This window comes from Lepidothrix coronata, unplaced genomic scaffold (assembly GCF_001604755.1).
Source record: "Lepidothrix coronata isolate B3197 unplaced genomic scaffold, Lepidothrix_coronata-1.0 Scaffold14, whole genome shotgun sequence".
Classification (NCBI taxonomy): domain Eukaryota; kingdom Metazoa; phylum Chordata; class Aves; order Passeriformes; family Pipridae; genus Lepidothrix; species Lepidothrix coronata.
This window is the reverse complement of record NW_016690194.1, coordinates 3,287,499-3,348,902: the sequence shown is the minus strand read 5'-3', so window position 1 is coordinate 3,348,902 and position 61,404 is coordinate 3,287,499. Positions and strand designations below refer to the sequence as shown.

Sequence of the window (61,404 nt, the reverse complement as noted above, 5' to 3'; positions counted from 1 at the left end):
TCCTGGATCTCTTGATTGTTTTCATCAAACCAGTCCTTGTTCTTCTTGAAGGAGAACCCTAGGAATTCTTCAGAGGACTGCTGGATGCTGTTTTTAATATGGTGCCAGAGTGTTACAGGAGAGGTATCTGTAGAATCTGTGGAATGGTTTTCGAGCCTAGTTTGAATATTAGCCTGAAATTTGTTTTCACTGTGGCTGATTAGAGATTGTTAACTTGGAGTCTCCTCCTTGGGATACTGCCCCTTTTAGGTTTGAATTTAAGAATGAGGTTAAGTTTACAGCGCATCAGTCGATGGTCTGTTTGGTATTCTGCACTGGGCATCACACGGGTGTGGTGGACATCGCAGACATCTCTCCGTCACACCAAGACATAATTGATGAGGTGCCAGTGTTTGGATCTGGGATGCATCCATGTTGTCTTCAGACTAATTTTCTGCTGAAAGATAGTGTTAGTAATGGTGAGCTGTTGCTCCGCACAGAATTCTAGCAGAAGTCGACCATTATCGTTGCAGTTTCCAACACCATGCTTGTCTAATATTCCTTTCCATGCTTCAAAATTCTTTCCTGCTCTGGCATTGAAATCACCAAGGATAATGATCTTATCATCTGCAGGAATCATCTGGGTAAGTCTGCGCAGGTAGGTGTAAAATTTGTCTTTTTCAGCAGGGTCAGCTTGGAGAGTTGGGGCATATATACTAAAGAGGACAACGTGTTGCTTGTTGTGTAGTGGAAGGCGTAGGGAGATAATGCGGTCAGAATGACCTGTTGGCAGATTTTCGAGTTTAGGAATAATAGAGTTTTTGATCATGAAGCCGACTCCTGAGAGATGCTTTTCAGTTCTGGGTTTACCTGACCAAAAGAGTGTGTAACCGGCACCATGTTCTCTGAGGCTGCCTTCCTCGTGAAGGTGAACTTCACTGAGAGCAGCTATGTCGATGTTTAGACGTGCCAGTTCATGGGCAATCAGGGCAGTCCGCCGCTCAGGATGTCCACTATCTGCAGAATCGAGCATGGTTCTGATGTTCCAGCATGCTAGAGTTAATTTGGCTGTACCTTTGGAGGCAGATGTATATGCCTTTGTTTTTTGATCTTTGTGTGACTGCATTTGTAGAAGATGTCGATATAGGACTTTGCAAATGTGGGTAAGGCCTTCAAGCCTGCGCAATGGATTTTTTAGGTGAGACACAGTATGCGCTGAACTAAACCCACCCTTTAATCCTAAGGTTCGTCTGCCAGGGCCAAGCGAGCTTAGACGGTGACAGCGAGGTCCTCAGGATGTAGGGTTAATTAGAGTGACCTTCTCTTGGATGGATGGCCTTACAGGGCTGAATGAGCTCCATCTGCCCGGGTTTGGAGTTGTCCTTCTCTTTTGTGTGTTCTGGACTCCCCCTCTTGTCTCCCATGATGGCACAGTCCACATCGGTGAAGCTGCCCCTCTCTCACTCGGGGCCGGGCCGCGCCGAGCTGAGCACACACGGTCTGGGACCCAAAAAGAGGGTGTATGATCTTTGGAAAAAAGGGCAGGCAATTCAGGAATTGTATTAGGGTGTCATTAGGTAATGTAGAAAGAAAACTACAAAGCAGAAAGTTCAGTTAAAACTTAATCTGGTCACTACTGTAAAAGAGAATAGAAAGTGTTTTTACAAATACATGGATATGTAAGGAAAACCTCCATTCTTTATTGGACAAGGAGGGGAATATAGTTACAAAAGATGAGGAAAAGGCTGAGGTACTTAATGCCTTCTTCACCTCAGTCTTCAGCAGACAGACCCGTTATCCTCAGGGCAATCAGCTCCCTGCGCTTGTAGACAGTGACAGGGAGAAGAATCATAGAATCATAGAATCATAGAATAGATTGGGTTGGAAAAGACCTCCAAGATCACCAAGTCCAATCCCTGATCCAACTCCAATTACTATATCATGGCACTAAGGGCCACATCCAATCTCTTTTTAAAAACCTCCAGGGATGGTGAGTCCACCACCTCTCTGGGTAGGCCGTTCCAATGCCTGATAACCCTCTCTGTAAAGAATTTCTTCCTAACATCTAACCTAAACCTCCCCTGGTAGAGCTTGAGCCCATGTCCCCTTGTCCTATTGTTGGTTGCCTGGGAGAAGAGACCAACCCCCGCCTGGCTATAACCTCCCTTCAGGTAGTTGAAGAGAGTGATGAGGTCGCCTCTAAGCCTTCTCTTCTCCAGACTAAACAACCCCAGCTCCCTCAGCCTCTCCTCATAGGACTTGTGCTCAAGTCCCTTCACCAGCCTCGTTGCTCTTCTCTGGACCCACTCCAGCACCTCAATATCCTTCCTGAACTGAGGGGCCCAGAGCTGAACACAATACTCAAGATGTGGCCTCACCAATGCAGAGTACAGGGGAAGGATCACTTCTCTGCTCCTGCTGGCCACACTGTTCCTGATGCAGGCCAGGATGCCATTGGCCTTCTTGGCCACCTGGGCACACTGCTGGCTCATGTTCAGCCACCTGTTGATCAGGACCTCCAAGTCCCTTTCCGCCTGGCTGCTCTCCAGCCACTCTGTGCCCAGCCTGTAGCGCTGCAGGGGGTTGTTGTGGCCAAAGTGCAGGACCCGGCACTTAGCCTTGTTGAACTTCATTCCATTGGAGTCAGCCCATCTCTCCAGTCTATCCAGATCCCTCTGCAGAGCCCTCCTGCCTTCCGGCAGGTCGACACTGCCCCCCAACTTAGTGTCATCTGCAAATTTGCTGATGATGGACTCAATCCCCTCATCTAAATCATCGATAAAGATGTTAAAAAGGACTGGACCCAGCACTGACCCCTGGGGAACACCACTGGTGACCGGTCGCCAACTGGATGCAGCTCCATTCACCAGCACTCTCTGGGCCCGGCCCTCAAGCCAGTTCCTGACCCAGCACAGAGTGCCCCTGTCCAAGCCGTGGGCTACCAGCTTTTCCAGGAGTATGCTATGGGAGACAGTGTCAAAGGCTTTGCTGAAGTCCAGGTAGACACATCCACAGCCTTCCCCTCATCCACCAGGTGGGTCACCTGATTGTAAAAGGAGATCAGGTTGGTCAAACAGGATCTACCCCTCCTAAACCCATGTTGGCTGGGTCTGATCCCTTGTCCATCTTGTAGCTGCCGTGTGATTTCACACAGGATAATCTGCTCCATAACTCTGCCAGGCACCGAGGTCAGGCTGACAGGCCTGTAGTTACCCGGGTCAGCCTTGCAGCCTTTTTTATGGATTGGACAGACCCCCTGCAATCCATGAGGAAGTAAGCTACAATTCTGTGGGACTGGATGGGATCCAATGGTACTAACGGACCTAGTGGAAGAGCTCACTAAGCCATTCTCCATCCTTTATCATCAGTCCTGGCTAACCAGGGAGGTCCCAGATTACTGGATGCTGGTCAGTGAGACACCCATCTACAGGAAGTGCCGGAAGAAGAGTCCAGGGAACTACAGGCCTGTCAGCCTGACCTTAGTGTTTAGCAAGGTTATTTATGGAGCAGATCATCTTAAGTCCCATCACATGGCACATACAGGACAACCAAGAAATCAGACCCAGCCAGCACGGGTTCAGGAAAGACTTGTCCTGCATGACCAATCTGATCTCTTATGAAGAGGTTACCCCCGAAGTGGATGAGAAGAAGTCCAGGATGTGGTCTACCTGGACTTCAGCAAAGCCTTTGACACCATCTCCCATAGCATACTCCTGAAAAAGCTGCAGCCCACAGCTTGGACAGGGGCACTCTCTGCTGGGTTAAGAACTGGTTGGACGGCCGGGCCTCGAGAGTGGTGGTGAACGGTGCTGCATCCAGTTGGCAGCTGGTCACTTGTGGTGTCCTCCAGGGATCAGTGTTGGGCCCAGTTCTGTTTAATATCTTTATTGATGATCTGGATGAGGGGATCGAGTATACTCTCTGTAAATTTGCAGACGATAAGTTGGGCAGGGGTGTTGGGGGTTGGAAAGCTCTGCAGAGGGATCTGGACAGGCTGGATCAATGGACCGAGACCAAGAGTATTCATCAAGATCAAGACCTGGGTCACACACTTGGGCCACAACAATCCCATGCAGTGCTACAGGCTGGGGAAAGAGTGGCTGGAAAGTGGCACAGGGGAAGAGGACCTGGGGGTGCTGGTTACACCCAACTGAACATGAGCCAGCAGTGTGTCCAGGTGGCCTTGAAGGCCAATGGTATCCTGGCTTGTAGCAGACCTAGTGTGGGCAGCAGGACCAGGGAAGTGATTGTCTCCCTGTACTCAGCAGTTGTGAAGCTGCGTGTCAAGTATTGTGTTTGGTTCTGGGGCCCTCAATTCAGGAAGGACATTGAGATGCTAGAGTATGTTCAGAGAAAGGCAGTGAAGCTGGTGAAGAGTCTGGAGCACAAGTCCAATGAGGAGAGGCTTAGAGAGCTGGGGTTGTTTAGCCTGGAGAGGAGGAGATTCAGGGGTGACTTTATCATTCCTTATAACTGCCTGACAGGAGGTTGTAGCAAGGTCAGAGATCGACCTCTTCTCCTAGGCAACTAGTGACAGGACAAGAGGACAGTCTGAAGCCGCACCCAAGGATGTTCAGGTTGGACATTAGGAGGAATTTCTTCACAGAAAGGGTGACTGAACATTGGAACAGGCTGATCAGGGAAGTGGTGGAGTCACCATCCCTAAAGATGTTTAGGGAAAGACTGGAGGTGGCACCTAGTGCCACGATCTAATTCACATGGTGATGTTTGTTCAAAGGTTGGATTTTGTGATCTCAGAGGTCTTTTCAAACCTGATTGATTCTCTGATTTTGTGAATGTCTAAAATTAGGCAAGAACTCTTCCATATCCATGTCCTCTTTTCAGGCTTCATTAGTCTTTCACTGGTAACGATTTGCTGAGTATTAGTATGATTTTTACCATAAATTATTTTCCATCTTGGCTCATTCTCTGTGATGGGGTTTCCATTATACTCTCTGAACAGACTTCCTTAAGGATGTTCACTTGAGATTAAGGACTTCCTGGCTCTCGTCTTTCTTCCTCACTGATTCTGTCTATTAAAATGTATGAAATGGCAGGAATCAAGACAATAAACTAGAAAAGTTCATGTATTGTCTTTAATTCGGAACATGGTCAGGTTAAATAGACTTTACCCTATTCTGAAACAATAGTTTCAAAAGCTGTTTGAGATGTTCTCTTCACAAGTCACATTGGTGCAAGTAATGGGTAAACAAATTCTAACCCTCTTCCTGGCACACCTCTCCCTCAACAGTGACAAAGCGTGCCAGCTGATATAAAATAGTAAATGTTCCATTCCTTCACAATATCAATATATGACAAGTATAATTACATTGAATAGAAAAAAAATCAAACAAACTCAAGCCCAAAAACAAAATTAAGAAGTTCTAAAACACTTCATAGTATTTGAAGGAATTACTGAGGAGGCATCGAGAAAAGACATTACAGGAACTTGAGCTCTATGATAATAAACAATATGTTTTCATTATTTTAACTAATTCCTGTTCCTTGATAATCATGATAGTTTTGTTCAGTAACAACTCCTGAGGTAACAGAGTAGTCTCTGGGAATTGATTTGTTGCAGCTGAGCCACATGGAGCTAGTGTTCAGACCCATCCTCTAATTGTGGGATGCCTTCTCTGAGACCAGCTTCTGACAACAGCAGAATTCATGATTTTCTGACTTTGACTTACAGATTAAAAAAAAAAAAGTTTAAATTAAAATACCTCTCTCACAGTTCCTATTTTTCTAGAGCTAAGTAAGCATTTAAAGACAAAACATCTGTCCTTCATCTGAAGATGTTCTTTAACATAGACAAACATAATTCCTCTTTAGAATAAGTTAAACTCAGAGAAGCTGAACTCTGACATATAAAAGGTCTTTTACTTTCTAGAAAAAAATACAATGCGATCATGTAGAAGTTATCTATATCTCATGCTAATAAAAAGAACTATCAGAGCTCAAAGCCTTAAACTAGCATTCCATGTATAGCTGCTCAGCCGCAAATGCTGCCAAAAGCTTCCAGTGAAACTTTATACAAGTAATTTTCTATAAGTGTTAGCTGCCATTTTCCTTTATGAAGAAGAAGCAGTTTTTCTTCTCAACACTTATCTGTCACATCTATTTAGTTTATGGGGGCTGAGAATGGGGATTCTGTAGGTAGAATAAGACAGTGATTTTTTGGAGTCTTTTATCAATACCATGCTATATAAATATTTAGTCCATATACACTAGCTTAAACTGATTTGGTGATTTCTTTTTTCTTAGTCATCTCATGGAGTTTGCAGTTTTGCACTCAGACAGTGTTTACAGATTAGGCACGAGCACATGCATGTGTACTTTCTGTATTAAAGTTGAAGAGTCAATCAAAAGAGAAGAAATGACAGAATTAAGGTGAACACAACTGTTGACCTTGAGTGCATTTGCATTACAGCGTCAAAAAGATTTCTAGGGACCAGCAGTGTTATTTATTAATCAAACACTACCGGGTTTAAGTTCCATTTAGAAACAAAGAATAGACCTTTAGAAATTAAAGCAGACGGAGAAAGAGTAAGAGAAGAAATAGAATTCCAGCACTTGAATCATCTCAGATCTCCACTGGGATATGAAAAGCAAGATGGGAAGTGCCAAGAAAATGCACAGGTAACATCAGTTCTGCCTGTAATAAGCAGGGCATAACAGGAAAGGTATGTGAAGCAGAAGAAGGAGGTCTGTTGCCAGATGCATGACCTCCAGCCATCATCTACTCGTACAAGGCAGCCGAGTTTTCCTGTGGCGGCACCGCATTTAGTGTTGTCTAACAGTCAAGCCAGTGGCCACTCTGGCCTCTGTGGGTTTGTTGCTCTCTAGCTTAGTTTTTGACAAGAAATTCTGCTCTGGGCCATGAAAGTCCTTTTGACAAAAATATCATTCAGATGAACATGTTTCCATAAAAAGTTGCAGTTTTGAGAAACTGGTATTTTCTGATAAAACAAAGAAACAAGCGAAAAGTTTTTGTCAAAAGAAATTCCCATGTAGCTCCTTTTTTTTTCCTACACAAACCACAGCCTTAGTCAATGTACAGATAGAAGAGGGCCTGCAGAGTAAGCAGCTATTCACTATTTTGCTTTATCTTCACTCTGCAGTGTGCAGTCTGAAGCTTTGTTTGTTTTCCACTATTCAAACTTTCCTCTAAATCCAGACTCATTAATTTCCGCATGTGCTTTTTATATAGTTCAGGAAAGTGCTTGGCAAACAGGAATCTATTTTTCCAGCATTGTGCTGACAGAGAGTTGAGACAGAGAGATTAAAGTCAAAAGTGCCATTCGTGTTGAGTGCTTGATCTGATACCTCAAAAACCAGATCTCCTGGGCTGCGTATTGCTACATATGGCTTTTTGTATTTGCAGCTCCCTTGGTTGTGATTGCAGGTAGAGCAGTCAGCAGTCAGGACTACCCAGCTCAGACTCCCCTTTAGGCACCCAGATAATAAGAAGCACGTTTAAGGACCATCGATGGAAGGTACTTAGCCTGGACAAGAGATGAGGTGGCCTCAACAGGAGAGAGAGGACTGGTTATTTTGAATGGCCTGAGGGTCCTGTAACCTCCTTCCCAGTACAGTGCTGATTATTTCACAGGGCATAGCCCACATGCAGCAGTGTGTGAAACCTTGTGTGATTCCCCTGCCAGGGGACTTTTAAAGACTACATCTACTAAATTTCCATCTAATCTCTCTTGATCTTTGGTGATGTGAAATTGTTTATGGACATTGCAATTCGACCAACCTTTTTCTTTTCATTAAAAAGGTGAAAAACATTGCTGTGTCATGTAGACTGTATATTGTGCTAAATATAAAAAAAAAATTGCCTGTAAGCTCTAAAAATGCTCATTAAAGCAGCCATAAAAATCACAATTTTTGCCATACACAAAAAATATACTCTGTTACTTGGTTTTTATCCTCCTCTAAAGTAGCAAACTAATTTTTTCTCGAAATTTCTGAGAACAAAATTATTTTATTTAAGTCTATTTAATATATTGGAAAAAAAGTACCAAAATAGCCAAAGTTCAGTAAAGTTTTAAACCAGTGTAGGTAAGATGTTAAGATATGACATACCAAGGAATGATTTTTCCTGGCTATAACAGATAGAATTTGAGAGCAGAGGGACTTGGGACAGAAGGGAAAAGGACTGACACCAAACTGGCGTTGATTTGTTACTTCAAATCCTTTTGTTAACACTTATTAAGCAGCAGAACTCCCATGCTGCTGTTGTGATGTGCTTTACAGAGTGGCACCAGCTAATCATAATTACACAATGTCATTTTCCCCACTTCTCTTACCTTGTCAAGGCTCTGAATGCAGAAACGACGCCCTCTGCCATTCAAAGAAAACCTGAAAATCTTATCTTCACCTGCCTTTTGTATTTTGCTCCAAGGTCAGCTAATGGCTCCCCTCCCTGTTCCTGTAGTCGCACCCTGCCATATCAACCACACATCTTTCAGCTCCAGAAGGATGGATGCATAGGTAGAAGACACATTGGTGTCTCTCTGCCCAGTAATACTATCTCCCTCAATTGTTTCTACAGGTTTGTTTTGTCTGTGGGCCACACAATAGTTGTATGGGTTGCAATGTATCCAACTTATCTCTCTTATAGATAAGAATAACATAGATGTTAAGACCCTCTCAGCTGCATTTAAAATGTTGAACAGTTTCTCCTTAAGAGACTTGTTAACCTTTTCTGCTTCCTGTTAGCAATTTCCTGTTTCCCCTGCCCCTGACCTCCCTTATCCTTTAGATGGAAACACAAGTCTGTCATTTAATAAAACCCCAATAATGATCCTGCTTTAAAGGACAAGGGCTAATCACTTGCTGCTTAACATTCCAGACACATGACAGTGGAGGAGAATAAATCAGTTAAACAGCAAGATGCAGCACAACTAATTTTCATGTAAAAGGGGGTGATTGCCTTCTTTTTTTTTAACAATTGTGATTTTTTTTTTGAGCTGTTAAAGCCCAAACATTCTCGTCTATCAGTTTATGAATTATTAATAAAAAAAGAGAGAAAAGAGGCTTTCTTTTTCTAAATATCATCTGCTAAGCCACCACAGACTGAAGTGCCTCACACTGATTCCTGATTTACATAGTCCCAGTTGGAAGTTAATGAAGACTGCTGAGCCACCTTTCAACATGCAGATAAACCTTCATGTATTTAAAAGCAGGGAATGTGTGCTTTTTGCTGGCAAATTATTCATCTAAGATCTGAAGTTTCTGACATCGCCTGCGTCAGATAAACTGTCACCCAAATTGCAAACTAATTAGTGATTCAAACATTTTTGAGCTGATTGATGACAGAATAATTTACGCTTGTTTCTCAGTTTCCAGCTGGCATAGGCTGCTGACTGGAGCCCTAATTAACGCTAGTACATCAGTCATGTTCTGCCAAGGCAGCACATACAATTAAAAGGCAGTTTAAATGGAATATCACATTAAAAAGGCTGGTAGATGCAAATGTGAGGAAACAGCACTTTAGGATAGAATGACAACAGAACCCCAGAAACCAAAACAGAATGGAACAGGGTTGGGATTTTTTGGTCGTTGTGGTTTTTTTGTTTTGTTTTGTTTTGCTTGTTTGTTTGGTTTGGCTTCTTGTTATTGTTTTCATCTCTCTTTTAATGGTTAAGCAAATTGTTTTCCACATAGGCTATTTAGTAAAATAAAAGAAGTGTGGAGGCAAAACATGCATACTAAACTCTTTGTAACTAATACTAGCTCTTAGCATTGCATTTTGGATTTCAGCTCTGCAAAAATGACATAGAGAACCTCTGTGATAGCTGTGAAGTTGTTTACAGTGATAAGACTAAACAAATATCAATATGTGTATGTGCAAGAATCTATATAAAAGCATCTTTAAAAACTAGCTTTAAATAACAAAAGAACAAATCCAAAACTCACTAAGATTAAGGGAAAACTGGGCATGGGATGTAGAGGAGACTATTGCAAATATCTAGACATCCCTGATTCCTATTTTCAGGTGAAACTGGTAGATTTTGAAAAGTGCTGTATGGTAAACATACAATAGTTTCTAGTGGCATTCCCCTGATGAAGTCATAAAACATTTGGGGAAAAAATAGCTACTCTGTGGGCTTTAAATATTATCTTTATTGGCACAGGTACAAATACAACCTGTGACCTGATTCTGTGTCAGGCACGTATTCCAACCTGCAACACAGAAAGACAGTCCTCTGCAATGCTGCTGTCAAGCAGGTCTTTTATTTTATTATATACATATTATAACCATGACATCTGTATATCAGCTGCTTATCGGGTATTAAGCAGTCAGGTAGGAGAAAATGCATTTTGTCATTTCAGTAATGAGAAATGAGGATAGTTGTGACCTGTGTTGTCATTTACATTTGAACTGCAAGAACTTTGGGCATTTGAAACTGATGATCAAGCTAAGGACAAAACAGTCCTCCTTGATACAACTCACAAAAAGTCTTAAGCCTGCAATGCCAGACCGCTGTTGCATGGTGTGCTGCATATTTGATGACACGGTTTATCTTATTCAATGTGACCTTTGTGGGGGGAAAAGTTTTCATGAATATAAACAGCCCTGGGGTTTCTACCTTGTCTGTTAAGGTGTTTTTGCGATTATCTATGGCACATGACAGACGAGCCCTTTTCTCTTACAGTACTGGAGTACAGAACAAAGAGAAATCACTGTAGTAACCACAAACAGACCTGGAGACTGAAGATGTGTGAAAGCAGTCCATTTGTTTCTAGAAGCACAGCAGCCTGAAAGCTCACATCATTCAGTGCAGTCACACTTTGCTGTCAAATGCCATTTTGGAATGCCATATATTTTAACCTTTAAAAATTTTAGATAAAAGTAATAGTTTACATTAGCATAGTGACTAGGGGTTTATACACTGGCTTTGACAGCTGAGCTATTTTAAGTAGCTTACAAATTAGATTAGAGATGAGGAGTGAAACTCACCATAGACACAAAAAACGTCCAAGTTTTCTGGCTTTGCTAGAGTTGGGTGAGATGTTTGCTGTGAGGTATGGTGAAGTCTGTGTGCTGCTGACCCTGTTGTAGCCACGAGGTAAGATTTACCAGAAAACCTTGGCTTGGGTTTTAGATGCCACATCACATGACTTCTGCTGTTTTGACTCTGTCCAACACCGAGCTCACCAGTAAGCACTGAGTCACCCTGTAGAGTGTCTGGGAATAGCAAAATCCCAATCGGCACAGCAGATGGGATGCTGAGCAGCTGATAGAAGCTGAGAGAGGGACCATCTGAAAAGGGAGTATCGTGAGGGTTAGCCAACAGCCGAGCAGCAGTTGTCAGGATAGGATTTAGGGATGTAAATTTTCACACTCCCACTCCAATATCCTCTTTTTAAATCTGGTTTTCACAGCTTCATGTACAAAAAAAAATATTTTCTCCTTAACGTAGAATGTGGTGTAGGACAACAGGATTATGTTCTCCTTTCTAAAAAAGATGTCAGAAGTTTCAATCTATCAGTAAAGACACCGCCAAGAAAGGGAAACACCAAAGAATTTTGTCATTAGAATGTCACATTGAAGAAATAAGACAAATTAATAATATTTTGTGTTTTCATTTAAAAAGCATATCCTGTATAGTGGAGAGCAGATTTTTATTTTTATTACAAGATCTTTCTTACAGATCTCATATGAAACACTTGCAATCTACTGTCAACAACCCTGTACATAGAGCATTGGAAAGTAGAGTCGGAGCCTGTGGGTTAAAGAAGTGGAGCCAAATGTGTTTCTACTACTGGAGAAACTGCTTGTTTCCATGCTGTTGCTGATCACAGTGTTAGCTGGTTACATCTCTCCAGAGAGAAGCAGCTCCATAAGAGGAGGAATTCTGAATTCCCTCTAGAACTCAAACTTCTAATGTGCAATGTAAATTCAGCAAGTGCTAGCCAGTTTGCATTTATAACATATTAACCAGGTGCAGTATCACCTCCCCAGTGGGGAATCCAGAAAAGCCTGAGTACTCAGACTCTTATGTTTTTTGTCTAAAGCTCTCTATCTAATGCTGAACACATGCAAATCTTTCCAATATGAAATATCTTCTCTCCTTTTAAACATTTTCCCCTCAGGTTTCCTAATGTCAAGGTCTACCCTCTTTGCTGAGAACAGAGCCTACACAATTAAACATGACTATAACACGATTTCCCAAGGGACGGGAAAGCATTCAGGAAAACAAGTTGGGAGGGCTATTTAAGGGTTTTGGCTTTTTAAAGAGATTTTTTAATATTTTCTAAGTTTAAAAGGCAATTTTAACAAATGCCAGCAGAGATTAAATAAAGGAAATACTGTGGGAACGAAATAAAGACAGTGTTACAATGTCAGACTGCGCACCTTGGAGAGCCCATTTCAGTTCATTGTTTTGCCATAGACTTATGTGACCTTTGGGAAATTACTTAATCCAATGGCACCTCATTAACCAATTTGCAAAGAAGGTAAAATGACATTTTCTCTCTCTAACAATCTTAGCTGTTCACTTGAACTTGCAAAGTACTACTCGTATGAACTTCTGTTCAAGATGTGATTATATACTTTTTGGTGCTTAGATTGAAAACTCTTCAGTGTTGCCTCTGAATATATGAATACCTAGAGCCAGTCTTATCTGTACTTTTCATCTGCAGCTACAGATATGTGAAATGACTTAAAGTTTCCACTGTCAAAGCCCGGACCATTGCGCTTGTTTTGTGAACACATATTTTTTGAACCGTACTACAGTAGACTCTCTCAAGATTTCTGAATACTTCTGAATGTAGAGGGGTTTATTCACAGGAGGTATATTTCAAAAACACATTTTACTTAGGTTAATCTTCATTTTTCCACATATTACCTTCCCATAAATGACACCCTCCTCAGAAGTACTCATTCTGTGGGGACAATCAAAACACACGTGGCTCTACTTCAGTATGCATTTCCTAATGGGAACTGTCATGACCAACCAAATCTGAATTCTCTCTGGGCCTCTGCAATTATAAGGGAGCACCTTATTGTCATCCTTCATCCTCTGAATTTCCTTAAGGGCCTTATTTCTTATTCCTCTATACTTTTAGAAGTAAAATGTTTGAAAATATCTATAAAATTTGGCCTCTCCTCTGTGGGATTTCAGTTCCCAGTTATGTCAGCAGGCATCACATCCCAGTGTTTCTTAAATTTTAAACAAGGAGCATCTCAACAAGAAGGTGGTGAGCTGCTGGAAATGGTTAAGACACAAAACTAACCCCAAAGTGCACCATGAGTAAAATGAGAGAAAGATGGGAGAAGAAGGAAAAGGAGATAAAAATCTATGGGAATTTATGATGTTGAAAAAAGTCTTATAAGTGCATCAGTCATACACAAAGGACAGATTAAAGAAAGAGCTGAGCATTCCTGGAACATAACACTGTCTGGGCGATGGTGCACTGGAACAGACTGCCCGGAGAGGTTGTGGAGTCTCCCTCACTGGAGATATTCAAGAACTGTCTCAACCCAATCCTGTGCCATGTGCTCTAGGATGACCCTGCATGATCAGGGAGTTGGACCAGATGACTTCCAGTAGTCCCTTCCAACCCTTACCCATTATGTGATTCTGTAATAGTACTGAAAAAGCCAAGATACAGCATGTAGCAGTAGTAGTAGTAGTAGTATGCCAGTCAAGAGTACAAAGAAAGAGCTATTTCTTAAGAATTGGAAAAGCTTTGGGTCTAACCAGTGTTAGAATCACTCTTTGACTGACTTGGATGCCTTCTTTTTCTTTAGGTTTTGCAGTTCATTCTTCAATGATACTTTTCAGGATTACATTGTCACTTGTGAAGCTGGAAAAGTCCATTAAAGCAGTTGCTGTTTATTAATCACCTCCTTCTATGTCACTTATTGTTGTCTGGAGGTACAAAATTTAATTGCATCTCACTAGAACTTAACAAGACAGAACAAGCCTAGACCCTACAACAGAGAATACCAGTGCTAAAGAGGAACAAGCATTAGCAATCACAAGAGAATCAACAAGTAGTCTAGAAGCTTAATATAGATAATGGGAAGCTTAAATAATACAGGTATCATGCCTTTTCAGGAACAAAGTTGTTTTAACACTCTGCAAGCTAGTGATACTATTCTATCAATTCATTTTGACAGAATTATATTGGTTTTATGAAGGTGTAGCTAAGAAAACAATTAGGCTTGTTGTCCACTTGGGAATAATTAATGGTATATTTAGAATGCATAAACAAACAAACACAAACAAACAAACGAAAAATAAAACAAAACTTTCAAGTAGGGAAACAGCTATCCGGAAAAACAATAGTTTAGGTATGTACACAGAAGAGAAAGAGGGAGGTTCTGCTTTCTAAGACACTTCCTCTGATCATTTGTCTATCAACCTCTTCCACCTTTTAATCCATTGCCCCTGAAATTCTACGAATAGCTTTTTTCTTTCATAGGGTTTTGCAGTTGATACTAGCTACTTTCCTTGTAAAGTTGTTCAGATGTTTTATCCCCATCAGTATCTTCTGTCCCTTGAAACGGCAGCAGGTGAAAATTGGAATATTCTTGGGAGCAATCTTGATGAAATCAGGCTGTAGCAGTAATTCCTAAACTGTTATCCACAGATCTGAGATCAAGAGAAGTTACTTATGATCTCCAGAGAGCTGATTTAAAATGCTACATTTCCCCCCATAATGCATTAAATTAAACCACTGCTTTTAGCCAGATAGGATATGAATGTTGCCAGAAGTGCTGACAATGTGCCCTCTGTGTGTAAAGTGTCTAGGGCTCATAGTGTACTAGTCTGGCAGATTTATAAAAAGACATCAAAACATTCATTCTAAGTCTGTCCTGTCACACTGCCAGGCGTTTTACTTCCATGTACAGGTGAAAGAGTACAATATGTGCTTATAGAAAAGAATTACTCTTGTTCAAGATCCACTATACTAACTTCAAATGGACCACAAACTTGAGCTTATACTACTTGGATCAGCAAGTACACATATCTGGTATTTTAATGATAGCATCCACGGCAGGGCTGACAGTTTTCACCAGAGGAACAAGTTAGACTGCTGCTGGAGGTATTGGCTTGAGTGTGCCAATGCTATCCAATCCTTGGGATAGTTAAGAGAGAACTGTAGCATGAGAGAGAGAGATTTTCACTTAAAAAAAAAAAAAAGTTATTCACAGAAATGTCAATGGAAGAAATTTGTAATTTTCTCACTCCCACTTGCATGCAATTATTTGTATGAATAGTCCAATTGCAAAAAATAGTTACTGTTTGGGTGTTTAACCATTCACTAAGGAACAGATACAATTCAAACAATTTCGTATTATAGGTGTTTTTAAGAAAAATCAGGATTTTCTCAAAAAGAAGTAATTTTGTGTTTATTCCCCCAGTATTATTATCTGCTAGGTCACTCTAAACAAACCTACGTCCTGAGGACCTCGCTGCCACTGTCCAAACTTGCTCGGCCCCAGCAGTTGAACCTCAGGATTAAAGGGTGGGCTCAGTTCAGCGCACGCTGGGTCTCACCTAAAAAATCCACTGTGCGGGCTCGAAGGGTAATGATCTTTCCCAAAATCTTCATTCGTGAAGACTGGCCATACTACTACCATTATCTGCTATGTGTAATAGTTTTCTTACTTCAAATTTACATTTTTAATTTCATTTTGCTAAAATTTACTTTTTCTCAAATTCCTTAATTTCTTCCCTACTAAGAAACAGGTTTACCATAATCTTGTTTTTATGTCACCAAACATTCCCCATTTCTGAAAAACAAAACTAGCTGTTTGACTCTTCTAACAGACAAGTTGCAGTCAAAAAAGGCGTAGAATATGTTTCAGGAAGAGACAATCCAGTCTTAATCCTTAGTCAATCCATATCTTTCCAGAAAACTACCATTAAGATAGTCACAAGGTCAACTCTCCCCTGGTCCCTCAAGGAGAGCCACGTAGCACATTATATAGGTAAGAAAAAACAAAATCAGAGCATGTAGAAATGAGCCTGTAGAAACTCATTTCCTAGTTAAGATGCTGTAGACAAGTGTTTGAAACTGTTTGAAAAGACATGACACATATTATACTCAATTTGTTCCATTACTTACAGCCAATTCTGTTTTTAATAAAAATTTACTAATTTAGATTTAAAACATGTTGTCAAAAAATGTACTTTATTACCATGATGTTTGTCTGAGCCCATATGATAATTACTATAGCCTGTTTAAGTCCAATACTAAGGGAACAGTGCTTTAAAAATCTAGAATTCTAGGATAATCTGTCCACAGGCGATATCCACTCATTTTTTCCGCTCTTCTATATTCTTCCTATTTGTTTTATTTTTGTGGTAAACAGGTATAATTATTTCCCGTCCCTTTTTATATGGGCAGTTTTCTTTAGGCTGATCTTTCTGTTCTCTATACCTGTCCCTGAAGCTCTTCTCTTTGACAGACCATTCCTGAGGTAGGGTGACCCACAATAGTTATTGCACTCCATAAATTTGCACCTTGCCGTGATGTTTTCTATATCATTCTCTACCCCATTCTTCCTTTAGCAGAAAAGGTTAGTACCACCCACCCCAACAAGGCAGTGCGACAGAGCACTACTTTTTCAATAAAAACACCATAGAGAACTCAGAATAAGACAGAAAATTGTATCAAACCCACAGTCTACGTGTTAGATATGAACACACTAACTCTGGGCTGTGAGCAGTATACAATCTCTTAGCTGGCAGCATGTACAGGACAGAGTTGGGCAGTAAAACGTCATCTACAAATTTATCAATTGAACTGAAGTGCTGACTGTGTGGACATGCTGAACCTAAGCCAAAGCCGTGGCATGGGAGCCCATGCCTTCTCTATTTCCTGTGAGATTTTCATGATAAGATAGCTGCGTAACCCAGTCAAGGAAATAGAAATTCAATTAGATTATCTTCTAAAAAAAGAGGGGAAAGGGAAAAAGAAAAAAAAAAAAAAAAACAAAACAAGGAAAGCCTTCAACCTGCAAAGTATGAAAAGCCTAATATCACATTATACCTCAGGCTTTCCAAAGTGAGAGCTGCCAATATTATTGTCACCGACAGAGCCTGACTGAGGAGAAGAATTTTTGGCAGAGAACTAGATCCTGCCTTCTGTTTCTACTACTCAGAGCAGTGGTGTCAGTATTTCAAAATAAATATAAAAAAATACATTGGAAAATAAAAGCATTGATCCAGGAGTCTTTAAAGGTAGAAGTAAACAATACAGCTATCAATAAAAGATTCTGACCTCAAAGGAGTATTTAACCTGGAGGTAAATTATATTGGTTTTCCATTGTGCAAGGACAATATTTGAATGTTTATCTTTTCCAGGAAGGGTCTAAGCTTTGTTTCATGTTTGCATAGCACTTTGCATGACACCACCATTTCAAAGCCAGAGAAGTAACAGTGTAACTTGAGTGCAGAGCAACTCTGGCATCTTACAGTGATCTCTTTTTGTGCTACAGTCTCTCTTGAACTACCATCTTAAACCCTTTCTCAACAGACACTGATCTCTTTCTAGTGAAGCTGTCAATAACCTTTATTTGGCACTTCCAGGATGCTGGGATTTCTAAAGCTCTGTTCCCTTCAGATATCTGCTCTTCATCATGATGAACGGCATTGAAAACCCTAAATCAGGAGCCAGATCCGTAAGCAGCCAAGACTAGATCAGTCATGCCATGAACAACACAGTTGTTCAGGAGCAGCCAGCACCATTCCTACAGACGGGTCTTTCACTGTGTCAGGCTATGGAGGGAAGAGAGGAGTGACTAATGTGATAATAAAAGTATTTGCCTAACTGGGGAAGAAGCGGATGGCAGTTTTGTGTTGAACAGGATGTACAATGCAACTCAGATGTGACTGAACTTGAATAAAGGCAATGGTAGAAGCATTGTGGGGACCCTGGAGAGCTCCATTTATTATCCCACAGGGCTTTCAGGAGGAAGCAGCTTGTTCTGCTCACTGTGAGGCACTGAGACATGAGCAGCAAACATCGGACCAGTATTTCAGCCTCTTTGACGGAGCAGGGCAAAGCCTCTGAAGCTGGAGGCTTGACAGCATTTTCTGAGTCAGCACGCCCAGCTGATGACATTTACCCGGCTGCTAGTCCAGCTCTAAAGCACTGCTGAATTTATCCAAAATGTAAATCACAAAGCTTCAGATATCTTGCAGAGTCATAGGGACAGCATCAAGCTTGCCTGCAGTGCCTGGCCTCTGCAAGAGGGAGAGAGGGCAGGGACATGGAGGACAGAAAAACTTTAGTTACGAGGATTGACAGAAACAGGGACAGAAGGATGGAGAAAAACATAAAAGTGGGACAGAACAGGAAAGATACTGAGTAAATAATGAAAAGCATGAGCAAAGTAGAAACACTGGTAATAAGACAATGTCAGGGTTAGAAAAGAAAGAGATTTAAGTGAGAGATGACAGATTCTGGAGAATAATGTAAACTTGTACATGCTCATACTGTAAAATCATAGCATCTTACTCAAAGGATAACAAAATTATATGAGTGTTGCACCAAGGGTAAGAAAAACGAAGGGATTAACCCATTGAACTCTATGTTTCATGGGCTTTTCCCAGCCCCAATGAATCAAGACTGTGACCATCACTTTGACCAACAGACATCTCAATTGCATCAATCAAGTCTCATTGCTGGATCCACAGATGGTGACATCTTTCTAATCCTCTCCTTCCTTTCTCTTTCTTTCTTTTCCTTATATATTTGCTTAGCAATATTTATATGCTTTTATACTGTTATATTACTATAGATAATAATAAACAAAATTACTACATACCTTTTTTCCATTGCAACCAAACTGTTGTAAAATAATATATTCATAAACACAAATCATTCAGTGTTGTTTCACTCTAATCTGCCCCAAAGGATCTGTTAACAAGAACCTGGGTTACCCTCGCCTTCTGGGGAAGGTTGTAACAAAGGGGTAACCTGGGAATGGTCCTATTATAAAAAGAAATAAATATTAACTCAGTTCTTCACTCAAATATCTAGTTTGTCACTGGCATACATTTATTGAAAGGTTAAATTGGAGGTGGGAAGGGGGAGACAGTAATCTCAGACTGAGAAAAGCTGCCAAAACTGAATTATTGAAGCAAATGCCAGGCCAGGCAGTGGGCCAGTTCACTTATCCCTACCAGCCACCTGCAGGCTATATTATCAAAGCCCCTGAAGTTTATTATTGCAGTATATTATCCCTTCATTATGATATGGAAAAAAAGCATTGACGTAAAACAATATTGACACCAAGTTTCTCTCTGATATTTGTCACTGGAATCTGTTGATGTTTGCAGAGGATCAGGATATGGGACAAATTTTTTTTCTCTATCAGACGCTATAGACTTTATCTCTGACCAGATGCTCATGCCTATATGTAACTTCTCATTGTTACCTTTAGGAAAAAAATTGCCTTTTGCATGAGAAATAGACAATGTAAAAGAAATAGGCATCTCATCAGATAAGTATTAAACAATCACATCCTAACTGGGGAAAGCACCACCATTGACTTCAGTGCAATTGCTCCAAACAGCTCACTTGTATGCTGACTTCAGCAGATAAGGAAAGGTCTCACTGGCCAATGACATGTAGATGACACTGCCAAAACAAGTCACTCACATGAATATCCTTCAAATTTTGAAACACAACTCAAGATAACAGTTTTTACTACTGTCTTTCCCAAGACAAAATGGCATGTTTTGAATCACATCCTTTGGCACTGGGTGGGTATTTCTGATAGCTAAGAGATTTTCTGAAAAATTAGATCTTGAAGATTTTCTCAGATTACAATACTCAAGTGCAACAAAGCATGTGAATCTGTGTGTTCTGTTTCTCCTTAATTTAAATAGAGGTTTTTTTCATTTTAACCAAGGGATCAGACATCCCTTATTTTGTGGGATTATTTATTTTTTAATCAGATGGGTTGCTATCATCTCTAGCACTGATTTAGTACTGTTATAGCTGTAAAAATCTGAGAATATTATTAGCACAACAAGTGCTATAAGGAAAAATCATATCTGTTATGAAGACTAACTGATATATTTGGAAAAAAAATTCAGATCAGCTGCAGATCTGTCTTCCAAAAGGGCTCATCTGTTATTTCTTATTACATCAGCCACTCTATTGAAAGATGAAAATTCTCTTCCAAACTTTGCCTACTGTCACTTGCAATTTAAACACCAGGCATTTAAATTTCTTTCCTCTGACAAACGGAAGAAAGAGTCAGAGAGAAGGGTATAAAGGCAAAAATACCTAGATGAATAAATATTGATTTTCTTGAATTGGGGCATAAGCGTCCTCTTTTTTCTCCTACTCTTGGGGCTGTTTAGGATCCAGTTGTATTTTCTGTGCAAAATATAGCTTGCCTCATTACTAGAGTGAGGGACAAGGCACTAGAGAATACCTAGAACAGCTGGTCCACACTCTGAGCTCCTAGTGAAAAAAGAAACACAGGACCAGTGGAGGCCAGGAGCAGCTCAACATTGGTGTCTTTTTTTTTAATGTTAATCTTCATTGCTTATGGTTTAGTACATTTTATATCAGGGCTGTATACTCTGGTGGTCTAGTGGTTAGGGTGCAGGACTCTCACCGCTGCGACCCGGGTTCGATTCCCAGCCCCCCGGGCAGATGGAGCTCGTCAGCCCTGTAAGGCAATCCATCTAAGAGAAGGTCACTTTAAACAAACCTACGTCGTGGGGACCTCACTGCCACTGTCCAAGTTTGCTTGGCCCCGGCAGATGAACCTCAGGATTAAAGGGTGGGCTCAGTTCAGCGCACGCTGTGTCTCACCTAAAAAAATCCACTGCGCAGGCTCGAAGGGTCAGTGACCTTTCCCAAATCTTCGCTCGCGAAGACTGGCCATTATTATATACAGGTAAAACAAAATAATGAGTGCTAAGCACTCTTGCCCAGGAGTGTGACTAGTTCAAGAAGTCATTTGTACCATATACTCTGTCCCTTGTTAGGATTTCCTCCAGGTAGAAGAACAGTTAGCACCTGCATTCTAATAATAAGGACAGAGACGTATAAGGGTTTTCTCCAAGTAGGTAAAAGCAACAGTAACAGACGACAAAGGAGATAACCTTGCTTGACTCCAATGAGATGGAACAATGCATCCAGGATCTGCTGTGTAGAGGAAGCTATCTTCACAAGGAGGTTTTCATTGCAATGGTAGTCATTGGCTTAGCCTGAGGGTTCCTACCCTTTGGATATAGAAAGTATTTACTGAAGTTGGAAAACACTAACTAGTTTCCTTGCTCTTTGTCATGCCTTTTTTTTTTTTTGGTAGCAAAAAGCCAGACACAAGTATTAAAGCAAACCAACAAACAAACAAAGATCTTCAGGACTTCACCAGATGGTACCTATTTACAAGATCCACTGTGAATTTTTTTGAGGATAATAGAGATTTTCATGGTATAAACAACATGGTTCAAGGTAATCTCTGCTGTAAAAGGATGCAGCTCCATCAGCCTCAGCTGCCACTAGACCATGAGTGCATTCTCCATCAGATCTCATTTAGCAAAAATGGAGTTATACTTCAAGTTTTACTGGTGTGGTTCTATCAAGAGAGATCTAAATAAATGTTTTCTAATATATATGTATATATATTACCCACAAAGGCCTCTTCTTGTCAATTACCTCAGCCAGGCACTACTTAAAGCTGACTTTCACAGGGATATGTGTATTTGCAGGTCAGGTTCATCAAACATTCATTGTTCAATACTGTGACAGCTGGTAGAGGGTGTATATATTCGCCCCATGTTTAGTTTTCTGATAGAACCTGTCAAGTACTTGTTGTCTGTATCTGAATTTGTCACCCTCTCAGCAAGGTTATACCTTCTCTTACTATCAAATCAAGCAATAAAAAAACTTTACAAACCTTGATGCTAATTTTTCAACTAGCAATGCAAAAGCATGGGGTTTTAATCAAAACAACCACTAATAAATAGGAGCAATTCATTTTTGTTCATTTATTTTAACAGATTTTAAAATCATAATATCGTGCCTCTGACAGCACTTGATGATCCCTTCCCCAGTGATAAAGCAATCACTCACCACAACAGGTATTATATACCTAGGGATGGGAGCACTTCCAGGGCAAGATTAAATACATTTGGCTTGTCAAGTCTACCCTTACAGTGGAACTAGTCAGTTGGTACTGAGCATCAGCCATTCAGTATAGACAGGGGCAGGTTTTGCACAGATTTGGAGACTGCCTGCAATTTAGTCCCCAGGCCTAAGTACACTATGCACTTGCTAAGTGTGGGAAGTCTTCACTGAGTTAAATACCAGAGTATTAGTGATTCAGGAGCATCAAAATCTGGAGAAGGCTGCTACATGTTGTAAATAGCTAGAAAATTTCTCATATAGAAAGAGCAAGAGAAACATGACCTGTTTGGGACAATCTACTCTGTCTTGACAGAAACCACAGCTGTCCAATGCAACTCAAATGTGATGAGGAGGATGACACCAATACAAGCAAACTTGTTAAGTGAGATGTACATTTCCAAGTGCAATGTAGATTCACGATTTGATCCATGGTTTAATTCTACATGTAGTGTAGAGAAAGCAGTAGTTATAACAGTGGCCTAAAATACTGGGGAAAAAACCACCACCTGTTATAAAATCAAAACATCAAATTTAAAAGACTTAAGTGCCTAAAGCTTACACGAGTGTCTTAGGAAATTTAACAAAAAACTGAAATTCCATTGACATCACAAAGAAGTACATACCTAGGCTGCCAATATATTTTTGTATATTACACATGGCACTTTTTTGCTTTCTTAAGACACCTCTGTGATATTTCAGTACAGGACTTCTCTCTGTGTCTCTGTTATCATTCATCGTGCAACCACAAACTAACAAAACCAGAACCAAAGATAGAATAAGCATAATTCGAGTCAAACAAGTTCAAATTGTATTTCTCTTGAGGACAACAGTGAAAAATATTATTTAATGCACCTCTAAATCCATGCTTAGGGAAAAAGGCAGACAGTTACATATTTTAATCACTATGGAAAGAAGAAATAGAAATTATTTAGAAGTACTAGGAGATCAACTATCCATTTTAGATACAAAAGGTGTGAGAAAAACATTTATTTCCTAGTCATGTCCTTTGAAAAAGATAAGAACCATACAGTCTTGTTATTAAATAAATAAAGTCGATAGATATATGGATAGATACATAGATACATAGATTGATACACAGATACATAGATGTGTATGTGTATATAGATATATATATACAATTGGTGTGAAGTCTGGTTGCAGAGAAACCCTTCACTTCAGTTCAGTTGACTATTTAAAGCACAGGACTGAAGAATTTCTTGCAAGATTGAAACCAGACACAGACTTAAGTATCTTGTTAAATCAAGACATCTGTTCCCCTCATCGAAAGACTACAAAGTGAACTTTACCCTTTGTTTTGTGAAATGACCCAGACACCAGAGGAAAACCCATTGTTTCTACAAGTCCCATAATTTCACTCTGTTTTCAGACACTTTGACAATTTCCTTGAAAATCATTCAGTTTTTATTCTTGATCTTGAACAGCTACAGGTCACATTCTGCTTTCAATTACTTCATCGCCATTGTCTTCTTGAACTACTTGAACAATTATTCTCCTAAGTGTTACTCTAAAACTTCAGGATATACTAGTAAGAAAAGTAAGAAAATAAAGACACATTAACTTTGAAATCTGTACAAAGTACCAGTATCATCAGACCTTTGTTCAGAATTGTTTCAAAACCTAAATATAATGGTCCCACTGAACACCTGCAAAATCCCAATTACCACCTCAGATTTGAATTCCAGCTCTGTTGCAGCTGTTGTTGAAAGGAGCTCTGTTGCTTCCTGAGAGGCAAGGATGACTTTCAAGATACCGACTTACGTGCCATAAAACCACTCTCCCATGTACTCTGCTTTATGCATGGAAACAAATGTATTCATGTTTGTCTTCAAGAGCAAGTCTGGTCTCTGCAGAGAAAGAAAAGGAATTCACTTCCCGTGAGGGAGACTTAAAAGCAGAATAGGTGGGTTTCACAAGGTCTGAACCACATTTTATTTTTGAGCATTCCCTGCTCCACCTAGACTTAGATTATGATAAGAGCTGACTGTGCCACCAAAGCATTTTCATGACCTACAAATTACCCCTGTTTTAAGAGCTAGTATATCCTTAACTGCAAGATATTCTGAGGGGAAATGTGTCTACAAGAGACATCCAGGCATTTTTATAAACTCTTTAGGCTTCTGGTGTCTTGTGGTATCATATGTGAACAATCAAATCAGTTCTGATTTGAACGCTGTCACTTGGATTAGGGTTTATCTATCGCATGGTAGCACTGAGTTAGCAGGCCGTGGAGATGAATAGAAGTACTGATTGCTGAACTGACAGCCTTGAAGATGAGTAGCATTATTTTATCACATCCTTCTTTGCAGCATGTGCCAGTGGGTTTTAGCTGTCACATTTTTTAAAATTATCAAGCCTCAAAATAAGTAGCAGAGCTGGTTCCTTAGTGCATAAGAGTCCCCTTCTCTCCTTCTGATCCTACCAAACCTGCTGGCTTTTATTTTGCGAAATTGTGTACTTAGAAGTTAATTTGAGTAAACAAAATACTTTCTTTTGCAAAGCACAACATACTTGGCTACAGATTTAGTGGGTGTCTAGTACCTTGCTTCCCAGTGCACCTCTTGTTACCAGTATGTTACAGAAGAGATAAATCACAGAAGAAACATTTAAACTCATTTCTAGAGGTAAAAGTTCTATGTTTTTTTAAGCCATCTTCCTCATGACACTTATTAAGGTCTATTAGCTAGACATGTTTGGATGGCAATGTGGTTTCTCACATTCCCCCGAGCAGCTTGCTGCACAAGCCTATGTGATGTGCAGTTGTCATTTCTCATTCAGGTACTTTCCCTGATGTCCCTACCTGCCTCCAAGTCTCAGTCTCTGAAGACTACTGTTGACAGTGTTATAAAAGGCTACAAAAAGTTGCCAGAAAGCTGAGACCCCTAATTGAATGACCAGTGATGGCTGGATCCTCTGGAGTTTGAGCTTGATCAGGACAAGTAGAGGAGAGGGCACAAGCATTAGCAGCAATTAGACCCCGTGACGACATACCTTGTCCCATCTTACAAACCTACCATCTTCTTGTGGTAGAGTATTATCCCTATTCCAGCTGAAACAGTCCCACATCCCTGTCAGATGTGGGACTGGGATGATGGTACAGCCTTGTGTGCTGCAGCTTGGTGTGACAGCCCTGCATTGTGCTGTGCCAACAAGAACAGGGATTTTCCTGTGACCTCTAGCTGGGTGCATGACCCATTGCTCTGCTCCCCAGGCACAGTGCAGTGAGGTGCAGAGACCAGGCACTTGAAACTACTCACAGACCTCAACCCAGCCCTCTGCCCTGCCTAATTAGTCAGACTGATGGTATGTTAAATCTGCAAATGTCAGGCTGCACAGAAAGGATCTGTTAATAAAGTCAGGCAATTTTCATGGATGTGTGATGCACTGCCACTTGCTGTCACCTCATCCAGCATACAGCAGTCCACACCAAACCTGTTTGTGTGCAAACATATACCAAGGCTAAAACATGTAAATCCCTTTTCCTACTAAATATACATCACAAGTAACGAGACAGCATTCTTTAATAAAGAAACAATTCTTGGCTCCCCAAAAAAGTTTGTGAATACACCCTTCCTTCAGTTACTGCTCTGCAATAATAAAAAGCACACTCTCCTGACACTGGAATAAGAGAAGCCTCAAGAAAGAAAAAAAAACAAAACAAAACAAAACAAAACAAAACCAAAAATCAGTGGAACTCAGGAAAGTTCAGCCTCTGCAGGATTAGACCTTCGGGGAACTTTCTTTTCACCACTTCTTACGAGCAATACCCAAATATTCAACACTCCAAAACATAAAAATTGAGCAGCTAATTACTTCATTTATCATTAGTTCATTTTCTGTAGAAAGCAATTTAATTCTTATCCTTCCTAATAAAAGAAGTACTTTATCATCTCTATCACCCATCCTGAGTTAGACTGCACAGATGCCTCTATGATAGTAGATCAAATGTCAAGATACTTCTTACCTGAAAGGGCACTACAGCTGCAGATATCAGGAACTGCACTCACATTAAAATAGATTCATTTAGTATTTGTGCTCAAAAAGACCATTTTAAAAGATTCTGTCATTTTTGGAAGCTCCTTAGGATTAGATCTTACAGTGTGGGTGATGATTATTAGAAAACAATCAAAAAGAAAATTCTTATGATGGGGAAAAGGAAAAAAATGCCACAAGGCTGTTTACCTTTTAAAGACAGGAGAAATGCCTAGACAACGCATTTAACATGCTCTCACGAGGCAGAATTCTCACAAAGTGGAAATAATTTAATCAGTGTAAGAAAAGCGGTTTTTAGCTTCACCGTCATAATTCTGCACTGCAGAGCTTTACAGTTTACAGTGGGACAAAGGGAATCACTGTTTCATTAGGGCTGATGTTGAAAGAAAGTTTAAAATGGTGATACAGAGTGAGGGAGAGCTGAAAAATTCTACTAGACTGAGACCCAATTTTATTGAAAATCAATTTCGTGTATTGCTGTCGTCCATTTCCAATTGATTTAAAACTAGAAGTAGTAGTATTTCTTAAAGTCTTGGGCATATTTTAATATGAGGAAAGACTGAGTTGCTGAACAGAGGGTAAACATTTTATAAACTAGTGTTTTCATCAGAGTGTGTTTGGATGGAAACTATACATTTTTTCCTTTCAAAATAAGAGTAAACATAAACTATATCATAATTTCAAAAGACAGGGAAAGGTTTAAGTGCTTGCTGAAGATCTGTCCCCAGCTGCATGCAGAGGTGCATGAGGTTGGGCCAGATTGTGTATTATGGTGCTGGAGAATGGTGCCATGCTGGGTAGGAGTGAACATCCAAAGCCAGCAAAGATCAAGATGGAGAAAAAAATTAGAGGCTGACAATGATGAAGGAAAAGAGAGATAAGGAAGATAAGGCCTTCACAGACCTAAGTCTCTAAAAGTCTGTAAATGACCTTCCCTGTACAAGGAACATGAGGGTTCAGGATGGGAAACAGAGGTATCTCCCTCTCCAGGATTCAAAGCATGAAGCTCTTCACACCAGTTCTTTCTTCAAAGCCATCTGACCTGGTAAAGACTGCGTTTACCACTTAAGTGTGAATTTCTCTTGAGAAAGAAGCAGAGGGAAAAAATCAAGCAGGGAAAAGGCTGAAAAATATGTCCCATGTGTTCCCAGTCCTTCAGACCACCATTCCAGCATAGGTGCATCTCTTTTAGATGGGGCATGTGGCAAAAAAGATAAGTTAAAACTGTGGGAAGAAGGAGAATAAAAGGTACTTAATCTGCTGATTAATTCTTTATGAAGAAATATAGTCTAACAAAGAACAATATCACGAAAAGCTGGTTTCAAAGAAAACTATTTTAAACCCACAGCTTTTAAATTGATTTGCAGTGAGGCTCTGCTGAGAAGATGCTAAGACATCCAATGGGGCTGCAAATGCAGCTGGCACAAGCATGTGTCTGGGTAGGCGGGGAGGGGGAAAGGTTGGCCACTTAGGCAGGCAATAGGGTGGGAGCAAGAAGACTTTGGAAGTCGTCATGGAAGTGAGGGTGAGGGGAAACCACAGGCCTGGGGAGGCAGCAGTTTCCCTACTGACCTTCCCAACTAACCTTTTCAGTGCAGGGCAATGACTGACAGTGCTCCTCAGCCCCTTACCTAGCTGCAGGGGAGCTCCCTAGGAAAATACCTGCTCAAATGCCTTACTGCTTCAAGGCCCAGATGCTTAGCATCTTTCTTGGGAGGAAAATGGTACATACCTTGCAGAACTGTGATGTTTTCCTTGTGATAATAGATCACTATTTATTAAAGTCTAAACAAAATTATTTTTCAAATGTTGAACGTGAAATTACTTGCTTAAGACATGTGTCACTTTTGTGAATAATAAAATCTGTACATGTCATATGTATATGGACACGCAAATGCTTGTGGCCTTATAAAACTTGAAAATGATGATTACTCTTTGTTTTACTTTCAAACACTGAAATCACTTTGACTCAGTTTTTCTGAGATCTCAATTTCTAAAGCAAAGTTATAAAGTCTAGACTCTGTGTGTTTACAAGACAATATAAATTTAAAACAACCCAGGACCAGAACTGTATCTATTTCTATAGCGAAGATTTTTCTTTTTTTATCCTGAAAATAAAAATAAAAAATAAAGTTCATATCAGGACTAACACTCAATGTATAAAATATTAACCTGGAGGAAATTCTTATGCAGGCAAGTTATAAATCCCTGGAAATATTACAGTAGCAGACTACACTGACCTTTAGCTCTAGGATTGCAAATAGTAATGCTATAATAATTGTGTATATCCTTTTACTGTGTGACTCCCCACTCCCCAGTCTAGTAGGGAATGGGAAATGATGGCCTTTAGCACTCCCTTAAATTGAAAGTATAGGGATGCCTTAAGATTATTCCCATTTATATATAACCATGTAGTACTATTATTATTTACATCTTGCTAGAGGCACTTGGATTGCAGCTGCTCTGGTGGGTAGCCATGTAAAGGTGCTATGTGTTGTGAAGAATTAAATCCATACAGATGATACTGTATAAATGCTTTCTTTTCATATTTTTGTGGATTAACACTGCAGTTTCCATAGAGAGGAGAATTCTATGCAGCATTCGGCAGTATCAGAAATAAACAAGATTTAATGAGGGAGGTGGACATTTATATAGCTACAAATACCCAGCATTGCAAGAGTTAATGCAAACTGAGAAATAAAGTTGGATGTTTAGTGTTTAAAGCACTCTCTAGCTAAAGTGTTTCAACAAGATTTTGATTGCCTCCCATTGGCACAGCCTGGAGATTTCTTTCAGTCTTTTCTGGAGACATTGGTGGAAGGACTCTGGAGAAAGTGGTCAGGAAAGCTGACCAGCACAACAAATTCTCCTGTTTGTATGATTTTGCAGAGACTGGCACTGCTAAAGCTCAACGATGGAATGCAAGTTTGCCAAAGTCATTGAACTAAAAGAAAATTACAAGACTCGGTGGTATGCTTAATTTTCTTTTGAAAATAATAAAAAATTATATTATATTATTTATATTATTATGTATTTTTTTTTAAATGTTGCTTCCAAATTTGTACCAGACAGATACTGAATTCAGCAGGCTTTTCTCCTTCTCTTAAGACATATATTCAACAGGCGGTCTTTTCTGACCTGTTTCTTTCTGCAGGGTTAAGATCAATGTATATAAAATATATAAATGTATAAAGTGTGTAACATATAAAACTATTGAACTGTTTTAGTACTTTTCCTGTCATGCATTCAGGATCCTCTAAAGTTGTCACCAGCTACTGTTTCATTTAATTCCCTAGCCTTCAGGGTAATGTAAGAAAATTGAAGAGATTAGAAGCTCTCTCTTTCCTGTTCAATGCATTTGTGTTGCAGTAAATTGGTACCAACCTTCAATCTCATGGTCAGGGCTCTCCAGGGTCCTTCCACTGATATGACAGAGCAGTCAGCTTGATAAATGGTGCACAACCCTTCAGCGCGATGGAGAAAGCTTTCCTCCCTGTCTCTGCAATTGTCTCTCCCACAGTGGAGAGAGAGGAAACAATTAGCTGTCTTATTGCACTTAAGGAATGCCACTATTCTGTTTACATTGTCTGTGTTAATTAGAAGATACATTTTTCCCCCCTTGATTAATTATTTCATGGACACTGGTAAACACAGGATATGAAGGGAACTGGAGGGAAGGGAGAATACTTAGCTTGGAAAATGATTAACTCTCGATAACCTTAAATAAAACATATTCACTAAAGAGACAGCTCAGTAAGTTAGTTAAACATATGCTTAACTTCAAGTTTAGTAGCTATTGCTGATGAAGTAGGGGGACTGTGAACAGTGTTACAATATGTCCTTACTTGATCATCTTGTTGAATTGTAGCTAATAAACACAGAATTAACACAGGCACAATTATAACCTCTGCATTAAAGTGCATTAGCAAAATATTTAAGCAAATACTTATATGCTATTCTAGTTCATTCTGGTTCAACAGTTCTCTAGCACTAACTTCCATGAGCTGTCATGGGGTGTACTTAAACACTGATGAGGGGTCGTCTTGGTCCTTTCCACTGTGTGCAAAAATATAAAAGGAAGATGGAGGATAATGAAAGGTCTTTACAAGTCAGATTTTCAGATTTTTCTTTTCCAGGAAACTTGGCCTTGAATAGACAGGCATGTGTGCTTTTGTGTGTACACCCACATATTTCAAATTTGCTCATGCAGGCAGCTGATCTAAAAGAACATCATGTGAAATTGATAATAGATGGTTGTCTAGAGGATTTAAATAAACAAGTCTTAAACCACTATTGACAGGAAATAAACACATGGAGGATTAATTTGCAGTAGGACAATAAAAAATCAGTCATTTCCACTAAATGATATATTAATTAATTATAAGTCATAGCTGTTGAAGATCAGGCAGTGTACATCTTAAATAAGGTTTGATTCAGCTCCCTATTAAAAACCTATAGCAACTTTCAGCTTTAAATAATACTATTAAGCAAGCTAGACATGCCCTTATATCAGTCATTTATTAAACAGTCCATGAGAAGTGGCTGAAGATATTTGGAAAGACTGCAATTGAGGGGTTAATATAGGTTTGCTATCAAAATGAGTACACTGCAGATTTCAAAACATATCACATACTGCACACCAAAGTCCTATTTTCTACTTCTGCCTATTCTAAACCTGCTAAAGAACTGACCTGCCATTTCACTTCCAACTGTGAGTTGATCACCTTTCCTGTCTCTTTGTGCCTCTGGCAATGTATAAGACTGGGAGAATAGCATGTGATCCAGGCTATACAGTGATTAGTAGTTGCTAGTAAATCCAATGGGGTGAAGTAAGGACAAAAGGAACAATGTTATCTCTAAAATTCCTCGACTTAGTGCATTTGCTAGAGCCTTAGGGCGAGATGTTCAAAGGAGTGGGTGCAGGGTCAGTTGCCTGTAGTCTCTCTTTGGGAATACAAGTTGATTGTCAAATTGCTGAGAACAGATTGTAGGTGCAAAACACACACCAGGCAAGATTCAAAAGAAGCTGGAGAAATCCTAGGACTCTGACTGGAGTTACAATTTACTTTTCTAAAAACGCATGTTACCTGTCCCAAGCTTACAAGGACACTGTGGTGGGTTGACTCTAGTAAAAAACTGAGCACCCACACAGCTGCAGGATGGGGAGACAATACAAAGAAGGTGAGCAGCTAGTTTATGGATCAAGATGAAGACAGTTTAACAGGTGAAGCAAAAGCTGCACATGCAAGCAAAACAAAATAAGGAATTTATATACTACTTGCCATGGGTTAGACACATGTTCATCCACTCCCTGGAAAGTAGAGCCTCATCACACATAACAGCTAATTGGGAAGACAAACACTAGAACCACAAATGTCTTCCTTGTCTCCCTCCTTCCCTTGAAACTTCTGTTGCTGAGCATGGCAAACTATGGTATAAGATATCCCTTTGATAATTTTTGGTCAGCTGTCCTAGCTGTGTATTCTCTCAGTTACTTGACCATCCCCAGCCTGCTCACTTTGGGAACAGAGGGCAAAAAATTGAAGACCTTGAAGTTGTTCAAGTATTTTTCAGCAGTAGACAAAACACTGATGTATCAACACTGTTTCAGCCAAAAAAATAAAACCCCAGCACATTATGGGCTACCAGCACAGACAGCAAGAGAGCTGACACCATCGATGAAGCCTCTTTCAATCAAGACAGACCTTATCCTTAGGGCAGACCCTTCCACAGATGATAGGAATTTATGTTAGTGTGGACAAATACAGTTCATCCCCAGTCAGTTGATACATCTGTTTCCATTTTCAGTTTTATTGAGGAAAAGCAATGACCTTGGCAGCCTGCTCTGATTATGACAATTTATCCTGTTTTCTGGCCTCTGCCAACAACTGGGACCACACTGCCTCAGAAGTACAGGTCAGGAATAGCACTTGTTGTGTGAGGTGGTGACTTCCACAGGCAAGTACTTTCAGTCTGGTTAAAACTAAGGATTGAATCTTTCACATCTTTTATAAACAGGCTTAGCAAACGCGAACTAAGATGCTACCGAAGGAAAAGCTGTAGAAGATCTGTGCCACTGTTACTTAAATCTCACTTGCAATTCCCCTGACAGAACAAAGAAATTTAGAGAGACCATTAGAATATGTTTTTGACTGCAAACTATGACTGAATTTGATCTTTTTTCTATATTTAACCCTGTTTGAGAATTCATACAGTTTATGACATTAGGGAATAAATAAAGTATTTGTACTACATGAGAAAAAATGCATGACTAAGGGAAAACTACTCATCTACTCAGATATCTAAAGACCACTGTTCCTCATTGTTGCTAATACTGAGCTCTGCATATGTTGGGTGATTTTCAACGGGCAGTTTGAGAGAATTCTAAAATAGGCACAAGGGAGACATGTACTGGCTCAAAATCCTGAAAAACATCCCTAAATTTTCCATAGCCACTCTTATAAAACAGGATGGTAGTATGCAAGCATATTACTGAACTAGTTTTTAATCTTTAAAATATCACTAGTGACTTCAAATTCATTGTCTCCTTTGAAGAAAAACTACTGAAGTGTTTTGCCTTCTGCTTTTTTTTTTGTCACTGCTCTCACATATCATGGCATTCAGCCTGTTCAACATTCACACAGTAAACAAGCATCTCCTCTGAGTGCCATGAGATCTTTTCAAGGCATTTCATCAAACATTTATTTCCAGTGCAGCCAGCTGATGAGAATGGAAACACATTCACTGTTGATTCTGAAATACATGAGTTCCTGAAAAAAAGTTGATAGATTGAGTAAAATGTCCAGTCTTGTGAACTTGCGCAGTGTATTTTCATACACCAGTGTCAGGTCACCACAGGTGCTTTATTCAAACAGAAGAAAATTTTACATGCAGAACAGTTGCTGCAGTTTTATATTACCTGTGTAATAATTCATGACCTGAGTAATAAAGAACTCATTAGGGCTATTTCCTGCTTTTCCTTTACACATAGACCTCCTAGCAGTTTAAGCCATACATAATGAGTCCAAGTATTTTAAGGGATAGTGTTCAAATTATCTACTAGTCTTTCATATCTCAAAATCACCCTTTTATTTTCCTCCACTTCATTGCTAGCATAACTAGGAAACTATATATTAACCTAATTACGTGTTATTTATTAGGCAGCAAGCAAATAAGTCATTCAAAGACAAATCCCTGTAGTTATTCATGGAGTTGCTTTGGATGACTAAGATATAGTAAACTGAACAATCTTTCATTGTATTTATTGCACACTGTTTGTACTAATGAACAGTTGCAGGCTTTGCTGAAATAATGGCTTCTGTTCTGAGTTGTGGTAAATGTTATACAGACCATATTCATCAAGCATGTCAAAGCCATGGATGACCTTCATTTCTTTTGCTTGCACTTGAGGAATTTGGGTAGCTAGTGAATAGCAATGATTTAGAGGGCTTAATAAACATGATGTAAAATAATTAGTGTCTTTAAAAAACCAACATGCATAATGTACTAGTGGCAGCTCGGCCCCTGAGAAACACACAGTGGTGAAGATGTCGGCAATTTATTTTTATAACCCTTACCTGTGGAAGAGCCTATGCCTTCTCTTTGCTCTCAATATGAGACAGACTTTTTCTATGTTGTTAAGCAAGCATTAAATCTGCATTGCAGTGGGATGAAAATTTCTCGTTAACTTCACTCATCATTTGGAATTAATGAAGGCTATAAAGCAAAGGAAGTAAATCTGAATATGAAATCACAGAAAGAATGAAATAGACAAAAAATGAGGAGAAGAAGAGGGCTTTGGACCTGACTAAGTACTTGGGGTTAGCTTTTAAATGCTTTTTGAAGAAGAAATTGGAGTCCCTATCTTTTTTCTCTCAAATAGAAATCCTACACATAATGACATGAAAACACATTCTTTCTCCTCCTGGTGAATATTTATGCTTCAAAGAAGCTGGCACAGGACAAGACAATATAAGAATATCCTTGAGTGTGATGGCCAGGGTCATCTCCCAGAAACTGTGTTCAAATACCCTTTTATGATCCAGGTATTAGAGAACTTGATGTCCAGAAATCTTGGTAGAATACTCTTCTTGAGCTTTGGTCAGAGCTTTAGTCATCTTTAAGTTGCTCCAGGTCTGACCTAGAAGAAACGTACTAAAGAAGCAGAAATGTACTAAAAATATCTATTGGATAACACCTTTCATATGGGACAAATAAGATACTTTAGTGTAATATGCTTTCAGAGTCCTGGGCAACCACAGGAGAAACATATAAGAAACATGGCAGAAAAAATGCTGAGGGGAATTAATCCTTCTGTGGTTGTACCACATCTGTGAAAAAACTGGGGATCTATGTTTTGAAGTCAGGTAACCCAGTAGCAAGTAAAAGAAAGTCAGGTTCTTTTTCAAAATTAAACTGATGGTAGCATTTGTCATTAATAACATTTGCTGTTCCAGCTCAAGACAATGACTTTCTCCAGTGTGATACCCAGGTTCTGGGGACATATATTTTGAAGTACTTGTACTTCTTCCCTTCTAACTCTCTTTACACATTCTTGAATGTCCATTGGTAAAAGAAAGATCCAACTGACCCTTTCGTGAACCTTCATCTAACTTACGAAAACCAACATTGTGTTTATATTTTTAAAAGAGTTGGGTAAGAATAGCAACAAGTTGCTTTCTAACATCGCAAAAAGAATGCCCAGTCCCTAAATACAGTCCAATAAATTCAGTCTAAGAAGTTTATTTCCTATCCTTACTTTGTCTTTTGAGACATAAACTGAGGAAACCAAACTAATTTACAATAATAAGAACAAATTTCTGTCTCTAATTCTTTTAGAAACCCATGCTTATTTTTATAGAATAGCATGAATCATAGAACCATAAAATGGTCAGGGATAGAAGGCACCTTAAAGACTTTTTAGGTCCAAATCTGGACCTAAGCCCTACCTTGGGCAGGGATGCCACTCACTAGATCATGTCGCAAAAGGCTCCACACAACCTGGCACTGAACATTTCCAAAGATGGAGCATCTACACCTTCTCTGGGAATCCTGTTTCAGTGCTTCATCCACCCTCACAATAAAGAATTTCTTCCCAACATCCAATCTAATCCTATCCTCGATCAGTTTAAAACCATTGCCCCTTGTCCTGTCACTAGCTGTCCATATAAAAAGTACCTCTCTCTCCTTTTTATAAGCCCTCAAGGCACTGGAAGGCCGCAGGAAGCTCTCTCCGAAGCTTTCTCTTCCACATGGTGAACAACCCCAGCTCTCTCAGCCTGTCTTCAGAGGAGAGGTGCTCCAGTCCTCTGATCATCTTCATGACCCTCCTCTGGATTTAATCCAACAAGTCCGTGTCATTCTTACGCTAGAGACACACCTGGATGCAGTACTCCAGGTGAGGGCAGAGCAGAGGGAGAGAATCACCTCCTACAACCTGCTGGCCACACCTCTCTTAATGCAGCCCAGGATGCATTTGGACTTCTGGGCTGCAAGTGCACACTATTGGCTCATGTCCCGCTTTTTATCTATGAAAACCCCCAAACCCTTCTCTGCAGGGCTTCTCTCAATCCATTCTCTGCCCAGCTTGTATTCGTGCTTGGGATTGTCTTGATCCAGATACAGCACCTTGCACTTGGACTTGTTGAAATTCTCCAGTTTAGAAAGAAGGATGTAGTGGGGAACCATGCCAAAGGCTTCACAGAAGTCCAAATAAATGACACCTGTAGACTTTCCCTTGTCTACTGATACAGCCATTCCTTCAGATAAGGCCACTAATTTGGTCAGGCAGGACTTACTCTTGCTGAAGCCACCCTGGCAGTCTCAACTCACCTTGTTCTCTTCCATGTGCCTTAGCATAGCTTCTAGGAACTCCCAGATCTATGATCTCTCCAGGAACAGAGCAGAGGCTGAGAAGTTGGTACTTCTCAGGGTCCTCCTTCCTACCCTTTTTAAAGATGGGTACAATGCTTCCCCTTTTTCAGTTCTCTGGGACTTCATCTGACTTCTATGACTTTTCAAATATGCTGAAGAGTGACCTCAGTCAATTCCGTCAGGACTCTGGGATGCATCTCACTGGGTCCCATTGACTTATGTACATTCAGGTTCCTCAGGTGGTCATGGACCTGATCTTTACTTACAGTGGAGGGACTTTGCTGCCTCAGTCCCCATCCAGCTGTCCATCCATTTGAGAAGTGACAGAAGAGAGATTGCCAGATTGCAGACTGAGGCAAAAAGATTTTTGAGAACTTCAGCCTTCTCCTTGTCTATGGTTACCAATTTGCCACTCATGTTCATCAGTGGAGTCATGCTTTCTTTGACCTTTCTGTTATAGCTGACATACCTGCAGAAGCCTTTCTTGTTATTCTATATGTCTCTTGTCAAGTTCACCTCCATCCATGTTTTGGCCTTCCTCACCTTATCCCTACACAACTGGACTGTGCCTATATACCCTTCCCAAATTATCTGCCACTGCTTGCACTGCCTGTGCGTTTGCTTCTTACTCCTTAGCTGGACCAGCAGGAATTGACTCATCCAAGTCAGTGTCTTGCCATCCTTGTCCGTCATCCTACACATGGGGATTGAGAGCTATTGTGGTCTATAAAAAGAATCTGTAAAGATCTACCAGCTCTGTTCTGCTCTCTTGTTCCTGAGAACATTTTCCCAGGAGGTCCTACTGACCAACATCTCCTCCTAAAATTCAGAGTCCTGATCTATATCCCTCAGGACTACAAACTCTACCAATGCATGATCACTGCAACCCTCTTGATGTCTCCAATTAGTTTGCTTACACTGGTGATCATCAGGTCCAGTACTGCAACCCCTTTGGTAGGGCTGTCTATCACCTGCCTTAAGAAGTTATCCCCTATGTATTACAGGAGTCTTCTGGGTTGCCAGAAGCTTACCTGTACACTCTCTTGGGTTTCTGCCAGTGATGTAGTGCTTTCTGTGCATATGACAACTATGCAAACATTAAAGCAGGGAGACTGCAGATGGATAAATTCTCTTTAACTCAGATGGCACTAGTATCCAATGCCAAGATCAGAGAGAAAGAAGAAAAAAACAAAAGGTTGTTTAATACAGTGTAACTGATTTTACAGTTTTGCAGAAAAATTTGGACTGACATGCTTTCAGCTTTTTGGTAGTGGGAAGTATCTCACTGATGAAGACCTTGTCACTGGAACTGCTGATATAAAATGCAATTATTCCATACAATGATCACATTAATGTGATATGTTAGTCATCTCTAAGTAATCTGTAGTCCTCTATATAATTTCTTGTGTCACCTTCATTTACCTTTACAGAAGAACTTATCCTGGCTTTGTTTAAAACACTTTATATCTTAGTCCATTAATGTTGCAGATACTGTAAGTGTCAGTGTCTTGCTTGGAAGACAGTCGTTCTCTTCTGCAATTCCCAATCTGTAAGCCAGATACTTGTTCCAACAGTGTCTTTCCTCACAAGTTAAAGTAATTTCAGCCACCTCTTAAATTTCAGGATGCTCTTTCATCTGAGGCAATGGGGATGAATTATGCTATTATTTGCATTAATTTCCTTCTACCTGTAATTAGGACTGAATATACCCCCACCCAGCTCCCTCCTGACCCAGTAAATATAAAAAAAAAGAGGTAGATTCATGCAGACAGAAAATTGGACTAATAGTATGCCAGTTAGAAGAACTATATCATGTTCTATGTATTTATGAAATTTGCTCCATTTGAACAGTGTCATAGCCATTTGAACATAGTAAAACATTATCCAAAGTCATGTAGTTCCTGTGATCTGTTCTCCTCCAAACCAGCTTGGAAGTTAGGCAGCTGCTATAAAAACTGCCATATTTGTATGTGTCTTTGTATACAAGGCCAATGGATCATCACCAGAGGAAAATCTAAAAGCAGAGCAATGTCTCATTCATGTTTCACCCTATAAAAGGGGTGCATTCTAGTAAGGGTGAGTGAGCCTAGAGGACACAAAGGAAGCCTACTCCATGATAAATGGCATTGGAGATAGGGCCACTGGTATCAAACATCATGGATGATTAATGCTTGTGAACACAAAGAGTTACCATTAAGTCCTAAACATAATAAAGAAAGATTCTGCGTGTTTCAATACGCTAAAAGGCTTATAACCACATTCAGTTATGCAAAATGCACACAGAGGCACACATACTGCCTAAACACATATGAAGATTTTCAGGGATGTAAATTCTCAGAAAAGGCATTGCTTATGAGCTAAACAATATAGCAAATATGTAATTATTAACTTATTCCTTGCTGCCTAATATATAAGAGAACTACATCATCATATACCTAGTAATTCTCTACAGAAGTAGTGAATAAATAACCGACAGATGCTGTCATCACATAATTGGTATAATGAGTTTCAGTGGGGATGAGGTTCTAAACATGATTTCTAGCTGGCATAGATTAAGAATAACTCATGGATTGCAGATTTAACTTTGACACCACAGAGACATAAGTCTGACCTAAATTTTATGGACAATTGTTAGAATAAAACAGCTGAAAATATGAAATTCAATCAAAGCTTGACCAAGAGATACATAAAACGTTGTAGATGAGATGCGAAGCATCTTACAAGCTGTTTCAGAATTAATAAAAGTGCAAACTGCCACCTGAAATTAGAACTGCTAAAGGTCTTGTTAGTTATTACTTTCATTTGTTCTGCTAGGCTTTAAGGGATGTTCTGAAATAAAGTGTTGTGCTTTCAAGGACTAGCAGGACAGCTTTCGAGGTCCAGCTCTGCTGTGACACTGTTTGTGTTAAAGGAGTTCTGAGCTGAAAAACTGCTACTCTTCTCTCTTTATGGATCAGTCTCCTCACTGACTCCATTTTATCCGTTTGGTTGGACTGGGAGGCAAGTACATGCTTTTGTAGAAGTAATCCAGCAAATGTTTGATATAATAAGTTCAAGGCTCCTTTTGTCATAAAGTAAGATGTGACAAAAACCCCATAAACATTCTCATTCTGTCCCAAACTCAGTATCACAAACATCAATAATACTTGTGAAATTTACAAAAGATTGTCACCGTTTGCATTATACTTTATACTCAGCAAGGGATGGTGAAATTGCTTACTTGTTTCAACAAATAAGCAGTAGATACTAGGGTTTACAGTGACTTTTTTTCGAAGTAACACTAGATCAGAGTGCAGGGAATCTTCAGTCCAGGTCTTCTTGCCTAACACTTACTTTCTTTTCTAGAAGCCTGTTCACCCTCTCTTTACTGAGGTGCTTTTAACATCTGATCTTGACTACAGAAATTTATAGCGGCCAGAATAAAGAGATGCTAGGGCACTGTGCTTTTCCTTTTTTTTCTATCTCCCCTAAAAATATTGTAAAAAAATAGATCCTTATGAAAGGAGGGAGAGTATAATTGGATGGTTACCGTGGTGTCTGTAATGGTTATATCCCAAGGCGACAGTTCAAAATAAAACACAGACTCTCATATTTAGTCCACTGCTGAGGCCATCTGACATATGAATGTGAAAACCATTCTGTAAACTAATTGTTAATCACCTAGGGACAAAGAAGCCCTGATTAGCTGAATGTGGAAAAACAGTGCTCTCTAAAACACAAAAGGTTTTTCACCTCCACATTGCTAATTATCTGCTATCCTGAATAAACAGCCAGACAGCAAAGCTGAGGAGATGTGCCTGGATAAAACAGAAAAATGACATGTGAAATATATATAAATCATAGGGAAGGACAAGGAGGTTATAAAGAATAAAAGAAATCTGATGACAGCTGACTGTGGAACACAGATTCCTAAGCTAGTGATCATGCAAATAGACGAGTACACAGGACAGATTGGCTGAACATGAGTATATTCTCCTTCATACTAGACTGGCTCATACAGAGCCAGCCAAGTGTCTTTGACCAATAGCTGAACTTTCAGATACTCCATCTACAAATGCTGAAAAACTGACTGTAACAACGAATAACAAAAGACATGCAAGGAAAAGATATTAGTAGCATGTGCATTAACCACTGTGAATTACTGATGACCACAGTAAAACAATGCAAGCAGGCCTCTAAGGTGTTAAAAGTACATTTAAATGTCTCTATCTAAATGTTGTTTCACCAAAAAAAAGAGAACAAAACAAAACCCACAGAAATGATAGGTGGGTACTTGTTTCAGTAAACAAAAAGGAAAACCAAATGCACATTCAAGAACTAAAAACCATTATTTCCCTCTTTATCTTCAAAATCCATAGTCTGGAAAGCAATGAGATCTTCAGGAGTATGAAAAATATTCTCCAATTCTACACTTCTGCAAACTATATTGAGCAAACCACTAGTCCTTCAAGTCTCTGTTTCTACCTATAATAAGCAAAGAGTTTAGGGACATCATCATATCTATCCATGACATTTCAGAGCAATTTGAGAATTAATTCATGCTGACAACCAACTCGTGAAGAATTTGGAAAACACTGCATGAGAATATGCATCAAACTGTTACACTTTACAAATTAGTTCTTCTTGATCTTGATATTTGGATCAGATTTCTTCTCCTCACATATGATAAACAAAACAAACAAAAAAGAAACTAGACCATAATATTTTCCATCAGCATGGTTGTTTTTCACATTAAAAAAATTATCTCTAATTAAAAACTTCTAGAAGAAATGGAAATTTCCATAAAAAATTTTTACAATTTCACTGAGATCAGAAAGCCTCAAGAGAAACTCCAAAGGGTATCTCTTTGGGGGAAAAAAACCCCAACCAAACAAAAACAAACAAACAAACAAAAACCAAACCAAATCAAACCAAAAAACCCCTAAATCAATAAATTACTTCTAGAATGTAAAAAAAAAATTAATTCATCAAGTAGTCTGAGAAAAGTTATGGATAGATAATAGAAAAATATCCTTCATAGACTTTCTGTCTTTCCCTACTTTGTCTGAAACAGTGACAATTATTCTAAGACCATAATTCAATAGCAAGCTTCAGAAAACTTACCATGATTCCAAGCTTTTGGGATATAGAATAATTTCAGACATTATTTTGGACTCGGACTGCAACATGAGTATTTTAACAATCAGTAGTCATCGTCTACAAAATTGACATAAGCAGAAGCTCCAAATTAATAGTATTGAGTAAAACCTGCCAGTGTTCAAGAAGCATTTGGACAATGCTCTCAGGAACATGGTGTGATTCTTGGGGCTGTAATGTGTAGGTTGAATTGGACTTGATGCTTGTAGGTTGCTTCCACCTCAGAAGATCATGTGGTTCTGTGAAAAGCGTACCCATTCTGTCAGTCACTAGACTAACCCAAGTTCAGATACTTGTGTGTTGACAGGTGTTTCACTGACAGTCAGTTTTCATCCTAATTGATTGTACTAAAAAGCCATGAGCTCAAGAAATGACAAACAAAAGTAGTTTGGGATTCTTCTTTCTAAATTTCAGAATATATCTGAAAGCTTGCTTGTGCCTAAGCCAGAAACCCCATCTTTGTTAGCCAAGGCAAGTAAGACATGAAATAATGCCAACACTTCTCACTGTCCAGAAGTGTCCTTCACAATCTTATATACCAAGGGAAAAATAAAATGCTTGATCTTTAGCTCTGCTGTCAACTATTCCTTTACAGTCACTGAGGCTTATCATATCCATGAGGTATACATAAGGTTTGTTTACTTTCTTCTTATCCATTTAACAACGCTTCTACCTTTCAGGCTCCTAATTCTGGTATTCTCAAATTCATTTCCTCAGTATCTGCTGCATGATCTCAGATAGCTGTTCATAGGTATAATAAATCTATGGCCTAACATTATTAGGACGTTTGTACCAATTCAGCGAAAAAAAATTTTTGAGTGTAAATTACAGTTTATGTACAGAAGGTAGAATAAGCATAAACTGTAAGGATATAAGCCACTACAACTACACAAGTAGGTGTGAAGGGAAGATGGAATTGTACCGTTCATATTGACAAGGTACAATGACCAACAAGTCACTTACAAGAGTAGATTCTGAAACTGTCTTTGAACATGCCCTTCTCTCCCCTTGGGTTATACCCCTATCTCTCCAACAGTGAAAACTGTTCACCGGAAAATAATCCCTTGGGCATGCTGGCTGGTCTGGTGTAGTTGTGAGAAGGTGGTAAACAAACACAGAGGTAAAGGACTGACTGGCATTTAGTGAGAACCTCTAACCAGGGAAGAGAGAGTTGAGGAGCCTGTTGCCGAAAGCCACAGTGCAATCTCTACAGCATTCTGCCCATTGTTGCATTCTGGCTACCAAGAGGAGCCAGTGCATCTTCTAGCTACTATAGGACCCTGTCCCTTGTCCACTCATCTGGAGTTTTCACCCCTCAGCTTTGTTGCTAACCAGTCATATCTCAACACAACTTTCACATTTGGGCGAACCATGTTCAAGTGACATTATCCTACTGTCACAAGGCCTTTAGTCAGCAGTCTCTCTAGCAAAAGCCTACAAGTGGCTGTAAGGCTGGCAACAGTCATGAAGAGAAGCCCAGAAACAGGATGGAAATACTTCATCAGTCTGAATTTCCACTGGCAAATTTAGAGCATCTCCAAATTTTGAGAAAACAGACCTGCAGTCATCTGCGGTGCAACTGATAGAAATGAATGAGTGAGAAACACAGTGAGGAAAATATAAAGAGGATGCCTCTCAGACAGAGAAACAGGACTATATGGAGAGCTTTGTTTTTGAAACATCTTTGGATAGTCAGAAAGAAGGGAACTGGGGAAAGGAAGACGTAGATCAGGTCCTTAAACATTGCTTTTGAAGGGCTTTAAGCCTCTTAAGCATCTATGAAACTAAGAGACGAGTGAGTACAAATCAAGTACAAAAGCCACTTCAGAGAAGGAGCATTTTTATTGTCATTCTTATTAGTGCTAACCATTGTGAAGACTGAAAAAAAAAAAAAGTGGTTGCTCTGACGTAAAGCTAGTTCGGGTTAATTGTACCTGTCTGCCCCCACACTCAGTGCTGCAAAAGCAAAAGAATTTATTGGATGGACCCTCCAAGCCCTCTCTCTGCTTCACATGGAGCTTAACCTTTCTTGGAAGTAGAAACAGAGCAGTAAAGGATAAGCAGAGAGAGGCACTGAACTTAGCTTTTTGCTGCTCTCTCTGCCTGGGCTGAATGTCCCTCATTCTGATTCAGGAATACGTTAAATTCTGAGGAAAGATCAATTTTTTTCTGAAGTAAACTCTTTCTCTTCTTCCTCCCTTTTTCACCTCTGCCTACCCATTTTTCTCTTGTCAGTCAATGAGAGGAAACAGAATTTGCATTTTGAGCACAGGAATGGGAGGAAAAGAAAAGCTGAAGAATCTCTAAGTGCTTAGATTCTATAAAAGCTAAGTCCTCGTGAGACTACAGTTTATGGCTAAGTGCTAGGTTTTTTTAATTGAAGGTAAACTTTGTATTGCTGATGTGTGAAGATGTGTTATATAGAAAACAGGAAAAACTTAACCCAGAACACAAGAGCAAAATAGTACAAGAACCTTAAAAAGATCAATATAGAAATTGGAAGAAAAGGAAGACCTTGCAACTTGAGACAAAAAACCACACAGACACTTGTATGATACTGAGCAAATACAGCATCATTAGCATAACAGTGAAAACAAGATTGCAGGAGTAAAGTCTGCTACTGATCATTTTAGCTGTTTGGAAATCCTTGGGATTGACTTGCAATGTGAGAAAGTTCACTTTTGTGGAAGCTAAGAGAGCTCAGCACCTTGTTTACACGAGGTTATAAGGGAAACGTGACACTAGAACAGTGTTTGTGACTATAGATTTGTTTCTATATATTTTATATTTTTGTATTTTTGTATTTTATGCTTTCTTGATGCCTTTGATACTTTAAATCAATGATTAAAATTAAAAGTTCCAAGAAAGTAAATCTAAAGTAATTTTATAATTCATATTCATTAAAAGACTTATGGCACAAAAACATTCTTTATATGATACTCAGTAGAACAAGTTCAAAAGGAATTATTGTAAAAGAAATATTTAATTTCTCTAGTGCTACATAAACATTACTGTGATGCTGCTCATGATTTTAAAACCTGAATTCCCTTTCTCCTCATAATTCTATTGCTGAATGTCTATAATGCAGTAGTTTTCAAACATAGCAAATTATATCACAGGTTTTGAAACATGACATAGTCCAAATGAGACTAGGAATCCAAGGCAGGTTGTACCGAGGTCAATTTAGACAGTCCTACTCAGCTGTCTATAAAACCCTTGGGAGAGATCATTATATTAATTTCCATTTGTAGTCTAGCCTAAGGAAACCGTGCAAATCTGCAGAGATGTCTTCATCTTTATCATTATCTTATTGCCAGGTATTTTAACCCATGTTTTCACAAAATGTCTCTAGCTGTATCTATTCAGTCTTGGAGGCCACTGATTCTTGGTTTCTCTGTCTCACGTAGTTCTTGAACTATGCTCAAGAAGCATTAGAGACTAGGAGATTAGGGAGAAGTAAAGTTTTTTTCACCAAGTCAGTTTTCACAGGTTCACATGGCTCTGCACAGACATGATTCTGAGATTCATGACAGACACTTTTGAAGAATGTGTCATTGCAGGCTCTCCATACGTTGTTCCTCCCTTCCTGTCACACTGAGAACTCTCTGAAGAAATGGAGTATTTTTCCGATACAACACTTAACAGCATTCCCAGACAGCCTTTTCAGAGATAAAGCTATAGGCCACTCATCTTCTTTCAAGTGCTTTTCCTGAAGATTTTTGTTTCAAAAGTTTTGAACCTATTCATTAAAGATCTCTGTTTTTTGCTAAAGAATTGTACCAGAAAAGAAAATCTCTTTTGTTCCAAGAAATATGAATATTCTGGATAATTTTTTTTACCAGAAACTGTCAGAACAGTGCTATTATATCTGACCCTTAAAAAACCAGGCTGAACGCTGCCAACTAGGAATGCTCAGGAAAAACATTTAATATGACATTGGAGGAGGGGAACATACCAGATTTATGGTATAAAGCTGTCAGCAAAGGACTGCCAGTAAAAAGATGACCCTCTTTTACAGGCTTTTCAAATTTTGAAGATTATGCAGGGAGAAGTATGGAGGACAGTGCTCCTAGCTAGTTTCAGAAAGTTCAGTCAAATGGATTAACAAATCACTGGAATGCTCCAGCTATTATGCAGCAGTGTAGTACATACCATCAGGGAAGAGACAGTTTTCTCGCCAGTGGCTGAATTCAGCACAAAAATATGTTCAATTCTCTGTACTACATGAACTTAGACTATTCCACCTTTGGAGTTTTGAATAATGTGAAATCATTGAAATTGCACCTTGCTTTACATCTTATAAATTTATCTGTTATTATTTATTGCTTTCTTTCTGAAGCAGGAAAAGTTTGTTTCCTGAATGAAACTATATTTTTTTTTTCACTTTCTATATGGCATAATAGAAGTGAAAAAAAATGCAATCATTTTAGCCTTCTAAAGAATAAGTAAGTACATGATTTGGGCTTATCCACCATGTATTACTTGGTAAAAGGAAGGCACTAACTGAAGTGTGAGTTATGAACATTCTCAATGTGTTTTTTTCCTTTATAGATAACAAGATATGGACCACCTGAACCCCAGGCCAAAAACTAAAATAAAGACTGCTCAAATGCTTGACCTCACATGGAACCTGAGACATGAAATTACCTGCCTTCTGAATTATATTGCCACAGATTATCACAGAGAACGCCAGGATCTGGGGCAACTGTAGAAAACTCATCTACTCTAGCTTCCAAACTCTCTTTTTAAATCCATTCTTACCTAAATTGTAATCTTTAGAAGAAAAAATCTGCAAGCCAGAAAATTAACAAAACAGGAAATCAACAAAAAAAAATCTACTTTGTCTGAAGTACAAACAAATTTCTTCTATTAAATGAAATGCAATGGTCAAAGAAGTATTTGTCAGAGAAGTTAAGGCCTGTGATTTATGGACTAGCTGTCATGTAATACAAGATGGAAGCTTTAAAATTTTACCAGATCTGGTAGGAATTTTAAAAGTTAAAAATAATTAACTAATTCAATTTGAAGAGTATTATGAACTAATGTACACACATAGGGATCAAAGGTCATGTCTGTGTGTCTGTTAGAAATGTCCATATATTGAACATGAATAAATAATTCAGTCTGGCCTCAGGAGACTCAAGGTTTAAAATCAATTATTACAAAGATTTGTTGTTGCTGTTGGTTTGCATATAATGATAAAAATGCTACCCTTCTGTATCTTTAGATTAGGTTTTCTTTACATCTTTAAAGTTAGTTTAAATCTCTCACCTTGACTATGTATCATTTTATCACCTGCCACAAAGTTCTTCCACATCAGCATTTTATTGTCTATTAAAATACACTCTGTAATAACTTGTAGTGTAAACCATTCCTAGACTTCCTGGCAGTCAGGTTCCCAATGAAAAGTTCTTGACATGATCAGAAAAGGTGAAGAAAAACACCCCAAGCAAACAGATAATAAAGGTGGATATATTCAGATATCTATGTTATCTTTTCTAGATAAATCACTGATTAAACAGTAACTAAGCTTAAGAACTGACTTAAAAGTCATATTGCTGAAATTGTTCTGGATTTCTTTTAAGAAAACAGCATTTCAGATTCTTGTGAAAAGAACAGGAGCAAGATGAGAGAAACACTTCCAAACTTGGGGATGTGACACATTAGAATTCCAAAGCAGACACTGATCAGTATTAAGCAATGAGATTTCATTTGAAGATCTCATGTAAAATTAATTTTCATAATTCTCTTAGTTCCTGTCTACATGTAGAGATTTTTTTTCTCATTATCTACTTTATTACCATACTTGAATTCTCCTCCTCTATGTCTGAGAAGAAAAGACGAGAGAGAGGTATTTTACTATAACTCAATGAAAAATGCACTCTCAAATCTCAAACCACTGGTCCCATGAACTGAAGCACAGTTTCCTTTAAAAACATTACCATGTCATAGAAAAGGGGACAAAGTATTAACTGTTCCACTGAATAATCAATTGAAGTGAAATTACTGCTAAAGTTATGTAGTTATGTTGGAATGTAATATTTAAAGTGCTTCTTATGAAATGAGATTTCCCAGTTAAAGTTCACAATTCAGTTTGACACATTCTTCCAATAGTATATTTAGAATATAGACTGAGAGATAATGCCATCAGCAGTGACCCATTAGCTCCACATCAACAAGCAAATTCAGCAGTCACCCCTACTAAATACACCTGAGTTCTTCATTTAAGTACTGGGAACTGTCTGACTGCTTAGCTAGCAAGATTTAACAAGATTACAGCCCAAGGAAGGATGGCTACAGGCTGTTGTCACATTCATTCTGACTCATATTCATAATCTGCTGATCTATTTTACAGTCATGATATGCAAAGGGGAAAAACCCCACAGATTTTACTTTTCTGCCAGCTTTATAGCTAAAGAAGAAGAAACAGGATCTGTAAAAGAAGTTTATGTCACTACTTCATCAGGCTGGGAGGCTCAGGGGAGCAAGAAGCCATGTGTAATCCATATCATATGTAGGTTATATGAGCAAGGTGCTGACCATAAGGGAAATTTGAATGTCTTTGGCAAACCATCCTTGTCCCATTCCCTAAGGCTAGCAACGTGTTATCAATGGGCAACCAGACTTCTAAGTAAGATAAATATGAGCATGAGCATGGCTTCTTTTGCTCAAGTGCTTTTATTTTCATTTCACTTTGAAAGAGGCATATGAAATTGGAATATCATGGCTAACTGATGCTGTTTAAACACACATTTTCTCAGTGGGAAATCACAACCAATTTCATAGATGGTCATATAAGATTTGCCATATCCGAAGACATACTAACCCAAGTTATTAAAACAAAAGGTAAACCCCAATCTGAACAATCTAAAATCTCAGGAGTATTGGAGACAGGGGTCAATCAAAACAGCATTAGTTTCCAAAAAGTTACTTGGATTATCCATCTCTCTCTGATCCTTAATCATAAATATCACCAAAATACACATAACTATATGCATATCTGTATATTTATGTGATATCAGGATTCAAAATACAGGAGGGACAGAGAGAGGCAGACAGTACAGTTTTGTTATGTTTAATTTTTTTCTTATGGTCCCCAGTTAAATCACAAGAGAATTAATAAATACATGGAGGTAAAGTGACAAGATGACAAATGTACTCATTGTCTGTCTATATTCCAGAGTGCTTAAATTTTATCCGTATGAGTTTCCAAACTCAGAAAAGACCATGAACTCAGGATTCTTTGTTACTGCTGCCTACACTGAAGTAGTGACACAGGCATGAAGTTTCAAATCTTCATATGATATAAGTTGGACTTGGAAATGATAGATGAGACATTTATTGATGAAACTGCAATTACTTACTATTCACTTTTTTAGTCACATGAGTCTTATGTGATTATTCAAAAATCTAACAGATTTTGAAAGCTCTAGTCCACATCATACATGTGGGTATGCAGGATATGTTTCTTCTCAGGAAGGTAAAAAGCAGGCACACACAGTGGGATCTAAAAACATTTCTCAAACCTAGATACACTCCAGGTCATTATTTCTGGCCTAGGAAATTCCGTGTGACCTCAGACAGACATACAAAGCCACTGCCAGGAAAGTGAAGGGTGCCCATCACATCCACAGAAATTGGCTAAAGCAGTGGAAGCAGAAAGGAAACAGATTTAGATATCAATTCAGCAAATTTACTTGGCAGCATCTGATAGCAGGCATTCTGTGAACCCCAAATGGATTTTGAAAGCATCCACAGTTGAATGTGGATGTTTCCTCCAGTGTGGCAACACTTGTCGACAGTGAAGGGAACCAATTTCACTTTTTTTGTAGAAAAATAATAAATTGCATTTAGTGTGTGGATCTCCATGGCTCTGGTGAAGAGGGCAGCACTGAGGCCACACTTGGAAACACACTTCAAATGTCAGATTTCAAGACTATTTAGCATTTCCCCTAATTTTTGGAAAATATCTATTTGTCCTAGACATACGTGAAACTCCCAGTCAGTGAATATGCCCTTCAGTGAATAAGGGGAAAAAACACCCCCAGCTTAATTGTTTCACAGATATCTGAGGAAAGTAAGCACATTATACTACATTTGGCCCACCTACAAGGCTAGTTCTTCCTTGAAAAAACGTTTAAAAGTACTACGTGGTACTTCAGAGGAGAAAAAGCTTTCTATCTGAGGAGAAATGTCACATATTGATATGCCCCGAGAACCTCTGGAAGCAAATATCCTTTACATATAGTACTGTATAGATGAAGAAAAGTATTTTCTACCAACTTTTTAGGTGCATAAGTGACTGAATGTGGAAGTTTTGTGGTCAAGCTTTGAGTAAATTAGGTTCTCTTTTTTCATGCAGCATAATACTGTCAACATTTAGGCTGCTGCATGCGGGAGGAGGATTCCTGCCTTTCCAAGCTGGCACCCTTGCCTTTCAGCACACGCTCTGCTTCACTGACATTCATCAGATGCAGGAAGAGATAGATCATCTGAAGAAGCTGAGACAAATATTTGATTTGGATGATTATCCTGCAGGTGTCTCATCATCACCACGATGCTTGGAATTACTAATTATTTGCCTTCCATTTATGTGTATCTTGCCATGAACACTTATTATGCCATAGTTAGTTCGGACTACTCTGATCAGTGTGACCCTTTGACCACTCTTTTCAAGGAGAGCCCACTAATGTGCTGGAGGAGAGAAGAAATGCTACAGGTGATCCCAACAGAAGGCTTAGTTCATATCCTTTCCTATCAGTTCTTTCACTCTAATGGAATACTACTTAGGTAATCATAATGAGATATCTATCAGTTTTCCTCAGTCCATTTCAGTGAGCCTTACACCCACATGTATCTAGCATTATCAGCTCCTAAAGCTGTGCACAAATATAAATAAACAAATAAATAAATCAGGTGTCTGCACAGGTATTATTATTTTTTAAAGCTGTTGACAGTATGAAGTATTGTTTAATTGTCCACATTCCTTGCCTGGACTGTATGCTATCACTTAGATTCTAGCCTGACCCTTCACAAAGATTGAAGAGGATGCAATTTTGTGTTCAGTAATGAAAATAATTTTTTATCGCAATACTTGCCACAACCTGCTTTTCTTCTAGGTGACACTGAAAGCAAGATAGGAACCTTAAAAAAATTAATACCTTAATGGTATTCAAACAGCTTACCATGTATGATTTTTTGGATTGATTTCTGCAAAAATAAGAAGGTATTTTTCTGTATTTATGGAATGTCTGAGTACAACTAGAGCTAGAAAACCAAACTGTTAATACCTCATCCCATTACAAAATCAAGTTAAATTTCAAATGACAGAAATGAATTGTGCCAAATCAGTCTTTTTTCCATTAGAAAATATACACTATGCCATTGAACAGTGGTGAAGGAGACAATGTTTCACACTCATCAAAATTAAAATATCTTCTAACATTAATTGATATTTCCTAGGTAATATTCTGTTCTATAAAGGTTCTTATTGTTTTGTTGCTCAGCTCAGAACAAAAACAGTTTTGAGATATCAGGCAGTCCCCACAGGAGGAAAGAAGTGTTTTTTCAGTCACTTCTGCAAATTACATTTGGGAGAATGCAATACTGTTCATATTTCTGTGGATGTCTCTGCACAAGTTTTACAGGCAGGAATTTTTTTTTTACAGAGTAGTGACACATTATGTGATTATGCCTATGTGTATAATTAGGTGGTTACAGTATAGACATATTACTGCTTTCTAATGGCAGCAGCAGAAGCCTCTTTGCCAGGAATTGAAAGTGTTTCACTTCAGCAATTAGAAAAGCACTGTACATGACTCTGTATTCAGACTTTACATGTGCTCCAATCAGGTTATTTGAGAGATACCAGAGTTATAAGGTAAGCTGTTGGTTTCTCAGCAGCCCACCTAATATCCAAAATTATATGCTTAGACAGTTAATACATGAGGGTTTGTGTTCAATTTGTCATGAATATGGGCATGACGCAGGCAAGAACACATATCCCTTAGTAGGCCCCGGCAGAGGAAGAGCAGGCAGCAACTTTTTTTCTGAGTAGGCACTAAGTGTCAAGCGTGATAAGGGTGCTTGGGGCATGCCCTCCCCTATTTACGGGCTGCTCTTGTTGTGCCTGGCTATCTGTCCAACTGCTCTGAACCCGTACCACTTCACTTGCTGTAGTTGGCACTCTGTTAGAGGGACTTCTGAAATGCTGCCTCTTCTGCTACCCCTGTGCTACTTTTCTTGTGAAGACAGCTGGAACATGGCCAGTCAAAAAGTTAGAGCAGTAGCAAGTCTGACTTGAAGTATCAGGACTGTGAGTGTGGAAAAAATTGATATTTCTTCCTGCAACAAAAGACAGGGAAAAGACTAATTAGCTATACAAAACTTCCTCAGAAAAAGGGGTCAAGAACACATGTTATTGTGCATTCCTGGGACACAACCTCCAGCCTCCAGCCTGGAGGGAAGTGGTAACATCATAGCTGCAAAATACAGTCTTGATGAGATAACTTGAAGGCCCTCTGCTGTACAAAAAAAACAACAAAACCAAACCCTACAAAAAACTCAAAACAAACAAAAAAAAAATTAAATCAAGCAATGATTTACCTTTCTATCTAAACTAGAGTAGGATGTGTAGTTGATTCTGAAACCTTTCAAATTTAGCAGCAGGTCCTGGAAACAATTTATTTGGTGCTAAAAAGAGATAATAAACCTTGCCAGTAGCGTAGCTAAAAGACAGACAATTCCTTCCTCAAGCTTGTTTTGAGATACAACCTAGGTCCACCAGATGTAGCTTGAAAGGACACCTAGGATTAAAGCATATTTGTTGACTGAGTCGCCAAAGGCAATCCATAATGAAAGTCAGTAGAAAAAAAGAAATAACACACTGCTGTTTGGGATAATGATTCAAGGTGGACATGAATCAGACTGAATTCCATAATTTTAAGCATGGAAATGTCCATTTGGCTAGAGAACTTCTTTCCATAGACAGTAATGTAGTAGAGACTAGAAGGCAGATGTTTCCAGGCTCAGTAATGCAAAGTGACCACTATTAATTAATCAGTGTTATTGCATTTAATAGGTTTTAAACTGCTCAAATACTTACATCTCAATACTTCTGCACCCTGTTTAAGCAGCAGAGAGATTGGAAGCACAGTAGGGGGTACAGAAACAAGTCCTTACTCTTGGCAGGGACAGGTTTCTGGTAGTTTGACTCCTTCCTACTGTCTGCCAGGCCCTGGGGCAGAGGGTGCTAGGTAATGCTGCAAACAGCAGAAATACTGGAGGCACTGTCACTCACAAGCAACCCTAACTTCCCTGACAGGAGAGGCAAAACTGCATTTTCCCATCTATTGCAGGGAATAAATAACCCATAGCTTCTCTTCACCTCCGACACAGCTCCAGCTGCTCAATTTCCTTGGACACAGACCTGGGCAGCCCCAGCTGTGCACAGCCCTCTGGATGTGGCCCAGACACAGAAAGCAGACCTTGACCGAATGGAATTTGGTCAAGGATTTTGCTAAGGATCAACTCATGTATCAAAGGGATAAGGAGAAGGACTAGCCAGGGTTTACAGTAGGTTTAGATTTTCTTCTGTGCTCTTGCTCTAGGAAGACAGCTTAAGTACCATCTAAGCAATTTTCCTTCTCTTTCATTTCCTCCAGCCTAAACACCTTGGAACTGCTTCTCTCCAGTCCCCAGCTAACAAGGTGGTAATATATACATATACATACATACATGCATACTTACATAGGTATTTATTTATTTTATATATATATATATTATATATATCTCCCACCAAGATGTGAAACACAGGTAGAAAGACACTGAACTTACCAGTGCTCTACTGTGGCTGCTTCCAGACAGCTGTTGGGCTCGCAGAAGTCTCGCTATAATAGTTATAATTTTTCACCCTCTCAGAAGTGCAAGAAAACCTAGATGTTAAATATAAAATAATTAATTTTCTCTTTAACTCAGAGTCTCCAGCTTGAAATGTCATTTTGCTTCATATCAAACCGAACATAAACTGGACTTAAAAGAGTGAGAAATACTAAAATTAGACAGGAGGAATAAAAACAAACACACTGACATGCAACCCAAAATAAATCATTTAGAACTGAGAGCCAATCAGAAATCTAATATCTGTGCACACCAAGATAGAAATATTTAAAAATTAGGGTTTATTGAGATAGAGAAAACAAAATGAAATTTTGAATGTTTTTAATTTTTGTTTCTCAAAACCAGATGCTTTTTACTACATTCTATGTTAAGAATTTTATGGAAGTTTAAATGTATAGAAGTTTTACTAACATATAATTTTTGTAAGTAATTTGTTGGTATAAGTCTTACAAAGAAGGGAAACGCATATATGACAATCTTTTCAAAATGTCACAATAACAGAAACTGATTCAAAAGCATTTTCAGAGCCTGAAAATTTGGCATAACTTATTTTCTTGTGAAGGAAACAAATTTAAAATAGAAGAGGCCAAAGAACAAAATAGAATCAGGGAATGGCCTGATATATATAAAGGCAGAATGAGATTACATAGTTCATGGAGGATGAAGTCAGAGGCACATAGAACAATTTAGAGAAAGTAAATAAAGCTCTGATTTATTCTTACAAATAGTATGAGAGCAGGCAAAAACAGAAAGCAACCAAATTTCAGAAAGGCCTTTGGTTTATAATTAATTTGTGGAATACATTACTACAATAGTTCATCAAGGTTTGGAATGTGGCTAGTTAGATGGTTAATAAGCATAGCCAGAAGTTGTATAGAGTATAAACATATTCTTACAAAGACATAAATTTCATGTCAGCTACATCTTTTTTTACTTTTTATGGGTTGTTGCCAAAGACTATACAGGTTTTCTTGCAAATTGGGAAATAATAATGTACTGCACTTCAATGAAAATACCATTTTTTTTCCTTTTATCTGTTTTGTTTGTTAAGATCTAAATAAAATTATCTTCTGACCTGAAGCAAGACATTTCACATTTTTTTAATCCACTTTTAATAAAGCAATGCAATGTGAAAAAGAGAGAGCCAGTCACTGTTCCAGTGAAACTGTGGAGAGGAAGAGAAAATTATGATAGTAGTGGGTTTTGATGAAGAAGTTATTCTGGCCACCATCCGAGGAGAAAGGAGGTGAGAAGAACCTATCAGTTAAACTCCACACGATAATTCTGTCTGCCCATGTCTCACAACACACTGCCTTCATAGTGGTAGTGTAATTAGGAGCTACCAGTCTCTCCCACCTCCTGTAAATTTGGTATTTTTGGACCTGCCCACAACTTTCGTATCCAATTCCCAATTAATTTTAGTGTTGCAGTGTAATCTGTTCTCATAAAGCCAAATAACAGCTTTAGTCAAGGGTCATGCTGGGACTTAAAGGACAGGCAGAGTTATTGCTTTTCTTTACCTCCCTGTATTTGGGAATAGAGTCAATGGTGTGTTCTTGGATCCTCAGATAGGGCTTGTGAATGGCCAGGGTTGGTAGGAGAGGGTGAATATCCTCACCCAGCAGTAAGAGAGAGAAAAAATGGGCAGACCTGCAAGGTTTTCTAATTCCTTTAGGGCAAATTTAGGTTGAGAACCCAAAACATTTGGGGTTTAATTTTTTAATTTCATCTAAAGATGACACTGGCAGGTGTCTCCAGTTTTGTCTCTCTTTTCTGGACACACTTGGAGAGATAGGGGATATACCGAGAGTGTCACCACCTGTCACAGTCAGCAACTGCTTGGCTGGCAAAAGGCAACTGATCATCTTCAGCCCAAGTCTGTGCCACACGTGCTAGATGCAACAGTGCTGTGGTGGCAAGGAAGAGCTTACAGTGAGGCTCCCTCAGGAGGTATCAGAGCCGATGATGGTCTCCTTCCCACCAGTTACTAGGCGGTACTTTGACCTCCAGGTGCCAAAAAAATGCTTGTACTCTCAGAGCAGATAAAATCCTAGGTGGAAGAATAAAGTGGCCACAATGGGTTTACCAAAGGGGGATGTCAAGCAGTGTCCAAAATGATGCCTGGGAGCATGCTGGAGTAGGGAAGTGTCCCATTTGGGCATCCAGAACCCAGGAAAGCAGGCACTTAGGGTGCAGGTTTCCTTCTCTTGGAACCACAACCAAAGGACGGGGAGCGAGGAAGGGCAATCAAGGGTCCCAGTGAAACAGCAGTGGGCAGACAGAGACATCTGGCAGTGTGTCTGGAAGCATGCCAGTGTGGGAGTAGACTGGCTGCCAGTGCAGCACTTACCAAAAAGCTGAAATCAAAGGGAAAAAAATCCCACACAAATAAACAAGCAAAGGACTTACTTATAGTTTTCTAATATAAAAGCACCAATAAGGGTCAGGTCACATAGAGCCTGGAGAACCATTGCCCATGTGCTCAGTGGCAGGCGTCCCCATTTTCCTGTTTTTGTGCTCCCTATATGTCTATTGTTTTAACAGCAGATGGGAAAAGCAGCACAAGAAAGTTATCTTCCCTCCTTCTCAATAACCTCCATTGCTCTCTGTCTGCTGCCGAGGGGAACTGCAATAGTTAAATAGGGGTGAAATACAGAGGGACTGGCACAGCACACAGTTCAAAAGCAAACTTGTTTCACCAAAGGACTGTTTGCAAGGTCCAGCCATGCCAACAATAGCCTTCCTTCAAGTTCACCTTGTAATGCAGAGAAAGGAGGCAACCTGCGGCCCTCGGGGAGGGCAAGCAATGGAGGGGTGGGAGATGAGGATGGGGACACAGTAAAGAAAGGCAAAGAGGCAGGAGGGAGGGAGGGCGGATGGGTGAAGGTGGAGGAAAAAAAGAGAGTGCAAATCCAAGTGTCGATTTGTAGACACGGTGAGGAGAGCCTGCTGGCTGACAGGCTGATTTATTGGATTCTTCCAGTTAATCACTGCCGGCCTGTGGCCAAACGGATCTCCAGCAAAGCTGAAAGGCAGCTGAGGGAAACTGGCTTATAAGCATAAAGCCGCATAATGGTGTTCAATGAAGTGTGAGACTTTTAGTTCAGTCTCAGTGAGCCGGCCGCATTGCCAGAATGTCAAAGAGGGATTGTGGGTGGAAAAATTATGGATTTAAACTGCTAGCTGTAAATGAGGTCAATATGTCTGGTTCATAAACAGTCTGAGGCTATTCCAAGAATGCAGTGAGGGGGAAAATTAGCGTGAAGCCAACACTGTAGACAAACCTCATTGAGATATAATTGCAGCTATAAATACAAGTGAAAAGCTTACCGAGTGCAATAAAATATAGACACAGCTTTTTATCTCCCTCTCCCCACATATTTCCTTCTTTCAATCTATACATTTGTTAAGTGTTGTGCATCTATAATGTTCCCCCCCCACTCTCTTCTTTTCCCTCTGACACCCAGTGTTGAAATTAATTGAGTGTTCTTGATCTCCCATTCCATTTTATTCAGGCAAGATTGGAAAAAATCAAAAGAGCACATCTAAAGCATTTTCTTCCCTTTTGCTTTTCTATTTGAATCAGGTTGAAATGTGTTAAAAAAAAGGCATTGCAACTTTTTTATATTTAAAAAAATGCAGTAAAATGTCTTTTTAAATGAATACATCTGTTAGATAATTTGAATCTCAATTTAATGAGGTGAAATCAAAGGCAAGTATTGAATCCTATGGAGAGTCTCTTTCGTGAGTTGCCTGGTCTTTGCTCACGAAACATTGACTTTAAATAATTGTGATGTTTCAGATTTTCTTTTTTTTCCCCTGTAGGCCTTTTATTGTGGGGGGGAGGCAGTAGCACCAAAGGAAAGGAGGACAGACACTGAGCAATATGCCTTACCCAGTTTAAAACTGATACAGTAATAAATTGAAGTCTAATGGCTATGGTCAGGCTGTTTTTTCCCCTAAGCCAATTGATTTAAATGGCAGTAATTTGGCTAGCAAGGCTAGTCCTGTTTAAATTAAACCCATTAATATAATAGCACCAGTCTTGAATTAAATCCATCTGTAGCAGAGCCTCCATCGGTCAGTGGTTTAATAACTGTCCAGGGATGTCCTGAAAACACCCACATCCATACTAACAGGAATAAGAGTTTAAAACCAGGATCCAGAAAACCTCCTGTTTCACTTGGATGTAAGAAGCAGACATCTGTTATAGTCAGGGAGGGGAAAATAAAAAATCTTTATTATTCTTTTAGAAACACAACATGCAACTTCTTTATATATAATTTTGCAAACTTCTGCCCCTCCCACCCCTATTCCTCACCCTGGCAAATACTTTTAAATTTGTTGGCCTGCTGATCTATACACATGTTGACCAATGTAAATTTCAGAAAACACTGAAATGTGTCTGAGGATTAGCATCTAATATAGGAAGTTTATTCTTGGCAGAGGCCTTCGCAATGTAGTTAGGATTGATCTTTTAACTTCCTCTCCCCTTGTTCTTGATTCCCACTGTGGCAGGCTGCTATGTATTGTGAGGCAACTTCTTTCCCTACTTGAAGGACTATGCAGGATTCTCCTCGGACCTATTTAATATCAAGCCTTGCCTGTGGGAACTAGAGGATGCAAGTCTTTCATTTTAAAGAAAGCATCTTTGTGCTTCAGTCTCACCTTTGTGAGATCAATAGCACCTTCGAAGTAGTTCTTTTGAAAACCGCCTTATAGTTTTCTCTTTAACAGGCAACTCCACTGTATCAAAAAGACTGAGTTTATTCTATATTTTGCTTGGCTTTGTCCCACTGACTCACTTATCGCTGTTTTAAGCTATGATTCATCGTGCTGGACATCAGTCAGCTTCAGGTGAACTTGTTTGTTTCACTGGACAGGAGATTAGTTTTGAGACTCGCATGTAATAAATGTTATATTTTTGTCTGAACTTAGGTTTGCACTTTGCAGTAGAGGGAATGAATGCTGTTTAGGATGGCATAGCACCACATATATTCTGTATCCTTTTGTGTATATAGCTAAAGAATCCAGATCTTAGAATGCACTCCCAGTTTTTAGTAATTTTCCACAATCCCCTGCCTCAACATCTCTGTACAGACAGCAAAGAAAGAAAGACTGTTCCACTACTGTCTGCGGCAAATGATCCACCAGTAATTCTACCCTGTAACCATACGCTCCTCTGAACTAAAAAGAATGAACAGCACATCCTCAGCTTTTTCCCAGACAGTACATATGAAGCTGCCTCGATTTAAGGTTGCCTGACACTTTCCATTACGAGTCCCTGCTTTCACTCACTTACCACTTTATTTAACTGAACACAAAATTTCTGTGTGTCTATGAACACTTATGGATGGTAAAAGATGGTGAGTTCTAGAGGTTTTGCCATTTAGAATGTACTATATTTTTGTGAGCATAAAATTGTGCCCTTTTACTTTGTCCAGGCTACAGAAAGCTATGGGAACTACATTAGTCATACGCTTTGGTCAGACAAGTTTTGTATGTGTAAAGTGTTCAGAGATACAGAACGTAAAAATCACTGGGATGCCACGGTCCGGGGGGAAAGGGAAATGGGACGCAGCACTGCAATAAGGGTCCGGACACAGGTGAGGGTTCGGGAAGCAAAGCCGATTTATTCAGGGAAAACAGGGGCTTAAATAGGGTAGGTCTGAGGGGAGGATTCAGAACTGGGGAGGAGCATGGGACTGACAACTTAGGGGAAGATATGATAGGGAGATAGGGAAAAAGTGGGTGGAACTCCTGGGTCTCTAGGGGAAAGGGCCAATGGGAGCTCTCTCTGCACTGCAGCAAACTGTAGCCAATCAGTGGCAGAGGAGCGGGAAAGCAGGGGAGGACAGGGTGATAAACAACTTTTGGCGGGAAAGTCTGAGGGAGAAAGGGGGATAACATGGGGAAATAATAAACTTCATAAAAATCCAACAGTAAACTGGGGTATAACAGTCAGTCCGGTAAGTAGATAGTCCTTTCAATTGCCATAAATGTCCCTCCACGCCTTGAATCTTTCCCAATCAGATTTATCGTCCTCTTCACTGGGACGAATTTTTAAGGGTTTAGCAGGCTTGGTCTGTCCATGTTGTCCTTGATCAGACACATAACAGTGTGAAAGGAAAGCCCTGATAATACTTCAGCATTGCAAAAAGTCCAGTTTAATATGCAGGAATCAGAGGCAGAATTTATTAGCTTGGGTTCAGTCCTGAGCTAATCCATGCACAAAATTTCCAGTCAATTGAGAATTTGTGCAGAGCAAACCCGTACCTTCAAGAAACAGACCATGAGGACGCAGCCTTAGACTGCTACCTTAAAGAAGAAAAGATAATTAATTAGATTGAGCAAAAAAACAATTGAATTAAACATATGACCTTATCCCAGAATGATCACACAAAAAATGCTTTCACAAAACTATGTAAGTCATCCGCTATCTCACAATGCAGGACTCTTCAGTCAGGTCAGAAGTTCTTCTATCCTTCGGCAAAGCTGTTCTTAAAGAAATTACCTCAGTCAACATCCAGGCATACATTTCCAGACACATTTCAGTTGAAAAGTCAATATGACTTTTCAGGTCCTTAGAAAAAGGAATTGTATATAAGTGTGAGTTTTGAATCAGTAGCTGTAAGACCACAAGCTCAGCTAGAAGTATTACTTTTAAAAGAATTTAAGACTCCAAAATTTTGCCCACCAAACTTTCGCAGAGCCTTTGGTTCTTAGTACCTTGAGATAGCGTAAAGAGAAGCAGCTACATACTTTTCTCAGGAGACACTTTTAATTTTACAAGGAAATAAGTATTCTGGCAAAAGTTTAATGGGGTAACATACAAACAAGTAGAGCACTCCACAAAGCACTGACGCAGCACACCCCAACCCACACAACTTTGAGAAATCCAACCCACTAGTCTTAAGTTAACCAAAACATTAAGTAAGACAAGAGTAAAGAAAGAAAGAGATTAGGAGAGGAAACAGGAGACAATAGCTACCACCAAAGAGTCCCACGGAAATCTGGCTCCATAAGACAGATGGCAGGACCGAAGAGAAAAGGCAAAATGAAGAACACATGCCGCTCAATTTATGTGCTTTGGCCACCGTGGCTGCCCCTCCTAGGTGGGACATCCCACTGAGCACTCAGAGCCTCTGAGGGGGAGTGAGGGCTGATGTAGCCAGTCAGAGGCTGAGTTAGGGGTTCCAGGCAGTGTGATGGGGGTGGGCTCCCAGGCAGCCCTTTTGATTGACAGCTGCTCCATGAGGCTGCCATGTGAGTTCTGAGGCTGCTGTTCACCACAGGCACAGAGTTGGTTCCAACCCAATAAAAAAATAATACTTTTACTGATGTGGTATCGCAAAAAGCAACAATTGGCAGTAGCTCATATGCTTTGGTTGATACTTTTTATGTCCTCTACTCTTAAGCTTCAGTAGATAGACCAAGACTATGAAACCGAGGGCTTAATAGCACCTCTGAACACTGTCAGCAAGACATGTATATCTACATACGCCAGGTACGTATCCCAGTAATGGTTTAGGGCTTTCAGATGGAACCAGTCCATGACCATGTGTTCTTGCTATGCTCCTCAATTTCATTTAAGTTAATGTAGAAATGCTGAAAATGATCAAATGACATCTTGCAGCAATTGATGATCATTCCATATAATCAATCATTACCAAAGACAGCTACCAGAACATGCAAAACTCTGTGGAATTTGTGGCTTGTTTCTATTAAAGGTACATGATCTTGCAATATAAAGAAAAATGTGTGCTTTTACTATTTAATAAGCTATAATTTCTCTCTGCCACTTTTAAAGCTTTCCGTATATTACACTTTCAGAGAATAAATAAAGTTATCTGTAGGAGACGTGAGTTATCTATAGCAATGTAAGACAAGCTATTTTGTGATATACCTTTTCTGTAAAATTTGCTTTTTGTTTTTTTGAGTCTGTGTTGAGGATGGGGGAAGAACAGTGATCTTCAGTGTTAGTAGCCCTTTGCCTTAAAAAAAAAAAATTAAATATATGATATCTAAAATATTCTCTTCTTACAGACGTTCAGGAAATCTTCCTATAATTTTCTTGACTTTGCTGAATTTTGGTTTGAAAGTCTAGATGTAGACAGAGACCATGGTGATTTGAGACAGTTATTATAAGAACACAAAAACATGTAGTTCAAAAAGATTTCAATCAAACCAATGAAGAGAGGGAAATTATTAAGCAGAAGACAGGAACATCCAGGGCAAGAAGATATAGATTGAACTCTTATTTTAGCCCATTCCTCTTCTTGACTTTCACAAATCTAAGGCCAAAGAGTTGTTTATAGTGCTTAGAGAAATCTCTTGTAAGCAAAGGTACAGTAATTTTTCTTTGATTGAAAAAGTCATCCT

The 61,404-nt window shown here is 39.3% G+C and overlaps 2 long non-coding RNA genes and 1 pseudogene across 2 annotated transcripts in view; 1 reads left to right on the top strand and 2 right to left on the bottom strand.

The window, feature by feature from the left end:
* Positions 1 to 963: 963 nt before the first annotated feature.
* Positions 964 to 36,681, bottom strand: LOC108493060 (annotated as a pseudogene).
* An 11,244-nt stretch (positions 36,682 to 47,925) lies between these two features.
* Positions 47,926 to 58,639, bottom strand: LOC108493075. Its single transcript, XR_001873321.1, has 3 exons — positions 57,691 to 58,639; positions 52,960 to 53,057; positions 47,926 to 51,468 (listed from the first exon to the last, which is right to left on the bottom strand). It is a non-coding gene; the product is annotated as an uncharacterized LOC108493075 (long non-coding RNA).
* A 153-nt stretch (positions 58,640 to 58,792) lies between these two features.
* Positions 58,793 to 61,404, top strand: part of LOC108493078 — an 8,606-nt gene continuing 5,994 nt past the window's right edge. The window contains exon 1 of the long non-coding RNA XR_001873323.1: positions 58,793 to 58,991. This is a non-coding gene — a long non-coding RNA (uncharacterized LOC108493078). The remainder of the gene's footprint in view (positions 58,992 to 61,404) is intronic.